At 40.6% G+C, this 72,089-nt stretch overlaps 2 protein-coding genes across 2 annotated transcripts; one reads left to right on the forward strand and one right to left on the reverse strand.

Moving 5' to 3' along the window:
* Window positions 1-2,024: 2,024 nt before the first annotated feature.
* On the forward strand, window positions 2,025-12,619 carry ERMN (ermin). The gene is made up of 3 exons (XM_067549887.1): window positions 2,025-2,416; window positions 2,809-2,898; window positions 10,087-12,619. The coding sequence occupies exons 1-3, from the start codon at window positions 2,170-2,172 to the stop codon at window positions 10,584-10,586; spliced, it is 837 nt and encodes a 278-aa protein (XP_067405988.1). The 5' UTR covers window positions 2,025-2,169; the 3' UTR covers window positions 10,587-12,619.
* Window positions 12,620-19,797: 7,178 nt separating this feature from the next.
* Window positions 19,798-47,198, reverse strand: GALNT5 (polypeptide N-acetylgalactosaminyltransferase 5). The gene is made up of 10 exons (XM_067549888.1): window positions 45,564-47,198; window positions 37,914-38,080; window positions 36,288-36,407; window positions 34,727-34,862; window positions 34,209-34,328; window positions 32,145-32,262; window positions 30,566-30,889; window positions 26,046-26,126; window positions 24,747-24,908; window positions 19,798-20,177 (listed from the first exon to the last, which is right to left on the reverse strand). Exons 1-10 carry the CDS (start codon window positions 47,078-47,080, stop codon window positions 20,037-20,039), a joined length of 2,886 nt encoding a protein of 961 aa, XP_067405989.1. The 5' UTR covers window positions 47,081-47,198; the 3' UTR covers window positions 19,798-20,036.
* Window positions 47,199-72,089: the final 24,891 nt, after the last annotated feature.

Here is a 72,089-nt window from a genome sequence, read left to right on the forward strand (position 1 = left end):
CCTAGGGATTCTCTTAGGACATCTGCCACTGTTCCGGTCTCTTTATGCCATAGGAGTGGTGAAAATGGCCCATAGTGAGGCTCAGCATGGAACACCAAGTGTTTGATTTTTCTTTAAGTAGCTACATTGGCCTTTAACATACAGTTGGGGGGCGGGTAGGGGGCATTTCTGTCCTTTCAAGTCATTCCATGGTGATGAAGGTATGCAATAAGTATCATGGGATCAAAGAAGTACACTGCACGTCTACCTCTCCTACACAAACCCACTAATAATCAATACAGTGTACTCTGTGAGCCTCACAGGTGCTACTGACAGCATAATTTGAAATCCACGAAAATGGATGCTCAGGTAAGCTACATTTCCGCCTCCAATTCAATGATGTTTCACCATTGAGAGAAACCCTGGGAACAAGACTGACTGCCAAAGAGGAAAATGTCACGCTTCAGTGCCATAAATTAGACCACCGGTTTAAGGAGGCCATTTGAACAAACACGAATGTTCTTTTTAATTCAGGGGCTACAGCAGCAGCAGAGTCTGATTAGAAAATTACCTCTCGTCCTTCTAAACCTTTTCCAAGCACTGTAGCCAATGTCTTTCCTTGTGGCTACCTATGCCCACATATGCTCAATCCACTTCCAAGAGTTTATACTGTATCCATCTTGCATGAACAGTTAAAAGAATTACAAATCATTTACACTGAACTCCTTTGTATGACAGTGATGAAAAAACATTGATTTAAATGTGTGAACGCCCTGCTTATCAGAAGCTTTCAGGGCTTTGGGTCCGTTTCCCATCACCAGCTCCCAACAAAACAATTTCAAATTCTGAAAGCCAAAAGATGTCAAGACATTGCATTGCACTGATATGAAAAGCTATTTAAAGCAGATTTCATTCTTATGTAAACTTGGCTTCAGATGCTAGGCTTGTGGAAGAGACTGTTAGGACAAGTTCAGCAATGGGCAGAAAATGTCCCAAGTCCGGCCAGCTGCTTCCCAGTGAGCTGCAGCAATGAGTTCACTCATTCTTTGTGAGTACCTTATAAAAAGTGTCTGTCTCAAACTCAGCTTGTAGGTCAGGTTGATGATCAGTGATGTACGTATTAGTCTCATGCCACTGCCCCTTTTATGTTCCTGTGATGTAAGCAATATTGTTGCCAGGACTAAAACGTGCATTGGTAAAATGGAGAAACTGTTGATATGTTATACTATGAGCCACTGTTCTGTGGGAAACATTTCCACCACTCAGAAATGTCCTGTCCTCTGGAGCTCGCCGTCTCATCAACTCGCCTTCTCATTTCAAACTTCAGCTCAAAATGTTTCTTTCCCTCTTGCCTGTCCTGCTGATGTTATTTTAAATTTTAATTCTCTGGTCTGATTTCTAAGTGCAAACGCTTGAGAGGTGCTTGTAGCTTCCACTGAATTAAAGAACCTTGGCAGGTGCTCACCATCTCTCAGGGTTTAGTCCTATCTCTGTAAGGCATTTTTGGGCACAGTTGGCCTGAATGATGCTTTACTAAAGAAAGTGACATTGTACTGTATTGTATGCAAAATATGTGCACTTTTTAAACAAGCTAGTTTATTCCTTACGAACTATAAAAGGAAGCCATTGTCTGACCAACAGCGTTTCAAGGTTTACCAGAACATAAACCTGGTTGGGAATGTTAAGCTGGTTACACATAACTAAAGATGGTCACTCACTGTGGCTTAAAGATTTAGAACAATTGTTGCGCCTGTTACAAGGCGAATGCACAAAGAGCCATTATGACAAGAGTACAAAATCTCTGTTTATTACCCTGGGGCTGACATGCTGAAAGACCCACTCTGCATGCCAGCACAAAAGCTTTGTTGCTTCAGATTGTTTGTTTATGTAAATTAAAATGGTGCATTTAATTATGCAACTGGAAGACTCTAAGCAACAAGCAAGGTGCTGATTGGATAGTTTTGGAGAACGGGACTGCTGGCAAATCCTAGACAAATCCTGACATTGTTACTCTGTTTTGCTACAACGACTGCAGAAGAAGAGAAGCTTGTTGACTATCTGAGGGGTGGGGGGAGAACGGTGAGAAAGGTAATAAGGTGTATAGCTTATTTTTTCAGCAGTGGTCGTAGGATACTGGGACTTCAGTGGAAGTGTACAACCGAAAGGAATTAATTGGACACTACGGTAATTATGACAGAAGAAGTCCCAATTGCATCCAGCATACCTGAGTACTATGGGAATGTATCCCCTGAAAAAGCTCAGCTGCAAGTCATTGATATTATTGATGAAATAGCAAAATCTGTTGGGACAGTTCCCTGTGAAAATGCAGGAATCAGTCCTGAAGCTCTGCTTAAAAATGAAAATCAAGAGGATAACAAGAATTCAGTAGAGAACAACACAATATCTGGTGCTCTTGATGGGGAGAAGCAATGTGAAGGTAAAGTACAATGCTGCCTCTTTTCAATTTCCTTGGGAAGAAAGCCCAATCCTTTATTTTATATATAGTATAATGAATAATAGACTGTAATTTACATGTTATCAGAAACTCCGCACACATAGATAGACATAAACAGAGATGAGATGATTCACAATCAGATATAAATTTGAACGAACAAGGAATGGAAGCAACTAGAGAGAGAAATTATTAGCTGCCTACAGTATTGCTACAGGCATGGCAGGATGAAGTGAAAAGTATGTGGCTCAAGAGATAAGCAATTTTTAGTTCCCACTTATCATATACAGGTGACAGTATGTAACTATGAAAACTAGTCATCATTGTTACTAACTACCTTCATTAGTCATTTTCTTACTGTCTTGTGTCTTCTCAAGAAAAACAAGAGGAAAACAATGCAACTATAGAGGAGGGATCAGCTGACATCCCTTCTGAGAACACGAGAACTGATGAAGAGAAATCAGAAGGTAATGAGAAATGCTGTGTGATATATGGTAAATTGCTGTCTATATGAAGATAGGATGTCTTTGGAAGAGAATAGTTACATGGGTATTTATTTTTCCAAAAAACAAGATAGGAAACTTATCCGAGTCCTAATTTGCAATGAGCCATAAATCACTCATGATTTATAGCACTGCTGAACCTTAGAAAAAATCACTGGTATTGCAAGGTACAGTGTGCCTGGATTAGGGTATCTGATTGTTAGTGTTTAGAGAGGGGATTGCTATAGTTACCTTTCTTTTTCATTTATAAGTCCATCTAACTGTAATATGATTCATTTAATATCTCCAGCTCTTACCATACTAGTTTGGACATGAATAGTAACCACCTCGTCAAATGCAGTACAGATCTGTTTAGAAAAATACAGAAAAACAACTCTGAAATATTTTTCACAGTTTAATCAATGTTGAAGTAATGTGAACATAGAGAATTACTATATGGAATGTTCAGGGATAGGTACAGAAGAGTTGTATAAATACTACAAACTAGAGTAGATGGAATCTTAGGATAATTACACTTGCTTTAATTAAGGAAAGGAAAAATATATAAACATTTATCAGTGGCTACATTGTATTTCATAGAAACTCCATAGGTTTTTGAGAAAGTAAATCATGATGGAGGCTTTTCCTTGTTAAGGTGACATCTATATTCCAACTGTGTTGCCTTACAAGTGTACAATAAAACCCATTAAGTAATCTTTCCCAGATTCCCCCCTCCCCAACACCTAGCCACAAGCACTTTATCTCTAAATTGCAGGCAGCTTTTTAGTACCTAACCAATTTAGCCTAATTAATACTTAGGACCCCACAGGCAAAATGTTGAATAGATCATTTGTTGCAACATTAAAGCGTCATTTAAAATAGAGATGTGCCAAATAGGACAAATAGGAGATACCCATCTAAATGTAGTCTGCCACCTTTGAATGGGAGAAGCAAGTATAGAATATGTCTTGAGGGAATATACAAACCACCTGTGATTAATCCAGCTGGCGACCGGATGTCACTGTTGCGCTGTAAAAATACTGTGTAGGGACAGAAGGACGAGATAGTTTGAAAACTGGTCTAATGGGCCTGTTTTGCCTCCTTCACTGTATAGTTTATTCCCAAGGCTTACTAGAATCCCGGTTCCTGACAAGGGCTGGATCCTTCTCCCACTGAAGTCAATGGCAAAACATCAATAGATTTAAGTAAAAACAGGACTGGGCCCTAAATGAGCCACTTGTAGAAGAACACCAACCCCTGTTGCACTGGATCTTCTAACAACACTTTCCCAAGGCAACAACACTTTCACCACAATGGTAAATTTGTCTTCTTCCCCATCCACCCATAACAATCCTCTTACCTCATCTCAGTTTCCAGTCTTCCTCTTAGTCATACCCTCAAGATCCCTAACTATTTTCCTGGCCATCATGGATTTCTCCTATAGGTCTTCCTTCTTCTGGTGTGTCAGTGTTTTCTACTTCCATGCTTTCTGCACGGCAGGAAATCTAGCTCAGATTATTTTCCTGTTTCTTTTATTACTTTAGAAATATCAGGTCTTGACTTCCTTCTTTTTTTTGCTGGAGGGACAATTTTGGGTAAGACCTGGACGGTGGTATTATTATTTATTATTTGTATTACAGTAGTACCTAAAGTTCCCAGCTGCGATAGGGGTCCCATTAGCTGGGTACTAGTGAGTGACAGCCTGCCCTGAAGAGCTGACAGTCTAAAAATAGACAAGACAAACAAAAAGTGGGAAGAGAAAAAGAGGCACAGAAACGTGAAGTGAATTGTACAAATTCACACATCAGTTCAGCAGCAGAGCTGGGAATAGAAAGTAGATCTCCTAACTTCCAGTCCAATGCCGTACATTGCCTCCAGTGAGGGTTACATCCTAGAAGGCTGAAACCTGATTTACAGCTCTTCCATTTCAATTGAGGGGGGCAGGGATATTGTGATGCAAGAGAATGTGCAAGCTTCAACTTCCCATTCCTAATTAGCCTAATGAGACCATCTGCTGAGGTTTCAACTTCCTGTGATATCACCAGTCTAGGTCCTCCAAAAATCTTGCCAAAGTGTCCAGCAAAACAAGGGAAATGGAGGAGGACGAGGAGGGGCATTAACAGTATGAACTCATGAGGTGCGGCCATCTTTCAGCAGCATAAAAGAACACTAAATGGCACAAAGACAATGATGATATTCACTTTGCAGTTCCCTTTATTTCAAATTCTCACCCACTTGGCCCATATACTACCATCCCACTCCAAGACCCCCTGGCAAGGCAGTGCATGAATGATACGTTTTCCAGTAGCTCCCAACTCTTTGTCAATGCAGTTTACCTTTAAAGGGAATGACAATGTGGAAATCATCACTCCCCATAGCTCCTTTCTGTGCTGATTGTCCCCCTTAACTTTAAATTAACCTCTTCTTTGTTCTATCTTTCCCCCTCTGAAATTCTTTCAGAACTTCCTGGTTCACTGATTATATCTCAGAATGTATGAATCTGGGATCTCACAATACTACAGATTGCATACATTTCAATGAGATTCCTGGTATTTGTGATACCGGATACTCTGACATCTTCTATCAACCAATCAGAGGAAGAACTGTGGGTAGTATTAAAATACCAACATTTGGTAACAGATACCACACAGTTAGTACATAGGTTCTTATTCTAATTATAGAGGTAAAGCATGATACTGTATCTCAGATAATCTCAGATTACTCAGTATGGTAATTGTTAGCAAAGCCCACTTTTTAATTGTGGCCAGTGCAGCAAGAAATACAAAAATAGTATTTCCTGTTTTTTCTTCCCTTGGAAGCATCAATGATACAATTACTGTTAGAAACCAGAGTAGATGAACCAATTGTCTGCACTAACAAATGAACATGTGATGACTCATCATTTCCTAAAGAGAAATCCGCAAATTGTACATTCACTTATATAAATCCAGTTAATTTAAAATTCATTTTTAATTCCAAAAACTCAAACCAGCAGGATACTCCTGGAACTACCGCTTTTCTTGCCTTTTTTGTCTTTTTTTTGTCTTTTTTTTTCTGATTTTTACATTTCTTTTTAAAAGCAAATTACATTTGGAAAAATGCCTGTCTGCTTTCACTCATATCATGATGAAAAACATTCTCTAAGTAATGTGTTTTGGAGGGGATTGTTAAAGGCTGACACAGAAAAACTGGAAAATCTTTTTGTTGCAATTCTGTTTTAATGTTTTTAACGGGATCCCGTTATCCTGGAAGGGTCTTACTCTTATGAACAGATGAAGACTCAAGCGCTGATAACCAGGAGTAGAGTATGAATTATTGGGGCCCAGAGCTATCAAAATTTCAGCTCCCCTCCTAGAACCCTTGGATGCACTCCTGCTTGATTCCATATTTTCGAGGACTCACTGCACTTTCCTACAGCCTTGCACAGGGTAGGAGAAAGTCTAATTGCTGTGAAATGCTGCTAAGTCTTGTGCTGAGCATGCTGACTGGTGTGCGGCTTCTTGTGCTTGCCCTTAGATGAGGGAATGAAGTAAAAACCAGTTATTGTAGCCAGGGGTCTGTAATGTGAGACCACTCCTGAAGATGTAGGCTGCTGTCTCTTCCAGAAGGCAAAGGTCCACTTCCAATCGGGGCCCCACATCCTGCCCACAACTATCACAGCTGGCCACAAGGGAAACAGTATTCACTCCTTTTAAGATGCATTGTCTGACAGATTCAAGGATTAGAATTCCTGCTGTCTGGCCTGTCAGTAAAAAAAATCCACATCTGAAGAGAGAAAATACCCTGGATCTGCTGAACAATGGTCTATTATAACTCATGGGACAAAATTTTTGCTGGGTCTCCTTGAGAAGGGAGAGAATGATCAAGAACATAATTTGCTGATCCTCCATTGGCTTAAGGTCCCATGCCAAAGGTATAAATGGTATAAACCCCTGAGACTACTCTAACTCATGACTGTCTCATTGTAGACCAACCCACAGGATTAGGGAGTCATAACTCATTTCCTAAAACTTTCTCCTCCCCACATCCCTAAACTGAGCAGAACAGGAATGCCGAGGAGAATCTGGCCCTTTATTATCTCTTAATCACTTTGCCTAATATCTCTCTCCTGAATGAGTCTCATTGTTGGGGATACGCACCATATGGCGTACTCAACACGAGTAAGGATATCACAACCAGGCCTTTAATGAGGAGAAATGGTTTTAAAACAAAATCAGAAAATTCTGGTAAACTGTTATCTGTGCACTTATAAAAAATATGGTAGTTTAAAAAACCACTCACAGCACAGTTGTTTGGTTACAGGAATTTAGAGGCTCATGTGCAGAAGCAGGAAGAGATTGCAAACTCCACAGGTTTAATAGTGTTTTAGCAAGATGTGATTGAGCTTGTAAGTGGAACCAGCTTCTTTGCTGTGGGTGAGGGAGTTTAGAGCACATTTGTAACTCTTAATCGAGGAGTGGAGTGACATGCTCTGCAGGGAAAGCTGGTAGAACCTTCTATCAGTAGAGGCAAACAACTGTGCAAGGAAGTGATGTTAGCTGAACATGGAACCCCAGTGTATCCTGGAAACCCTGTCTGATTTGCAGAATATAATGTCCACTGGAAGAGTTTATGGGGATGTTAACTGAGCAACGAAGGATGGGAACCCAGCAAGCTGTGTCATGAAGTTGTTCTTCTTTGGCTAAATAATTAGACTCATTGCAGAGAGGGGACTGGGCACAGGGTCTCCCACCTCCTAGGTGACTACCCTATGCACCAGGCCTTAGAGTCATTCTCACCTATGCTGTTTGGTCCACTGACTCTTTAAGTATTGAACCAAAGTGAAATAGCTGCAACAGGAGAGATTGAGGCTTCCCGCTTGCCCAGTGGTTAAGGCACTCATGTGAGAGATGGCAAATTCCTGTTCAAATCTATTCTCCTCATCAGGCAAAAGGGCAGACTTGAACCAGGTGCTCCCACAAGCCAGGTGAGTAATCTAACCTCTGGGTTAAAATTTAGGAGAGAGGCAGTCCTCCTCCCTCCATCAGTCATTTTGTGTGGAGTTAGGCAACCTCTGAGCACACCTACTGGATTGGGCCCTACAGATGAGCTAGGCGGTGGAGCCGCCTATCTTCCTTCAGTTTGTGAATCATGTTGGGGATTAGGCTTTCACATGCCTAGACCAAGGCAGCAGTGTGCATGCCCAGAGACAGAAATTTAGAAACCTAGGGGAATTTGCACAGCTGAAATGTAGGTGCTGAATGAAGTTAGGTGATTATACGGTTAGGTGGCAGTTGAGCTGGGTTTTTGTGAATACCAGTGGCACCTAAATTTGGGATTTAGGAGCCTGAACTGGCAGTTAGGCACCCAAGTCTTTTTGTGAATCTAGCCCCAAGAGTTCTGGTTACCTATGCTTAAGATAATTGAGGTTGACTTTGGTGCAGTGCAAGAAATGCAAGCTCAGCTAATGAAGCCTGTGGAGCTTGGCAGGTATTCAAACCAAATAGCTCTGGAATGATCCTGTTTAAAACAATAGATGTGCAAAAATGCAAAACAGCCTCCCATACCTCCAAACAAATCCAGCAATCCTCCCCCTGCCCTGTACATACTATTAATGCAATATTAATGGCACAAGATTGCCTCATAAGAGCCTAGGTTGCATTAGGGTAAAGTAAGGAGGTTATAAGATTTTCAAAAGCATAATACCTTCTGGGCACAGAGGAAGCAGCACCTACATCTCTTCAATAGATGTAGTCATTGCTCTACTCAATGAGTCCTGTGAGCACATTTGGGGAAGGGAAACCATGGTCCCACCCACATCACCAGCCCCTTGGGACGCTCAGTGCTGCTGTCAGTGTGGAAGACACACTGTTCCGTGCACTCATGGACGGCTATGGCAGCCCAGGCATGCCTGTGCTCGCGAGAAGGTAGAAAGGCTCCCTGTGCCCTTACTCACTCAGCACCCATGCGGGAGCCCGGCCAATCATTTGGTCCTAAGATTGTGACTGTGTTGACACTGAGAGAGTAACTGTGGCCCATGAAACCATTTTCCATTTCCTGACTTTTTGGAATTTTCTGACTTCTCAGCGCTTGATTTCAAGACCTTCACATCACATTAAAACTGATTATTTACATTTGCCATAACAAACGTTGGCAAATCATTCACTATATTTAGATTTGCTTTCACATCATGTCACAAGCCATCATTTTCCAGTTTCATGAGGGCGCCCTAATTGATGTTATTTATCACATCTATAGTGCTATAGATGTGCATGGCACTTTGCAAAACAAGTGAGGTCGTGATCTGTGCCCTAAAGAACTCATAATTGAAAGGCCGGATTCTGGCTGGGTCCCATTCATGTCAGTGAGTTATGCCTGGTAGCAATTACCCCCAGTAATAAGAGTTTCCAGAATCAGGCTCTAAACTGAGACTAGGAGGGGGCAACAGAATGGGGAAGGGCTGGGGTTTGAAATGGATGAAGACAATATGAACACGAGGTTACTTGGGAGAGTACTGCATACAGTTTGGGGGTTACACCATGTGGTTTATTTATTTTACCAAGATAGTAGTATATGGGTGTGTACACGCCAACACGCCTCCTTAAAGAAGGGAGTTGTTATTATTTGCATTACAGTACTGAGGCCCCAACCATTATCAGAGCCCCATTGTGCTAGGTGCTGTATAAACACATGATGAAAGACAGGTCCTTCCCTGAAGAGCTTACTGTCTAAACAGACAAAGGATGGGAGGGGAAGCAGCAGAGCAGCTCCAGGAATAGATTCTAGGTCTGCCTGGCTCCCGGGCCCCTCTGTTACCACACTACCTCTCCATTTAAAGGGCAGATGGTGGATGTGTGACGGCTGGTACAGAGAAGGGTATTGGTACAAATAGTTATTCTAGATACAAAAACCACCAATGAGCAGCTTGGTGTAATCAAATATGGTGTGGGGGCATATATGTGGGTGCATGGTGATAGAAAATCCAGCCTCAAGGTGTATTTAGCTCCTGACACACAATTCTCTTCTGGAAAATGGTTGCTCAGTTTATCTTGCATGTAGGTTGGGGGAAGGGGGAGAGCTGCGTATGGCAGCTATGGAAATCCAGGCTAAAATTCAAATGCAACTTTAAGATATTGCAGCATGAGAAGCACCCCGTCCCATACTTTATCCAAAACTAATTGGTTTTTGCTACAGGGCCCTGTGAGGAGATTATTCCTGTAAGCACCAAAGAATGTGAAACAACTAGACAGGAAGAAAGGAACGTAGAGCAACCTCAGGAAGAAACAGCTACTCATGCTAATAAGCCCGAGGAATTCCAAACGGCAAGAGCACCGGAAGAAGCATGGATGCTTGAACCTAAGGAGCAAATTAAAGCTGATACGCAATTAGAAGAACAAGAGAATGTGGAAGAAGAGGAGGAGGAGGAGGTGAAAGTGCAGTTGATAGAAAGCAAGAAAGAAAATGGTGGGGAGTCTCCTTTAAAGAAGCAAGAAAATGACAGGGAGGAATCCCCTCCTACCAGCCCCAGTTTTAACTTCCAGGCTGAGAAACCTGAGGAGCAGCCAGGCTCAGGGAAAAAAAATGATATCTCCAGACATAGTTATTCTAGATACAATACAATCTCCTATCGCAAGATCAGAAAAGGAAACACTAAACAAAGAATTGATGAATTTGAGTCCATGATGCATTTATAAACTGAGGTGGGGAATTTGCCTAATAAGCTGAGAGTTCATTTGTTTTTCCAAGTATTGCTTCATGTCATATCAAGTCATCATTATATCCTTTTTGTATGTAATTTCATAATACACTGTGAAAATTTAACCTCTGTATTTCATTTTGAAATCATACAGAAGCATCCATAGGAGAGAAATAAAATCAACAGTTTGCTAAATATAATACAACCTGATTAAAGTTTATCCACCTCCATCAACCCCCCCAATCCATCTTTGTATGTGTGTGTGTGCGTGTGTGTGTGTATAACAAGATTTGGGCAATAGAAAGTTTGAACTAATCAGAAATTCTGTAGCTGCACACACAAAATGATCCATGCCATTTGCCATTCTGGTAATTAGTTGGCAGCAGAACAGTTCCAGTAAAACTAGAGAGTACAGTAACAATAAGAAAAGAGACAACTGTTTGTAACAGCAGCGCTCTGTTTTGAAATCAGTTTATATTGGTGCCTTACAGTGCACTAAAACCACTTTGTGCTATCGCCAGTCCATTTCCACTTTATGCTGATGGGATAGAGGGCTAATTGCATAAACGTGTAAATATAGATTAACAGAAAATAAGCACATAATGTTTCATTTGACAAAGCAATAAATCTGCAAAAATTCCCCCTTCCATCCACACCCCTGTAGTGCTTCTTAATATATATCTTTAATCTGACATGCACAGGCTTCATTACGAACAGTTACATTCAGCATCTAATACCATTAGTATCATTTGATGGCACCTATTAATTTTCAAGTCTCAATAGCTGGCACCATATATAATTATTTTTGTAAATATTGGCATTCATTGTTAAAATGTTCATGTTTCAATTAAGCTTATTCTTTGGTTGATATATTTTGAATCTTTAGGAAATAGAGAATAATATATTACTTCAGATCTGTACTAAGTGGTTTCATTACAGTAATAGATATTTTTGTTTCAGGCCATATATTTTAGATAATACAAATAAGTTAAATGTAAAATGAATACAAAAAAGTTAATATAATTTTAAAGCTATATGAGAATATCTTCAGTAACTAAAAAGCAGCCCATTTTTGGTAAATATCCTTTCCCCGTTCTGAAAGCATCACTTGGTAATAAAATTCCTTCCTTTGTAGTCTGTGGCAGCTGTAGCCAGAGTGTCACCAGTTACTGTGGGAGGAGATGTAATTGTTTTCAATTCAGAGCTTACATGAATATTGTCTCTTTAAAAAACAAACAACAAACAGAAAAGAAAGCATGATGGCTAAACATTACATGAATGGTTAATTTATCCATTAGCAGCTGTGGCAACTAATCTCCCTAAAGCTCATATGTAATCTTTTATGAATCTTCCGTCAGTTACTGATAATTAGATAATTGCACAAATAGTATGCCATACAAATTGAAACTCAACATTTTATTCACACACGTATGTATGGTACATATTCTGTTTGTCTACCTGATCAAAACCCACAACACTGAAAATCAGTACTCTTCAAATTCTGCCATTTTGGGTCCAAGTTTTTCTTACAACATTTCTTTTCAGTTTTAAAAATACTCAATATTCTTCAGACTCAGCTTAAATCTCAGATCTTAATGAGATTTTTAAAGCCAAGTACGTTTGAAGCATCAGCTGTTTTAAGTTGTCTGAGCACATTTCACTATATTTGTAAACTCTTGAATAACTGCAATATGCATGAGCTGACTTTGTTCAAATGTTTTAAAGAAAAATTCACATTGGGCTGACACAAGCTCGGCAAATTTCATCCCAGAAGGAATTTGTTTGGGAAAGGGGTCAGCAACAGAACAAGGGTGAGAGAGGAAGTTAGAAAGGAAGTTGAAACTCAGTATTAAAGACAGGGGGCTCTACCATACCTGCTAGAATAACGGCTCTTTTAATAAGAAGTTTTACATTTCTAGCAGCACCAAATATTGTTTTTAATTTTCTGTCTGACATAAAAGGCAATTATGTATTGGCTATGTGCAAATTAAATAAATAAATAAAAGACAATTCTTTATTGTACAAACAAAACACAGTCCTCTTTGTACCGTTCATCCTTGTTTATTTGCTTATTGGTTTATGAAAACCCAGTGGTTAGCTCTTATGAAGTTGTATTGCTGTTTTAAACAAAACAAAACAAAACAAAAAACAAAACAAAAACAAAACAAACCAGACTTCATTCCTGGATATTCAAGTAAGAATTACTTTTTTTTTTTTTTCAATTATTTAATTGCTGGACCTGACTTTCATTTGTGCTGAGCACCTGTAACTTCCATTAATTTCTACTGAAGTTGTGGTTGCAAAGTGTTTCTGAAAAATCATCCCCCATCAAATGCACCATTTGAGAGTTAATTAACTGGCTCATGAAAGATGCTAGATACAGAGCCCTGGAGAATGAAGCTGTTATCCATCAAACAGGTATAGCATGGGCAGAAGCCAGGCAAGTTTCCCCACATTGCCCCACCCATGTGTCTCAGTCCTGTCCAGGAGGAACTGTCTCTACCGCTGGGAAGGTAATTCGGTCTTCAGGACCATTCAAATTTGAACTTGCTGCTGAAACAATCATAAAGGTGACAATTGGAGCCAGTTGTGCTGGTGTTTTTTATGACATAGATACTTCTTGACCAGAAGCTGGAACAAGATCACCAGTTCATTTCATATGGCCACCAAACAGCCATCAAAGTAGTCATGACTTTCAATGGTTGTCAAAATGGGCAACCTAAAAGTGAAAGGTGGAATCTTCTTGGAATGAGAATGAGCATATAGGGTGGGAAACACTGATATTGAAACTTCCGAGTTTCAGTCATACTTTATCCATTAGGCCACACTGCCTCTTATGAAGAGCCTCCCAATAAAGAGCTTACCCTATGGAATTTGAAAATAACACACTTATGGAACTTTAAAATATCTTTAGCCCCAAATCATGACATTTTTGACCGAACAAAAGGATGGGAGCACTTTTTAGGATGGAGGGACCTTTGGACCTATCCTATTCCCATTGAAGCCAATGACAATTCATTTAAATGGTGCAGGATTAGGCCCCATGATAGATGACCAGCTGGCACAGCTCAGCCATATCTTAAAGCCTTGACTCCTTTCCATACAGGAGAGTCCCTGTCATGTGATGTTGGCTCCCACTTCAGGGGTGTTTTTTTAATGGTTTTAGAAAAGCTGATAGCGATGGATATGTTTTTTTAAAGTTAACTATTTCAATGGCAACATTTTAATTTGGATTTTGACATCCCCTGCTGTGTCTGCAACAATTACCATGAACAACAACCAGATTCAGTAGAGGGAGGTCTATTTTCATTAGCTAAGCTAAGTGAATGGCAAAATGTAAATAAACAGCATAATTGGTAAAAAGTGAACCGGAGATTTAAAAGTGCTTTACGTTTTAATAATATTAACAGTGTTACCAAACTGTAACCCAGTTAAGGAAATGCTCCATGGCATTCAAGAGAGCTAGTGACACGGGAACCACAGAGACACTCCAGAACAAAATATTCATGTACAATCCTTTATTTCCATGTTTTCTAACTTTTTTTTTTAATACAAATCATACCAGATTTTCAACTTCAGCCTTTTGGAGCCAGACTACTTACATACATTTACATGTTGAAGGCCTGTTATCTTACAGCATATATGCACTGTTAAAACCCCCCATAAAGCACATTTTTATAAAAGACATTTGTTCACATTTTCAAAACATGTACACCTTCCTTATCAACAGACTAAAGAACGAAGCTACCATGCCTATAATTTATTTTCCATTTGAGATATTTACATTGCATAGTGTCCTTGGATACATATTTAACAGTCACAAAGAATGCTTTCAGGCCAGAAACAGTCTCATAATTTTTTGAATAGGTACAAATTAAAATAAAAGGGTTAAGGTTGGGTAGAGACGTTATGCATGGAATGATACCTGCATAGGACAATTCAGCAACTAACATATAAAAAAGTACCTAGCACCAGTTGTAATAAAATTAAACAGTTGAGCTGCCAGAGTGGACAATGACCAAGGGTCAGATTCTGGCCACTGGTAGATGGCTGATTTGCACAGCACACATGCCCAAAGCAGCCTTAAAGTTGATTTTAAGGGTATCTCTACACTGCCATCGGGAAATGTGATTGTAGCACGTATAGGCCCAACCAAACTAGCTTTGATCAAGCAAGTTCATTAAAAATCGTACTTGTAGACATGGTATTACCACAGCCCACCAGCCTAAGTACAACCCGCATGGCACCCTATCCCATGCTGCTGCCGCTTGCGCCACTGCTACTTCACTGCTATTTTTAGTGAGCTTGGTTGATCAAAGCTCGTTTGGGTATGCCTGCAAATGCTGCAATCACACCCCCTGATTGCAGTCTAGACACACCCTAACTGGCTAACTGGGGATTCTCTTGTAGGGCAGTTGGCAGGGGGATAAAGGAGTGTGGTCTGGCATTCCCTGGCTGCTGGAATGACCTGTTGGTAGTTGTCATTGCTTTGAACAGGCCTGTTACTGCAGTTAGTTGCTCCTCAGGACTGGCTCAACACCCAGATGCTCAAGGATCAGGGTCTTAACAAGTTTGCTGGCAGTCTTTGAGCACTTCCCTTCCCAAGCGCCAAACTGTAGTTCCAAAGATCTGGTCCCAAGTTGCTAGTGTAGTAGCTATGCTGTTTTTATGACTCATTAGAAAAGTTAGGTGATGTATGTAGAGGTAAATATTGCTATTGTTTTGGAGTGATCCTAATTTCTGCTGTCTTTGGCAAAATCTCTGGAAAAGATTGATGTGAACTTCAGTGTTATCGATTGCCTTTCTTCATCATCCTCTTAAGAATGAGATGATACTCTGACTACAGACTGGACCAAAGCTCTCATCTATGTATAATAACAGATAATCCCTCATTGGCAGGGGGATGGAATATGATTTAAGAGGTCTTGTCCACTTCTAACTTGACACGCAAGGTATCAGAGCGTTTGGTACACAGGTTGCAAATGACAGTGCAACCTGTTAAAGTGTTAAAATTGTTTATTTTATTTTTGAAAAGATGAACATGATCATCATCTGTCTGTATCCCAGCCAAGCAAGTCAAAGCCACCCATAGCTTCAGAACAGCTGGTAACATATGCATGCTTATAGAAGCGTTGCCAAAGGGAGTAAGACTCATTCTAATAATGGTCTCACATTTTTTCTGATTTGAAGTGATTTTCATTTGCATCTGTGAAATAAGGATGCTGGGAATGGTAATGGTTATCTGATCTCTTGCATGGGAATGTCAACGGATGAGTAGGGATAAAGGTGTTCTTCACTGGCTTGTGGGCTTGAGAAGGCCCTCTTGGACAAATACAATTGCGAGTGGTTCGATGAAACCAAGAAAAACATATGCATGCTTCCTCTTTGAATATTTACTGAGTATGCCAGAAAAATTTCTCAGGCAAGGCTGACTGGTATAATCTGAGTGTTCTTAACATTGTGTAACAGAACAGCAACAGTATTGTTACCACTGGTCCCTAAGGACATGCTAGAAACATTAAGTAAGAGATACCAACACTGAAGTGAACATTTACACAAATCTGGAATAACAGTACAAGTGACAAGACTGGAAATGTGATGTGACCATGACATATGACCATTTGGTGCCTGTTAAATGACAAATGATTGAATGTCAGCAAGCAGAATTTAATGAAATTCATGCTCCTGATAAAACATGACTGCACAGACAACATCTGTGTAATTTTTCTGATAGTGACTGCAGGCTAGTTGTATTAGGAAAGGGGAAAAAATCAGGAAGACAGTTAGGATAGAAGCCAACTGTGAAAGCTGTTAGGCAAATCAATATTTTGGCAGGCTCAGCCTGTCAAATACCGTCAGTGTTGCACCTTGATGTGAAAGACAAAGTTATACAGAGGCCATTTTTATTAGGGACTGTTCACACTTATACTAGTTTCCAGTTTGTCAGAACAAAACCATGAAAAAGGCCTAATAAAATGCTCGAGAAGAGAGTCCCATGTGCAAAATATTAAGGTATCCAAGATGTCACGTCACAACTGAATTTGACCCTATCAAAAATGTAACTACATGTTCTTTCACTAACTGATGACAATTGGTCCCGTACGATCCCCCCCTTACCATACAATGGACATAAAACACCTTTTTAAAAGTTTCACAGTATGAAAAATGTACATGAGGATTAATTCATAGGGACATTCAGTTTTGTTAACTGAGTGTATTGATTCCCAACAGCTGTGAGTGTAAAAGTGAGTTCTCATTTTTTTACTGCACTCCATCTAATGGTATCTTCCATGTGAGGTACATAAATAAACTTTTTATCAAGAATAGGAAGCACTAAATTTTGTAGTCCTTTTTCAGACAAAACTCTTATTTATTTTAGTGGGTTTTTTACTATTATGGGCTAGATTCGGGCTGCAACCAGTCACTGGAGAATTCCCCTGGTGGAAGGAAAGTCTGCTGCAATAAGGCTGATAGACCTGTCTTCTGTGTCAACCTCTTATCCATGGCATGGAGGAGCGTTGGGGTGGGTAAGGAGGCATGGCAGAGCATAGCTGTACTAAACAAATCCTCCACTGGTGTAGGGTCTCCTAGAGATCCTAGGTCACAGGTGTAAATCAGAGCTGCCTCTGAGTTGAGCCATTGCAGACTGGCCAGGATTAGGCCAGGTTCAGGGAGCTCTAACAGCTCCCCCAATTCCTCTGTGCTGGGTGGAGTTCAGATGTAGGGGAGACTCTAGCCCTGTATGTCCCACTGACTTAACAACTGTAGGACTTTCACCTAAGAGAGTAAACATGCAAACCCATCTTCCAAATCAACTCTGCGTGAGTGAAGCGTCAGCATGTATGTATCCTCAGTTTCTATGTTCATAGGCTTAAAACTTATCTGGAAAGTCTGAAATGGAAATATGGAATATATTGTCTTTGGGGACAACTCTGCCCTCAGTTCTGCAGGGTGGATCTTGACTCACATCTTCTCACTTTTCTATGTGCACAGAACATCTCCCATCACTGCATGTGTGGAGCTCCTACTCGACTTCTCCCCCCTCCTAGGAATACTCTAAACCAGCTTTCGAAGGTTCTGTACACACAGGAGGGGCAGATCAGAGCAAAGATCCACCACTATACCCTTTCTCTGGGAGCAGCTTTTATCAGCGTGTTCCCTCTGGTTGCTCTCCAGTTAACAGAATGTAAAGCAAAGAAAGAAAAATAACAAATATAAAGGCTTGATTGTGCTCTGGCTCTGTGGGAGTGTACCAGGGACGAAAGAGGGCATGAGTCTATGTTCAGCTGGGCACAGGGCCTGTAAGGGGCGATTGCTGCTAGTAGTACTAGCCAATCCAAAGGCCCATGATCCTGCCATGCTTACTAAACTGGGCAGCAGAGCTGCTGCTCCTCTGAAGGAGGTAATGGGTGGTCATAACAGAATAGGAGGAGAGTTGAAGGACTGTGGCTAGGCTCTAGTATAGGCGGACAAACAGATCCAGCAGGGAGGAGTAGGATGGGAAGGCTATCAGGAGGGCTCCAGAGCCCTGTTGTGGGTGCTCCTTTAGTAGACCAATCACACACTTTTCAAAAGGTGCCTGCTTGGTTTGTGGAAAGCAGTGACATTTTAGCCAACTTTTTATAGCCGCTATTTTGACCATCAAAGAGTAACACCACATGCTCTTACACGATACCAAGGCTAGCTCCTGCTAGCGGAGCACAAGAGCATAAGCAGACACAGAGAGTTGCTTCCATTCCACTCCGCCTACTAGCAGCAGGGTAGGAACTATTTAGTGCTCCGGGAGCAGAAGGAGGTGGCACCAGCTACCATGCAGGCTGAAACGCTGGGACTTCAAGTGGGCGAAGTCAGTTAGAAGACATCACCCCTCTTCAGCCAGCTAGTGCAAACACTGTGCTCTGCCCACCCTGAGACATCCTTGCCTTCTTCAATGAAGTGCAGGACTTGCCTGATCTATGTATTTACCTCATACCAGCTACAGTTCAGCCAATAAAATGGATTTAAAAAAATGTGGATGTCTAAATTCAGCAGAGAGGAATGTAATTCACCAAAAGCCTAATCTGCTATTACACACTTTTAACGACTGCCCACATTCTCATTCACCTGAAAGAGTAGAATGAGATGTTTTGGGTACACAAGCATTCACCATTTCCATGACAGATTTTTTTCCATTCTAAGAAAAACAAAGACTCCATTTTTTCCCCACAGTGGTGTGAATAAAGAACAGGCAATTCACGTAGACTCTGAGTTTCTCAGCTTTTGTCCCCTGGTGTTACAAGTTTAACATTATAGAAGCTTTTTTGGTTTCTTTTGCATTGAATGCATATACAGTACTGTTGCATAAAATGTGGCCAACCCAGGAACCTGTAATGCAGGAGCCATGAAATCATACCCAAAAGTGTGTGGCTGCCATCTTGGATTCACTAGTGGTGAGAAGCAAGTCCCTGCAGATCTGGTTTTTTCAGATGTAGCAGGCCCTTTCTGAGACTCTGTGGTTTGTCACCCCATCACCACACCATTCCCACACCCTCTGGTTTATTTTCCCTGTTTATGGCTCTGAGCAGTGCTCAGGAACTTCTTTCTGGCTGAGAAGGGCTGAATGGAGAGTCTCTTTAAAACCTTCTGCATTGATGCTGTTCTTGCATTGGCCCAGAGGGTTAGCTGTAGAGCTAGATAAGGCACATCCCACCTACCCACTCAACGCTGCTTTGTAGCCTAACCACTCCTTGCCCAGCTAGGTAGTAGGAGGTCAAACCAAAGTAGTAAATGCAAGCTCTCTGTGTGTAAATACAGCACTTATCACTTGCCTGCTGATCACTTTAGAAGTGCTTAAAAATGTATTTCGTGTGATTAAAGCTGGGCTTTTGTCATGGAAACCAAGTTTCAAAAGTGGCCCCAGGCACCTACCTTTCAGAATCAGTGAATCCAATTTGGTAAGAGCAGATTCCTGTGATTAAGCCAAGTATAGGATAGATTTTTAGGTACTAGGTTTATGATACTCCCATTTTGTTGCCTTGTGAAGGGATAAACGAGCAAATGTGGATCTTCCAAACAGCAGCACAAGATGCTATGTGCAGTCTCAGGGGTCAAATCCTGGAACTATTTCTGGTAGCTTGCATTAATCGCTCTCAAGTCAGGGTAGGTCTGCTTAAGGTGGGAATGAGGAACTTTAGAAAGTATCTCCATTTACTGAAAAAACTTTCCTTCATCCTTCCCCCAAAAGCCCCACAGTGAGTGGAAAACGTGCCTGTGTGTTCTAAACCCTATCAAACCAGATGTGCTGTTGCTTGATATTTTGATCTCTCAGTATGCTGATTTAAAATGATGGATTTCAATTACCATTAGGAAATGAACCTCCAATTTTGTAATTGCTGTCACAACTCTCACAGATGTTATTCTTGAATTCACACGATTAGAATTCTCTGTTTCTCTTTTGATTGTGTTCTCTTCACTCAGCATAATAATTTCCAAACTGCCATTTCTGATAAGGATTTGAGGCGTCACAGGAATTAACCCTCAGGGTCTTGTGAGACTGATCCACTTCCAAACACGTTGGCTGCTGAAGGTGTTCTAAAACCATATGATCCATCTAAAGAGAACCAGGACATGACAATAGGTAACGGGACTCATACAGCAATTATAATTACTTGCAACTGGAAAAAAAAAAGCTTCAGAAATTATACTCAGTTTTTCCCAGTAGAGATTTTTGATCCATGAGGATGCGCCCATTTTTGCATTTCTGCATTATGTAATGATTCATTCATAGGCTTAAAGGAAATTTTGGGTGGGATCCAAAGTTTACACCTGTTGTTGAACTAGAACCATATTATACCTTCTGTGCTTCATGGGTTTTTAATTCTTTTTGGAAATTAACAGATTAGTTCTCTTGCTGGCTGAATGATGATTATCATGCAAAGGAAATAATTCCAGATGGCATTTGCAATATAGGATAACGTATGGCAGGAGACTTTGGTTTTCATAATGTGGTATTTCCCAACTGATGAAGTAAAAGCACACTTACTAGGATGAAAAGTGTGTTGGGTAATTTGTTAATTAAATCCGAGTGCTGGGATGCTAAATTGGATTATGAAATCGTGAGGAATTTGAATGATTAGGGGCCTTATTCTAATCCGTTTGCACGTCTGTGCCTTTTTTTACCTACTTATACATATTGCCAATATGGCAATACTACAAGTGTCCTCAATGGTAAGAACATTTCTACATTATTGCTTTACTCTGTATAACATCTGATAGCATAATTTGAGTCATATATCTTGGTGATTTCACTAATACTTCACTAACAGACTATTTTATTTGAACATGTAATGGGGCTTTGTATGTGTATGATAAATTGATTGAGCGTGCCATTGTTAATATGAGAATTATGACTCTAGATGAGGGATAAAGACTTCACTATTCCTATAGCTTGCATTAACCCATCAATTGACTTTCCCCCCCTGTTTTCTGTTTTGCAATAGTCAATTGCTGGAGTGACTGGTTGTTAACTCTTGTTATATAGTAACTCAAACTAATCTCCTTTGTAATCAGCTTCCAAATGATCCTTCAGAAGAACAACATCCAGTACCATATAGACAGACAGTGAAGGTAAACTTAACTGAATTACAATAATGCTCTTTTACAAACATATTAGAAAGTCATAGATTAGGTGCCCTCTCCAAACTGTATCCTTCTGAAGAATGACTGGGGGGAAAAAGGTCTGAGTTTGCATTTGCCCCAGTCTGAGTTTGCATTTGCCAGAACCCCACAAAATGCTTCAGTCCTGTTAGACTCCACATTTAATCTCCTTTAGAATTGTCCTGCTCTTTTGGAGAATGCCCCATGGACTCTAAATGTCTCTGACTTCTAATGTTCCACTCTATCATCCCTAAACAATTCACAACCAAACTAAAAATAGCCATTGTTTTTGTAGGACTTGAACAAAAGGGATATCTTGTTCTGCTGGCTCATTCTGTGGTAAGAGATAACTAGCTCTTGTGATGGGGTGTCTATCCTTAAAGATTGGAAGGGATTAAGATGGCCAGGCAGACCTATTAACTCCACAGGCTGCACCTGGAGGGGGAGCCAGGGAGCAGGGAAATGATTGAAACAGCTCAGCTGGGCAGGAACAGGCAGGGCCTATAAAGCCAGGAAACTGACAAGGGACAAAGACTGATGGGAAAGACTGTAGCCCTTCCTTGAGAAGAGGGAGGAGGGTTTGGGGCTGGTACAGATAAAGGAAGGGAACCAAGAATGGTAGGAAGGAGTCCAGGGATGGAGCATCAAGGGCTGCAGAAAAGCAGGCCATAATTGCAGGTTTAGGGTCCCTGGACTGGAAATTGGAGTAGTGAGTGGGCCCAGGTTTCCCTACCAGCCACTGTGGAAGTGGCACAGGCCAGACAGAGGAAAGCAGACTGCATAGGAGTCCTAGAAAGACTTGGTTACATTCCCCCCAGAAGGGGGAACCATGGAGTGACCTAGCTGGAGGGTGAAGTCCTGAAGAAGAAGGTATGGTTCCTAGAGTGAGAGGGTTCCACAGAATGAGAGGAGAACAGGAGAGACATCACCGGAGGGGGTGCAATGCTGGCTGGAGCTAATCCTCAGGACAGTCAGGAGGAGGCATCACCAGTGGTGAGTGAACCCTGTGACAGCCCTCCATTGTGCATACACAGAAATTAACCAAAAAAAGCAATGTTTATATATAATTATGCAGGGACCCAAACCACAGCCCTGGATCTGAACACTGGGCTTGAGAGGAGAAGATTAAGCCACCCTTTTGTATGGATTTCCTCAGACCTGCAGGAAGTGAGACTTTAGGGTGCTCATTGGCTACATCTCAGAATGTAAACTGCTCACTGGAGTACTGCTTTTGCAAGGAAATGTGCTAGTGACTTACTTTTTTATTTAAATGTTTCTAGAGTAATTTCACTTGCTGTACTGAGCTCAGTGATGTTTCTGATTTAAAAAGTAACTTTTGAAATTAGATTTTAATCTAGACAGTTTTAGCATCATAAACTAAGTCTTATTTCTCTCCACCTTTCTAGGGGGGTGTGTGTGTGTGTGTGTGTGTGTGTTGTGTCTGGCTTTTGCTGAAAGGTGGTTGAAGAATTAGTCAAAGTTCAAAATGTCTATTGTTGTTAGTGTCCTAATTCAGGAGTTCCTTGTTCAATTAACTTCAATTTTTGTGGAAAATTTCTACCTTGTCTCAGAACTAACCTACTAATTCTGAGATTGACTTTTGGGGGATTTTAGATGGTGGCCAAAATTGGTCTTAAAATGGAAACTCAATCGCAACCTTAAAGATAAAGCAATTTTCCATACTCTTCAGCAAAATAAGAATCACCCATCCTGTCTCATTCTCAAATTCTGGGTCTATTTTATGTTAACACAAAAATGTATCCATTTTAGTCCAGTGTTACAAATCTAATTACTATATTCAATATATAAACTTTTGTTTTTCCTCCAAGACTTTAAAGATGATAAATATAATAAACTGTAATACTGAGCAAGTCACTTAATTTCATTGTGCCTCAATGCTCTGCCTATAAAATAGAGGTAGTAATAATAATACTTCCCCTCTTCCACCCTGTCTCTTCTATTCAGAGAAACTCTTCAGGGCATGGACTAGCTCTTACTATGTGTATGTACAGTGCCTAGTGTAAATGGCCCTGATCATGGTTGGGACCCCTATGTGCCACAGTAATACAAATAATGAATAACGGTCACTCTCATTAATATTCAAATCAAAGTAAATAAAATAAGATCCCCCCCCCCCCCCAAACTGAAATGGGGAGACATTAATAGTAACATGTAATTGTATAAAATAAAATAAAATATAGCCCAACAAGTGGGCCCAGAGAAGATATTCCATTAGTGGGGGGCAAAAAAGGTATTCAAGTCTTTTTGTCTTGCAAGTTTTTATGACTGTTATCAAAGGAGAGGGACTGACTATGGTAACTTTTAACTCTTTTTCTCCCCACGGGTTTGGTACTATATGCTTTCAGTGTTCAGGGCTTTCCTAAAAACAAATCTGATCCCCCTACTTCAGTGAACTAAATTGTATAGTTCAGGCTTGTCATTATTTCAGTCCTGTGCAGGTACAATTATCTATGTCCAGTTGTGTTGAACTGGGCATTGTGGCTTTGTAAAATGAAATATGACTTTCTTTATCCTAGTAGGAACCATCAAATGTATCTAGCTTAAGACTTGAAATTCAGCCTGGCACAGTTCGTGACTATCAAAAATTGTCATGGTACCTACTGTGCAATCTGGTCTCTTCAATGGCTGACAATTTTCTTATATTTTCACAAAATATCTTGGCTTTTGTAAGGAGTGTGTTTTTTTTTTTTTTTTTTTTTGCGGGGAGGGAGGGGTTTTTTTGAGGAGGTTTTTGTTTAGCTAAAAGGAATGAATGGAAGGAGAGTCAATACTGGAATGTCTTACACAAGTATTGATCAGGTAATCCAACAGCTACATTTTTCTTTCCTAAACTGAAGACTCCTGTAAAAGCAAGTCATTTCAGAGGGAAAAAATCATTTCTAATTATTCATGGCATTCTTTTAATGCTTAGAGTTGTCTATACGCCTGAATCTTTGACTTTGTTGGATGCAGGAGTATGAATAAAGAGAAGAAAATGTCATTTGATTGGGATTTCTTTCTTTTTTTTTTTTTTTTTTTTTTTTTTTTTTTTAAATGCCAGGATAGTTTTATTATATTACGTTTTGATTGATGCAATGCTAAGGCAGGCAGCGCATTGATATACACCACCCTGAAAGGTAAATGGGGCCACAGGAGTGGAATCACACTGGTGGCCAGTTAGTTTTCAATGTAAACTGGAGGAAAATAATCCTGAGGATTGAAGACTGTGTTACAGAGTAATGATCAGAATGGCTAAAATGCTTTGGAGTAATGCGTGCCTTAGGAAAAAGGCAATTTTTATCAAGCTCTCTCTTTTTCTCATATATATTCAGAAATTCACAAAGACAAACTACGTCTGTCTGACTCTCTTCTTATATCTTTATGAATTTGCTATAGTCTCTCTCACTGCCAAACACATTTTATCATACAACACTGGCACTAAGTATTTTTTCCTTTGTTTCATTTTATTTCAGTTGTAACTACAGTGGGGGAGAGGGAGAATCATTACAAATGCTTTACTTACAAGTTCTGGTTGAAAGGCCACCAGTGATTTATGCAACCATTTCAGGCTATTGTTTCTGTTATCGCAAGGATACAGGCCCAATGTTCCCTTTGCATCTACTGGTGTTACGCAGAAGTCCCCATGCTTTATTAGTCTCAGCCAAGTGTAGTTGAACTTTTGATTCTGTGGAGAAGAAATAGTAGCAGACTGATTTCAGTTTAGGTTTTGTGATCCATTTTCCTTTATTTCTCAACTTTACTCATCTAAAAATCCAACCACATAAATCTAGGCTTTGTGTAATTGTTCCAGACAGACCAGACTCTGCTCTGTTACATTAATGTGAATCTGGAGCAAATCCATAGAAAAAGTTCAGATCTAGGGCCTGATTATGCTTTGAGTGATCTCAGAGCCAGACTCCTGACTTTTATTAGAATACAATCTCTCTCTCAAACTGCTATAGCTGAGGTCAGCACATAGCCCAATCATTTTAAAGCTTTCTAATATTTGTATTAACAATGTACTAGGACAGGGGTTCCTAAACTATGGTCAACAAAGCATTTCCTGGTTGCCCACAGATCTGAGAACTAAGTATAGAGGAGTTGTGAGGGAGGGAGAGGATCTCTCTCTTATAAACTGGACTGTACAATTGAAGAGCTGGAGACTGCCTAGAACCAATGCTGAAAAGGGGCTCTGTCTACTACAGCTGGCACCAGATTGCAATGGTGGGGCTTCAGGTAACATAACAGTGCCAAAAGGCCAACCCTACTCCCCCATTAGGAGGGTTACTCTTGATCAGTGCTAGCAGGTGGCCTCTTGTCTATATTGGCTAGTAATCAGTGGGGTATTGCCCATCTGGAGGCACTTCCTACGAAAGATGGCAGAGGAAAGTAGCCCTGTTCCTAGAGCAACTGCTAAGCGCACCCTCCCTTCTGTGTTTGCTTTGTTGTTGTGGTAGAGTACACTTGTGGTCCTATTATATTTAAGCCTTTCTCTCCACTATGGGTGTGTATGGGATTTTGCATTTGCATTGCATTTCAGCTAATTGCAGACTTCCATTTGTGTTTTGGGGGTCTCGGAGTTTTCATGAAATAGTGCAGGCTCCATTGCTTAGCTATGACTTCTACAAACACAGCCCAATACTTGTTTCTTGTTTTACAAGATGGCATCTTTTGGCAATATGTCCTGGTAGTAAAGATACATGAACCTCTGAAATGGACTTAATCAATGGGGTGACTGGTGGGGAGATTCTTTAGCATAAGCAATAAAACTGGCAGTATTTGATATCCAATATACAAACTAGCAAACCCAAGTATGTCTTACCTTGTTGCTAACATTACAAGTCTCGAAGACTAGAGTGGAGTTTTCCACAGTAATACATCTAGCCATGGCTATGTTAACAATCTGGGAACAAAATTAAAAATGGAAATTCAGAAAAAGGAATAATGTCAAAGTGAGGCACAAAAACTGACGAGGCAGAACAATGCAAACAGAACAATTATAATACCTAGCTTATACATAGTGCTTTTCATTAGCAGAGCTCAAAATGCTTTGCAAAGTATCATTATTCCCATTTTACAGTTAGGGAAACTGAGGCACAGAGAGGGACATGTCTTGCCCAAAGTAATCCGATATATTTATACTTTGTGATTAGCATAAAGGCTTGTCTCTATATGGAAAAATCTAAAGTAAGGTAGGGTGTGAAGTGAAAGAAGATAAACTATCCTGATTAACTCCAACTGTGGGCATTCTTACTGCAGAATAAGAGCATCCACACATGGATTTAATCAGGAATAGCTACTCTGGAATAGCTCCCTGTGTAGACAAGCCCTAAAAGATTCCTGAGGTAATTGGTTAGCACTATGCATTTTACTGGATGTTGTCTACAAGAGAAACATGGTGTAATCTAGGCAAACTAAAGATAATGAACCATATTCTCTGCTGGTGTCAGTGGGTGCCCATTGTATCTGCTCTAAATCTTTTGCCTGCAAAGAGAAGCTTTTAAATTAGCCTTTTCCTGGAACATTGGAGGCAGCAAGAGTAAGTTGTTGTGGTGGTTTGGTATTTTTTTTTTGTTAGACACAACTTCTCTGTTGCTTAATATGCTGTAAACAGTAATTGAAAAAGCGATTTATAAATCCCCTCACATTCCTGCAGCACAGTGTAATCAACCCAAATGAGCAAAAGGTTAGGAGAACTATTCTCTTCAGTTGACCTTATGCAGACAATTTGATTGACTGGCCAATCAAATCACAGAGCAGTTATCTCCAGTTATCCTGACCCACCCAAGGCTAAGGCCTTGTCTATACACTAGCACTTATACCAGCTAAACTTTTGTCACACAAGAATGGGGGAAAAAAAACCACCCCTTGAGAGCCATAAATTTTGCCGGCAGAAGTGCTTGTGTGGACAGCACTATGTCAGCAGGAGAGCGTCTCCCTCTGTAGTTACCACCACTCATTTAGGTGGCTTTGTCATCAGCAGGAGAGCTCTCACCCACCAAGATAACACGGCTGCACAAGTGCTTATGCTGATAAAACTTACGTCGCTCAGGGGTGTTTTTTCATATCCCAGTGTGACGACACGTTTTGCCGGCATAAGTGATAGTGTAGACAAGGCCTAATTCAGAGTTAAAAGCTGCTCTGAACTAGTCATGCAGCTACACTTCATTAACTAGAAGGTCCAAAAAAAAAAAAAAAAAGAAGCTAGCAAAGCCTACCTGCTGTCATCAGACCCCTGATTGGTTGTTAAACCCCTGATTTAGGACACAAGTGGTGGGACCCATTTCTATTCTATTCAGGCTATTTTACTGCACCCTTCACTGCTATATCTGAGCATCTGCCTGCAGGGGATTAAATTACATGACTAGTATCTTTCATGTATCCTTTCTTTCTCCTTCCCCAAGGGGAAAACCGCATGTGCATTTTTATATTTATTTAATTTTATGATGTGCTCTGTGGCATATCACTAAGAGAACTCTTCATCCCTTACAGATAGGATTGGCTGCCCTTGATCCAGTCATTGAAAGGGTAGTATTGGTATGTATGGTGACACAGGATTCAGTAGCAGCTGTGTACATACTGAGGCATTCGAAAGAAGGAACTTCAGTTATAACAGCCAAAAGATTTGATTAACCTTTTTAACCTGGTTATGCTTTTGCATCATACTGGTGGAAAAAAGAATGTTTGTGACAGAATAGAGTCCATCAGGAAATAACCAGTTAGAAAGTGCAGATGCAAATGAGAAACTTTTAAAAAAGTGTCTAAATATTTTCAGATGGTCCTTCGTTTTAGTTATGGTAGGTGGCCTCAGGTCTCTCAGGTGTCTTGTATCTCTTCATGCTACTTCTCTTTTGTTCCATTTTTCTCTACAACTGTTGTTACACGAGGGAGTCGTCGTCATGATGCCTTGTTAGCATGACCATCTGAAGAAGTTATGGCTTGCACTAAGCTTTCTCTTACTGTCGTTTGAATGACCAGATGAATGCATTCGAAGGGCACTTTTGAGAACTGAAGTTTCTAGCCAAACTCTGTTCATACTGGGTGGGCTGAATTCTGTCAGATACCAAATGCCCTCAATTTACATAACCAGAAGTCAATGGAACTATACTGATTTATAACAGATGAGGATTTGGCCTATTTGAGGCATATTCATTGTATTTTAAGATAATCACGGCAATATTTGAAAATTACAGCTGGTTAAGCTATTCTTAAAAAATGTAGTTGCTTTCCTCCCTTTTTAGATTACTGAACCTCTTTATGAACCAATCCTGATTTCTGAGAGTAAACCTGCTGTTCACAAAATATTTTCCAAGTAGTTTTTGTTGAATATTATTTAGCCTACTGGTAGCTTCTGAATGGTTTACTTCAGTAATCAGTACTTGTTGTTTGTGCTGTGCAGCTGGTCATCTAAGCATCAAGATATTTTCTGCCAAGTGACTGGATGACTGGAAGTTTTTAAACAGGAGAATAACAAATAACCAACTTTTGCAGTTTTCAGATGAATAGTTATTTGTCTTAAAATATATGAAGCTTTTGGGATTTGTGAACATTTTCCCAAATGCCCAGTGGTCATTCAGAAATCACATGACTTCACAAATCACAGCAATACAAATTTGGCCCTTTTAGTCACCAAAACTATTCTGATATCTTTATGATTTGATCAGCGCCACTGAAAATATTGGTCCAAATCGCAGCTGAAGTAAAGCAACCTTAACTCAGCTTCACTGGCTCCTTGGGGATTTCCCTTTGGTGGAGAAATATCTGGGAGTTGACAGCCAGCAGAGCAGCTTTATACCACTGCTGGCAGTACCCTTGTTCTTGGAGGCAGGTCTGAGGTGCGGCACAGCATGGCTTGGTTGCTGGCTGCCAGAATCGCCTATGAGATAGATCTAAGTTGTGCTGGGGGGCTTAATTGACTCACAGCCAGCCTCAGTGCCAAGGGGCATACCACTACTTATGCTCTGCTTTCAGCAGGCACAGCACAAGCACAGCTGAGAATTCTGACCCATTACTTTCAGGAGTGCTACCTTTGCTCTTAAAACTAGGAAGACTTTTAGAAGCTGACAAAATGGCATATGGTAAAAATGTGCCTTACAGTGATCCCAGGTCATAAAAGTAACTTTTTTTTCAGAGGTTTTAATTATAATTTATGTTGAAATTATAAATGGAGGCAGCATTTCCATGATGCCTCAGGAGGAACTTGGTTTGCTCTTATATTTTTAGAAATGTTTCCAACAGCCCTGAACTTTGAAGTCCAAATATGGACCAAGATCAGAATTTATTTTGTTCAAGAATACACCCTCCCCCATAAATGTATAAGTAAAGAGATGCTGAATACTGGAATAATTATCACATTGTGAAAATGAGACTCACCTGACGTTGAAGTTTACAGAATTGTGTGAATATAAACCCAGGGGAAGTTAAAGGGAAGTAACTTCACAGAATGCACACAACCTGATCCTACTATATTCCTTACACAACCACAACTGCCATTAAAATTAAAAGCAGGACTGAACTCAGAATATCTCTGAAAGAGTATTCTGTCCACTGTGTCTTTGTTGCATTTGTATAAATACTGAAGATGGGGTTTTATCTGCACTTTAATATATGATATGGCTGTTTGGGAGGTTACTTCTATTTTTTGTTTGAAAATAGAAATGAGGCTGTTATTGTAGAAGAGAAAAAATAGATTTCTAGTGCACTCTAGTGGTGTCAGGCTATCAGTACAAAATAATTATTGTACATGTACTATATCTAGTTCACGAATAAATTATTGAAGCCCTAAATATCTTGGGGATTATAGATAAAATATCAGAGTATTACCACACTGTAGCCACAAGATTTCTGAAACATAAACTCTGGAAATGAGAAGTTGCTTTGATGTGTTTCACTATTCTCTTGACTGACGTGGTAATTTATCTTGTTAGTTATCACTGAATAGGCTTGTTAATTTAAAATTTTCTCTTTGGAGGGTGGGTGGGGAAAGGAAATGCAAAAAAAGATAGCATCTTCAATATCAGAAATGTTACCCAATAGAAAATGTGAAGGGCAGTACAGGAATACCAACCAAGGGGCTATGGCCGCAGATTTGTCACCTGTCACGGAGCAAAGAGAATCACTACAACATAATGAAGCCATTTCATCCTAAACTATGATATACAGCCACGGTGAAATTCACCCATGGCTGAGGGAGACAGTATGAGGTCTTCCCACACCTCTAGGAGACACTGATCTTGTGCCAGTGCCCAACCATAGAAAGCAAGTTAAAATGAAGAATGGCTGGTTAACACAGAAATGTAAACATTCATGTGTAGTGTACTTGTCCTTGTAAAGTTCACATACCAGCCCACTGGCTTTAACAAGAGGAGCTTCCATGTCTGGGTAGATGTTCTCCAGATACCACTTGAAGCTTTTGCACTGAAGCTTTTTCCTCAGTTCTATTTGTTGAGTCAAGTCTCCAACATCTATGTTTTTCTGGATTAAGTGATAACCATGTCCATAGAACAATTCTTTGTACTCATCTAACCAGACCTCTGCAACACGTGCCAAGTTCCGCTCCACTGTTTTTATCCGGTCTTTAGGGAAGGAGTATGGGTTGTCATTCCTGAAAATATGTCCAACTTTGGAGCATGGGATGATCTCAATTTCTCCTCCACACATCCAGACCTGGCAAACAGAGTTCAATTAGATATAAATGTTGGTGAATGTTTCCTTGTGGTACACAGTAGAACTGATTTTGAAAAGAGGCATCAGTTTTTGTAGGCACAATTTTGTGTGTGTAATTTTGTACTTGCAATTATGTGTAGGTATGAATGAAGGGAAACCAATGGGAAATGTCCTGTGTTGGGTGCACTGTGGGGCAGTATTATCCTTGTGGGAACCTTCTCAATCAAATACAATCCCTTCAGAGCTCCCCAGGGCATGGGCCACACTCACTCCATCATCCATTAGGGAGGAGCAGCACCTGCCTATCTCACCAACTCCTAGGCTAGTGTGGACGAGACACTCAGCCAAGGCCTGCCTCTTCCTTCCCCATTTGGCGAGACTTGCCTCCCATGGGGCACTAGCAGAGACTGTCGTTGGTTTATCTGGTCCCTGTTCTGGGTTGAAAATGAAGGTTCCTTGGTCTCTGTCTAAATATTAATACCCAAACATCTTTGCAATTCAGTTACTTTAGGTGCCTTAATGATAGTATGTGCATGAGCGACTAATTGGTGGTATATGACAAATGCCTCCTGGGCTGACAGACCGGGAATTGAACCAGGGATCTCCAGAGCTCAAATCATGAGTTGCTACAGCTGGAGATGAAGAACCAAGCCTTTATAAGGCCTCTCCTCTGTGAGTCAGCCTGTAAGGGAGCTCTGTAATACTCACCAGTGAACTACAAATGCGATTGTTTTTGGGAACAAAACTGTGGCCACAACAATGGAGGTCAAGGAGAGATCTTGTTAAAAATCAAGTCAAATGTGTTATTCACACAGACTAACTTGAAAATACTGATAAACAATTCTGTGTAATTCTTTGAGCGTTGCTGAGTTGAACAATAATTCTACCCATGGCTTGTATTAACAAAAAACCTAAATAAATAACCAACATAGCTTGGAGTCTGTATTCTATGCCAAAAAGGGAGTAATTTCCATATCAGGGTTTGGACAGGCTGGAGAGCCCTGGATCTGAAAGCTGTTACTTTTTGTAACACTACCTACTTTAATTGCCACCCACGCAAATGCAAGAGTTCCTGTTTAAAGCAGGAGGATTCAAAGTTCATCTTTAACTGCTAGTAGCGGCCCTGATTCAGCAAAGCACTGAAGAATATGAACTGGGACCTAAATGAGAGTGAGAGATAATAGCATTTAAAGACTATGTGAATTCAAATTGACGGAAAGATTTAGTAACATTACTACTGAGGAAAGCAGCATACCTTGAATGAAATCTCCATATTTTCACCTCCCCAAACATCCAGGCCAGGATCATACGCTCCAAGTTCAAAAAAATACTTCTTATCAATAGAAAATAATCCACCTGCCATTACGGGACACCTAAGAATGAATCACAGACCTTATATTTATATTCTGTGGGACAATAACAATGCACCTTCCACAGCACTCCTACACTGGAATAGCCAGGAAATAATGGACTCCCAGCTGTCTTGTGATAGGTGCTAAGTGTAAGAACATCCTAGGTTAATTTGTGCTTACAGAAATGGAAACTAAACACACTATTTAGTTAATGTACAGAGAGAGTACACAGATCATTTGAAGAAATGGAGAGAATCATTGGATATGAAAATAAGCAAAACCAGGCTGTTTAATATCTGAAGTTAACCAAGTGGCAATGAAAGCACTGTATGTGTTTCCTTGCTGCAGACAGGCAAGCACACTGTCAAAATGGATACTGATGTTTAAAAAGCATATGATAGAAAGCAAACATAAGAGGCAAAGTCTCGGTTAGAAGAAAGTACAGTGAGCTTTGGCAAAGTGGTTGAACAGAAACTGAAAGTTTTAATGAATCACTAAGGTCTTTTTCTGATATCATATAAAGGTTGGTCTGTCTGTCTGCCTATCCAGGTTCCCTGAGTGGTGCCAGAGGAACTGAAACATCATCTTGGGCTTAAATTTCTAGGTTTTTTTTTTTCTGTTTAGATATCAAATGCTTTAATCAGTGGTACAAAATGCAGTAATGGTATAAATAGCCAAGGAATACAAAAAGAATGGAGATAAACCTGAAAGGCCACCATACAAATAATTCTAATCATGTGCAAATAACATTGTATAGCAGGGGTGTCAAATGTCCGGTCTGTGGGCCAGATACGGCCTGCCAACCTTTTTGGTCCGGCCCCTGGTGGCAGCACGTGCAGCCGCGACATCTCGCGGCATTGTACGCTGGTGGCGTCGCGCGCTGCCGCCAGAGGGTATGATGCCATGAAATCTCGCAGTGGTGCGCGCTGCCACGAGATCTGTGTACTCTGGCAGCTGTGCGTGGAGTGCTGTGTGCACGAGACCCAGAACTCCAAAAGTGCCTAGTATTTTGATTTATGGTATGTATGGCCCACTTGAAGTACATTTAATTCAAATCTAGACCACCATAGCAAATGAGTTTGACACCCCTGTTATATAGGAAACATAGTCACTAGGAAGACGGATGGAATCCGAGACAAGGACCTTGTATTCCCCATGGTACTTCCTAAAGCAGCCTGAGATGGATTCGCCACATCGCCAAGCTAGTTTTGAACACAGTGAAGGGGAGCTGAGATGCAGGAACCAGTTATGGTTCCCTGATCCTGCATTGTCCAGCCCTGGTACAAGTCTCAGCAGCTGGCCGATCTAGCCTGTTTGCTGATGTGAGGTCTCTCTGTGTCCTTATGCTAGTGGGGCATTGGGTACAGGGAAGCTCCATTCAGCCATGTCCCTCATCACGTCTTAGTCCACTCTGCTGCACCCCTGATTCATCACCTTCCTCCTCTTACACCAAAGGAAAAAGTGAGTGGTGCAAAGTGGACTTTGCTGGCCAAGGAATCCAACTCCCTAACTTCAAGTGCTGATAGCAAACCCAACATGGCTTTTGGTTGATAAGATCAAAAGTATTGTACAGATTTTGCACCTAAGTACCAAAGCTTGTGGGGCTCCTGACATAAAGGGACCATTTACTGCTGTTATGGGAACGTTCTAGTACATGACCTTTATCCCTGGCCATGCCAGTGCTGGAGTCCCTTGGCTTGTGTGCTGAAGCCCTTGAGGCCATGCAGTGTCCAGTAGAATATTTACAGCTCTTGGGCTTTTGAGCAATGCTTGCTGTGCTCTATGTGACTCAGGTTTCCACACAGCAGATGGTGTGAGTTCCTACACAAGTTAACTGCACAGGTTTTTCTGGATGTTGGTCCTTCTGTGCCCATTTCCATAAAAGGGGAACTTTTGGCCCCAAAAGTCTAGCTGTTGAAACGCTGATGGAGCATTTTTGCACACAATACATAATTTTATACTCTTACCTTATTATATCTGTTTCCTTGATTTTATTTTTCTTAATGACCTCTGGAGGAATCTGTCTCCAGCCAAAATTCATTGGCCAGGTAAAAATCCCACGCTGAAAATTGTCCACTGTCATGTAACTAAAAACGGGGGGAGGGGAAGAAAGCTTTAATATCAAGCTATGAAGCCGACTCGTAATCAAAAGGAATAAGTGAAAATGAATTTAAAGCAAAAATCTCAGATTTCTTCATGCATCTTCTTTGAGCATTAAACATTCATGACATACAAATTGCATTGGCTGTTTGGTATTATTTGTGGTAACTATGGCAGCTATGAGTATTTTAATATTTGTTAATGTAATTTTTTTCTTTATTCCTTGAGTGAAATCATTTGTGAAAAGTAAGTATCAGATTAAGTAACTTAACTTCCCATAATTAATATTTTTTATACTTGTAATTTGTAAATGTTTTTTTGTGAAAGTTGCTTGTATTATGATCTGTATTTCCTAGAAGTACAATATGGCATAGAATGAAATTACCTCATGTCCTTGTCACTGATTACTTCAATAACTGGACACGCTACTTTCTTTCTGTTTAAACGGACTCTTTCCAGAAGTGGTTCCAACCATCCTACATTACATTCCACATGAGAATCTAAGAACGTCAATACATCACCTAGAGGGGACCAAGAGGGGATTATTTCATTTCTGAGAATGAAATATGTCCAATAAATTCCATGTCAAGCAACTACTGCCCCTAACAAAAATACTCCTCCTGTAAACCCACGTAGGAAGAGCCTACATCTGGGGCCCTCATTCTGAAAACAGTTTGACCTCAATTATGATTTCCAGATAACCGGTTTGCAAAGTGTGTGCCTGCTCGCAAAGTGCCATATTCTGACCAGCCCTGGTGCAGGTGCATAGGGGGAGGGGAATGAAAGGTACTCCATTCCACTCGCCCACTTGTACCCGGGAAGGGTAGCCAGAGTCCCAAGGAAGGACATGGTTCCTACTCCCTCCTAAAATCTCTGTAGATGCTAATCATCTGAGAGGAGTTGTAAGGGACAAAGAGGTGGGGGGAGTCATGCTCCATCTCTTAACTGGCCCACAGAGCTGCTCAGATGCAGAATGTGGCACAAACTCCCCCTTTTGCTTTATTGTGGGCTTCCCAGAAGCCTCTAGGAGGAATTCTTGCTAAGTGAGGTAGTATTTCTCCTGTAGGTTCCAACTGCAACATGTCCCCTCCATGCTTCTTCCAGAGTGGATAAGGGCACTGGGGCAGAATCTTGGACTCAAAAGTGCACCTCCCAGTGGAGAATGCGAAACTGGAATGTAATTTTGGACAGGGACGATCTTCCTTAACTCAATGCATAAAATAAGGGGAAAAAATGCTTCCTGGGCAAAGTGGAAGAAAAGGTAGGACTCATAGGCCAAAATTTCCCACTTTCTCTTTGAACGGACTCAGGAAAACATAAACCTCTTTCTGCTTACCACCCAAATAAGTTCCCAGCCAACAAAAAAATGAAAGCAAGCTTAAGACAAACCAGACAAAACTGTCTGTTAGTCGAAAATCCAACACAGTAAGACAATGTAGACATTTTAATGACAAAATTATATGGGTAAGCGAGCATCAAGAAGTGAAGCTAGAGAAAGATAGAGCTAGAAATTCTAACATCCTTTTTGCAGAACTAAAATACATAGCCTCACAGGAACTCACTACAGCTCAAAGTAGCCAGCATCTCAGCTGCTCAGTAAAATTGTTGTGTTTTACATCACAAATCCTTATCAAATTCTTTACTTTCTGTTACCCACTAATTTCAAATCATTGCTAGTTAGCATGGGTAGAAAAAAATGTCAAGTTTATTCTGCAAATTTAGCTTTTATTTTCCAAATGTGTGATGGGCTGAGTAGTACTTATAGAACAATATAGTGAGCGGTCAAATACTTGCAAAATTCTTTGCCAAACAATGAGAACTTCCCAAATGATATTCAGCTATCTTGAACATTGCTAAAATATGCAGCACAGTAATAAAGGGTAAGATTTGTATATATAAACCTCCTATTCAGAGAAGCCCAAAATGGCAAATAACTTTCCTCTTACCTTTAGCAATCTCTGCCCCTGCCAATCTGGCTCGTATTAAACCATGTCTTTCTTTGAGGTGAAGGATCTGAACCTTTGGAAACTGTGACATGTATTTGTCCAAGCTATCCCTGAGGTATTCTAAACATGAGAGAAATGAGCAAATTCTTACAAATAATGGGCTTGTCTTTTTCAAGCCATAACAAAGCATGAAAACAGTTCCCCTCTCACTAAGTTTTAAACCATCTATGAAACACTAGTTTTTTTCACTTGGAGACATTCCCTTTGATTTCAATGAGCATTGGATTAGGCCCTTTAACAGCATTGTTTCTAGAGCTGGCAATTGTCAGAGAAAAGTTATTGCACTGGGTTGACCACTGAACTGACTCACTGTGGCAATTTCTGTTTATAAGAGTTTGCTTCAGAAAAATGCCTTAGGACATATAAAATTCAGGAGCCAAATCTTTTTTTGCTTTTCCCAAGGAAATGATTGTTTACATTTCAAAAGCCAACTCAAAAATCTTGGCTTGAGACTTTTTTAAACTTTGGGGGAAGCATTAGAAGTTTGCTTTTTCTGCTATTCCTGGAACTACAATACTACATAAAACACAGTTCTCTCATTACTTTATCACCACCCGTGACACTTCTAATGCAAGAAGCCCAGTATTTTCATTATGCCACTGGCTGGTTAGCACAGACAAAGGAAAGTGCAAAAGTGAAGGAAAGTTTGCTGGAAAATGGTTTTAAAAATTTATTTGCCTAAAAAATGCAAATGTTTATAACAATTTATATACTGAATTAAATCCTTTTTCTCTTATCCTCCTGTCAATTCTCTTTTTAGATTGTAAACTCTTTGGGACAGGGATCCTGTCTTCGTAGGTGTTTGTACAGCACCGAGCACAATTGGGCCCTGATCTTGATTTGGCACACTGCTTGCCCTGAAGAGCTAAGAATCCCATTCTTAAATTATTCAGGGCTGAACTCTATTCTGGAACTCTCTATTGAGAACCAAGGCATTAAAAAGCAGAGGCTCAGTGGCATATGCAATTACTATGATTGTGCACGTAACTTGATTGTGCATACACGTGGCCATTTAGATGCCCTCATACTACACAGTAGTTTAAGAGATGAAGAACAGTCTGTATCTAGCTGAGATTTCAGGGCAACTGAAGTAGGCCAAATGTAATTTGGATTTGGCCACAACACTGTGACTATCACGCCAACTGTCATGAAAATGCCTATTACCTTGGGCCAGGGCACCTATTTTACATCTCATGTGAAAGATGGAGCCTCAAGCAACACAGTAGCCACACCACTACGCTGGAGCATTGCTTTCATATTGATTCAGAAGGAAGCATGCCATCTCCTGAATCGTCCAGTGGAAGTGTTCTTGGAAGTCTCCTATCCAAGCCCTACGATGGGCTCATCCTGGCTGGCTTGTGAGAGTTGCGCCTGCTGGGGGGATCCATTCAAACTGTGATCACAGCACAATCTGGCATGGCTTCATGATTAAAACGCGATGACAAGTTGAAATTAATGAAGAAAATTATATTTCTTCCTCTATACCGAATTTCAGTATAGAGAAGTAAATTGCTTTTCAGCCAGGGGCCACATTCATTTCCTGAATTTAAAGGAAGTTTCTCCTACCTTTTGTGCTGAAGTCATCCACCAGAATAATCTCTTTAATCAGGTGAGGAGGAGAGCGATTGAGGACGCTGTGAACGGAGCGTAGAAGAGTGGACCACACTTCATCCACAAAACACATGATAATCGTGGTGGTTGGAAGGTCATTGTGAACCAATTGGTCTGAACACCTAAAATGTCAACGATACAAATAAACAGCATGCAGTAGATGATGGTTTTAATGTACATGAGGTCGGAGGATTTAAACTTCTGTAAGTTTCAGTAAAATTTTGAAAGGCTGCTAGTTGTGTGTCTAGCTTGGGGATTTGATGTGGGGGAAGAAGGAAGGAGGAAGAGGAGAGAAGTATTCTGAATAATAAAGATATAACACCCATAAGGAAACTCCACAGATACAAAGGGGAAAGTTCAGGTGCATTAGATGCTGATTTTTATAATACATACCTATCGCTATTTGTAGTAGGGACAGTCTCAGCACAGAGGCCAAGGATATTCTCTCTCTCTCTCTCACACACACACTCTTTCTTTCTTGCTCCCTTTCTTATCCACCCACGGAGTCTCACCCTTGTAGCAACACCTCACACAGGCTGCATCTATTGCCCAGTAGCCACTGTTAAATTACCTCATCTTCATGAACAAACATCTTCCAAAGCCCTGATCCTCCAAAGCAGATACACAGCTTTGTTCCCAGGAGTGTTCCCATTGATTGCCATTGACTTCTCAGGTGAGCAAAGTTTCATATGTGCGTATGTGTTTTGCAGGATCAGGGCCTGAGAACAAGAATAATATACTCATTCTTACAGTGTTTGTTCTTAATGCTCCCTCTATTGCTTATGGCATTATATAGCTCATGCTGCCCCGCTTCTGGTATGCCTCTATCTTACAGCTTAAGATGCCTTATTGCTGGCATGTCTTCATTTCTCTCTTGCTGTGTCTCTCCCCAGAACACAGTCCCTTATTGCTCATAAAGAATTGCAGTCTACAACCTGAACTACTACCACCCCTTTTTTGTTTAGGAAAGTGCTGCCTTGTCAGACTAAGTAGGGTGGGCACAGTGGCCTTGCTATTTCTCCAGAGCATCAGTTGCTTGGCACTTGCAGGATGCTGTACTGAACTGGAAACGGAGAAACACTGCAAGTATGCTGAGGATTCACAAAGCGTTTGAATTCCTTGCAAACCCAAACTGAATGTAAATCAGCTGTACAGAAAATATCCAATGGTACAGGTACACTTTCAAAAAGGGCTGTTCATAGTAATGGTACACAAAACATGAAGATGCAGAAGATAATTTACCCAACTTCACTGTTTTGAGTGGGTCAAAGTGTAATCTTCAGGGAGCCAGGGGGGTGGAATGACATTACAACATACCTCATGTTAATGCAATTAAATCTCTCTCTACGCAACACACACAACTATCTTTGAGTTTGCATTGCCCAAACAATCTCAGAATCTAAAACCATCAAGCATTTTCTGTCCTTTGTCAAAATGTGTAGGCCTTTCCATTTCACACGAACTTCCCCCCCCCATCTCAGCCTGTGAATGCTGAGTGCTCATCAACGGTCTGCCATCCACAGGGTTTGAATATAGCCTACTCGCCCAGCGAGCAGGAAAAGATGAAAATCAGCAGATCTGAAGGAGTGATAAAATGTTTGATTTCTATGAATTTGTCATTTTATCCCATAACAGTCAAAATGTGATGGCTGGGTCAAGTCTGGGGTCTTCAGTGCTTGAACAAAAGGTCAATGTGCAGGTTTTCTCATCTTCTATTTGCAATTCAACTACTGTTTTGATATGTGCCTTCAGGGGACATTCACTCCCTAAGCTCTAGTATCTTCAAGTGGATCTTGAGGAGTACAGAGCATCTTATTGATGAACTCCTCTTCTTCCCAGAATTCTATTTTCTCGTAGAATACCTTAGCATCATTGGGGCTGGCTTGCTCTCTGTTGTTGCTAAAGTGTAGTCTGACATGGGTTTGATTTCTGTTTCCTTCCAGGGTAGTCCTCTTACATGCAGGATGAGCAACCAGTTCACCCACTAATTGAGAATAGTACAGGAATAATTCTCTTCTTGGTGAACACAAAACAAAGAGCACCGTTTGCTTTTATAGTTTCCCTTTAACAACAAGAAATCATGAGAGCCATGTATGCCAGAAAAATTCTGAAAAGTCAAATATCTTATCTTATATTTGGAAATATAAGCCATCAAATTATACTTTTATTGCCTCAGATACAGCTCACATATCTGCATACCTCAGAAAGAAAGTGAAGTATCAACCATAAAAATGAAGTATTCTCAGGGCCTATCAGCATCTTGCTAATTGCAAGCGCAAACCATTTTGATTTCTTCTCTTGCATTGGCTATGCAAAAAATGACTCCAGAATCAGCCTCTCTAGCTTTTCTCTAAGTATGTCTTTCCTCCCCCTTTTACAGCATGAGAATGATTTCATAACTGGCTTACGGTAGAATCAGCTGAGGACACCACTCATCACTAGATCAGCTGGAAGAAAATGTTGATATTTGATATGTTTTAGTTGTAAACTATCAACACATTGGCCTGTGGCAATGACACAGCTTGCCACAGTGCAGGATGGTTTGGTTCGGAAGTGCGTTCAGGACTCTCAAGGTCACTGGCAAACAGATACTGAATGTACCATGGGAGAGGCATTTATCATGGGGAGAAGAAAGGTGAATTGCAATCCTTCCCTGCTCTTAAAAATTTTTGACATCTGATCCATGGATGATTTTGATAGTGACTTCTGAGGAGGCAGAGGGTAGATGTTGAGTGACAGCTTTCACTATATAAAGAGAGGGATTTAAGGGGTGAAAAGGTAGCCCTACAATGAAGACACAAGCAAGACGCAATGGCTTGAAGGTGGTGGTACTAGGAGACTACCATTTAAAAGAATATTAAATCCATGTTTAACTACTTAATTTAATTATCACTAGTCCAGATCTCTGGGCCGCCTTCTAGCTCTTAAGCAGCACAAAGCACCTAGAAAAAAGGTGGGAGATTCCTCTAGAAAAGGTGAAGCCATCAATGACGCAACAGCCTCTAAGCACTTAAAACAACCCTTAGGCGCAATCTTAAATTGAGGAACAGCACCTGTGTCTCCTTTCTTGCCTGTAGGAAAAGGAATAAATTCCTTGCACAGGGACCAGAGGGTCCATTCTTCTTTGTGTTGACTCACATTTAAAGAAACTAAATTTCAAAATTTTCCTCAGCTAGTGCATGTGTGTATATGACAACGAAATGAAAGGAGCCAAAAGACATTGCTTAAAGGTTGGGCTTCCAAAAGTGCTCAGTGATGGCCTGACCCTGCTTTCCTTGAAGTCAGCTCTCCATTGACTTAGAACAGGACTCTCAAGGTCACAGAGAGACTCACAAGCAACAGAGAGAAGCCAACAGTGAACCCTTTTGAACATCCCACCTTAAATGACATTTTTCATCAACATGGCCCCAAGATTTGACACACGAGAGAGAATTCTCTGCATTTCCGTGAGGATGCCCTGCATCTGCTTCCTGGCTCAGAGGTAACATTTTTCTGAAGTGTCTAAGTGAGTTAGAAGCCTAAAACGCATGGAAAGTCAGTAAGACCTAGCAGCCCGAGTCACTTGAGCCCTTCTGAAAATGTTATCCCAGTTATCTTGATTCATGAGTTTGAGAGTACAATGGAGTCAGAGCTCACAATCAGCACTGACACGAGTGTCTAGTGACACCTCTGGCTGATTAAGGACCACTGGTGCCCTAAAATGTCATATACTGTGGCTAGAATTGTGGCTGAAGTGCATGATTTTGCTAGCATGTATGTCTGGTTGGCGAGATGCAGAGTGGTGGCATGTAGGAAATGATGCCCTCCCCCCGCAAGGGAGGTTATGTATTGGGCATGCTCAGGATCAAATCCAGGTTAATGATCAAAGCCCAAGTAAACTGCTGTGCACCAAAGAACTACAATGGTAATTAGGATAGGGGGAATGGAATCATACCCACCAAGTTCAGAGAAGATGGAGACCAGTTATGCAGTCTTTCCCATGATCCCTGTGTGCAGTCGCATCCGTTGTCCGCTATCCAACTCCCCATGAAGTACTGGACAAAAATCTGTTTACAAATCCACTGGCCATCCCACTGTGTGTATTCCAGATCCCTCTTTGCATGGATTCTTTGGATCTTTCTATCCCTGTGTTCGTCCCACTATGTTTGGGGTCTCCAGTGTACTCCTGCAGCTGGGTGGATTTGGTCTTCAGTGAGTTTTTATTTTTATTGTGTTAAGGGCTGGAAAGGCATAAGACACTGATGGAATAAGTCCATAGAGCTTGCCCGATTACTGGAGTTCAGTGCACTTGCTTAGTACTGAGGCAGATTAAAAAGGGGAGCAGGGATGTAAATAGGAAAGATTAGGAAATATCAGAGGAAAAAATGGCACTCATTGCACTGTGAGCTGTTTGAAAACTGGGCATGCAGTGTGGCTTTCTTGCCAAGAACAGCGAACAAAGAACTAGGATTGGCTCTTGTTGACATGGATCAAAAAAAAAGGCATCCAATTAAGTGATTATGGATTATAATTAGCAACTGGCCTATCACACTTGGTACACACTTCTGCGATTGGCTTCACCTTCTTTTTCCATCCAAATTACTATCCCAACATCAAACACCACTGGCTAGAAACCCTTGCAGAGCAGAGAATAGGGCCTGTTGATGGGAAATTTTAACTTTGGAACTGAATACTCTGTAAATTAAACAAAGAGGAAATTTTTGCCCTCTAAAAATGGAAAAAGCGGCCAGCACAGTGAAAACGTTCCAGTCAACTCTCCGTGTAGCCAAGTATGGCATTTGTTATCTTTTCAGATACTATACTAAATCGTAACATCAGATGGGCAATTTGCCTAGATGCTATGTTGCCTGCAACACGCCCATGTTTGACTATGGTGTTTTCGTGATAACAAGGTAAATGCCAGTTTTCTAGCCTCACCAGGAGCTCTGACTCATCACCTAAGTAACTTACATTTCTATAATATATCTGTTACATTCACTGAGAATACTGGAAGGGGAATATCCTGATTTCAGTCTCTCTAGGTTTTTTGTTTTCTTCAGGTGACACTTTAAAATGATTTCAAGACAAAAAAAATTTCTCTCTCTGAAACGCGAGTGATGCCTCTTTGCTGTATATGTTTGCCTCATATCACCTATAGTTTCTCTGCCTTGCTGTGCTACAATACATAGTGAAAAACAATCATAGTTTTTTCCAGTGTCTCGGTAAGCATTGTAACAGTTCACCTTAGATCATGGAGCCAATTTCAGAAGTGATGTGTAAAGTGCTGTAAATTACACTGCGGAGAGGTAGAGTGGATTCTGATACAAACGCATGCAACTGTCATTGAAATCAGTGAGCACAGGAAGTTCCAGCAGGCTAAAGTTGAGGGAGTCTAAATTTAATGCAATTTTACTCCTGGGGAAATGCTGCATCAAAAAATTAAAAATTCTGCGCACTATTTTAAAATTCTGCAAAATTCTGTGTATTTTATTTGTCAAAATAACACAATATAATCACACCAGTTCTGTTATTTTGGTAATTTATTTCCAAATACCTGTCAGCAAGTATGTCTGTAACAATGCAGACAACAAAAAAGATTCAGGATTAATACAGAACTTTGAGTAATAATCCATTTAACTATAATACAGAAGCGTATTTCCCACATCCCTCAGAAGCAGTGCAAAGGCTTAGAGTCAGGGGTAACGGAGGAGCTGAGGGAGAGGGAAGTAATTGCTGGGAAGATGGGGGTTGTTGGGTATTGGTGGGAGAAGTATGGAACAGTTAGAGGGATTGTTAGAGAGTTGGGGACCCTCTTTCATGCAGGACCTGGCTGTCCCCTAGCCTCTCGCATTCAGTCAGGAACTTCTGGCCTTGTCCCCATGTGTCCTGGCACCCCTACTCAGCCAGACATATCTGCACATCCCCATGTGTCCCAGCACCCTCCTTCCCTGTCTTCATGTGGCCCTGCACCCCTCCTCCCATTCAGCCCCAGGCTCACTATTGTCACCCCAGAAGCCTGTGTGCCCCATTCCATCCATCTCTTCTCTTCCCTCCTGCCCCTTCCCCCCATATCCTGTGCCTCCTAACCTGGCCCCGTGGGCAGCACACTGTGAGCAAAGCAGCCTCTGCCCAGGACCTCTCCACAGCTGGCTTCTCTGGCCTGAGAGCCAGCAGTCCTTTATTCTGCCCCTGGTGGGCATGAGGTGTAATTGCAGTTTCCCTCCACCTCCCCTTCAGGCTCAATTATTCTGTTGGGAGGGAGGGAGGAAGGTGTAAGAATCTGCAGGGGATATTAATTCTGCGCTTGTGCAGTGGCCCAGAATTCTCCCAGGAGTATGCAATGTAATGTACAACACCCAAGTGACTAGGAGATAAAGTTGCAGTGAGAAAAGCAGCTAATAGGGAGATGTAAGAAAATGTACAGCTGATTAAATTAGGTCCCCAACTTTAACTTACACTTTCTTCCAGGTCCTCTATGTGTACATTGCAACTCATTAACTCAGACTCCCTTCACTCAGTTAGACTCTGTCACAGCTACTAACCAACAAAGTAACTTACAGTACCTTACATATCACCTCTGTATTTGGACCATGCATTTTTGCATCTGGACCACAAAAATGAAATTTCCAAAAGCATATGCAGATTTCAAGAAAATGTTTGGTTTCGCTGCCAACAATATTAAAAACAAAAATCTGCATTTTTGCACTATGCAGGCATATAAATCTGAAATGCACAAACCTCCATCTTTCTGAACCGCCCTGGGATATAAGCAAGAAAGGGAGCTCCAAGGTGTCCTTCACTAGACCAAGAGTGCCACTTAGTGGTCAGTTAGATTAATCCTAGGTGAAGGTGCATTACCCAGCGAGTATCTCAAACAATATCTCAAGTATAGTATGTGCAATGCTATTTAATAATTCCATTAGTTAGCACTTACATATTAGTTTTCATCTTCAAAGCATGGTAGAAACATCAGCTAACTAATCCTTACAAGGGGCTTGCGATAGGTGAGTCTACACTATTACCCCCATTTTATATGTTGGGAAACTGAGGAAGAGGAAAAGATCAAACAGGGAGGCAATATCAGAGCAAAGATGAGAACTCAGGAGCTGCTAGTTACCAGCCCTGTGCTTAGACCAATTATGTGACAGAATTTACTTGGGAACTAAATATCCAAAAATATTTAATTTTGCTTATGGTGCACTTAAATGTTGGATATTACACCAGATAAACTGAGTAAAATTTTCAATGTGCCCAAGTGACTCTAGGAGCCTAAGTCCTATTTTTAAAAGTGACTAAGTCTCACTGAAAATCAATTGGACTTGTTTTTATGTGCCTAAAGCTCTCTTAAAAATAGGATAGAGGCTCCTAACTCTCTTAGGTGTTTCTGAAAATGTTATCTACAGTGTGATTAGCCCATTAGCTGAAAATACAGAGATTTCATTGATATTTTTCATGGCATTAGTAGTGCACTGCAGTTTTGAAAGAGCACTTGACTATTCGCAGCTATTGGGCTGTTTATATACAAGTTACAAGCATTCCAGAAAGCATATCCTGATCAAATCCTTTTGATCAATACATAATTCAAAACTGTCTGAGATCATTTATGCAAGGGGAAACAGATCTTACCCGGCAGGCCTTGTGTCGTCAATGGCTCGATCTAGAGGTATTAAATCACTCAGATAGACGTTGAAGTTTCCTTCTTTCCATCTACTTTTTGCCTCTTCTTGTTTATCATCAGGGACTGCAGCAGGGCGCCCAAACTGCCCAGGAGCTTTGGGATCTCTTGGGGAAAGTGTTACATCAAGTGTTAAGACTTTGTGCATCCCAGTGTCCCTTGTAAAACGGACTGTATCGCTGCTTCGATTTATTTTCCTTAATTGGTCCTTATCAGCTAACCTGACATTGTGAACTTTCGTTAGTTCAGGACCTTCAGTCAAAATTGCTTGCTTAGTTAGATTATTAAGCCCTGCTGTCTTGATTACAGAGTTCACCTTAGGGACATCCTCACTTTTGTTGCTAATAAATTGCTGTTCTTTGCGCTTTTCCAATCTCATTGTAAAATTTCCTTTAGAATCAGCTACAAGATTCTGGGCTGCTGGGATGTTGATTTTTATCCCCTCTTTGCTAATAATGACAAACTGATTTTCAGAGAAAGTTAGTTTCTTTTTATTAGCAGCTTTTGTTTCATCTTCCGTTGGTAGCTTTCCCAGTCCTGTTGTATTTGTGGACAATCCCTTTTTCTTGGCTATGTTTGCAGCAGCCAGCTTGCTGACAGGTACATCCACACTCCTGCTTATGTTGTGTTCGATGCCATCTACTGCTTTCACCGTGATCCTATTTTGCTTTACAGGGATGATTCGCCCAGGAGTTGGCAAATCTAATACTGGAGGTTTGTTCTGAGGTTCCTTGTGGTTTGCCTTCGTTTGCAATTCCTCTTTTAATCCTGCCAAAGGGACTTTATCTGTAATCCCAATTTTTAAATTGCCCTCAATTCCCTTTGATGTCTTGTTCCCTTTCTGTGCAACTTTGTTTCTTACAGTAGCCACACTGTGTGTTAATTTGACAATTGATCTCCCTGTTGCTGCAACTAATGGGGTCTGTTTAAGCCTTTGGGGAACAGTTTGCTTTGTTCTGAGCAGGTCTGAGACATTTCCAGTCTTTACGTGCTTTTTTCTCTCTTTCTTTTCCATGGGAACAGCGAGATGAGGGCTCAGCAGTTTCACTGAAAATGTCCCAAGTGGCACAATCATTTTCTTAAAGGCTGTTTTAGAGACAGTGATTCTCTTTTCTGTTGGTTCTAGTATTCTCTTTTCATTCTGTTGTTTGTCTATTTCATTTTTAGCCTCTACCACTTTCTCTGCTACATTTCTATATTTCTCATTCCTAAATTTCCCCCTTTCAAAGCCTTTCAGGGGAGGTTTTGGTTCCCTTCTGGTGCTTTCAGGAATCTTCTCTAGGTTTCGCCAAACTTTGAATCTTTCCCTCTCCCTCCTGATCATCTCATCTTTCAAAACCTTGGTGTTGATCTCACTGAATGAAAGCTTGAGAGCTGCCATGTCAAAGATCAACCAAATGACAGAAGCAACGAATATAAACGCTAGAGCTCTCCCACTACCTCGGAAAAACTTCCGGATCTTGTTCATCTTTAAAAGTTTGCTTGTCTTCTTTATTGCGCTTGCCTCCTGGGCCTCTTACCTTAGTGAGCCGGCGGTGCTCCAGCCCCCTCTCCCTGGAACACGTCTGACTAGTGATCCAGGGGAAACCTCAGATCCTGCTGCCTGTCAGTCTTTGCCTGCGTGGCATTTTACAGCGGGGCATCTGCGTCTCCTCAGCTTTTCATGATTAATCCAGCAGCATTTCATTGCATCTACAGAAAACAGATGTTAGGTCACTGAAGAAACAAGAAGTACAAGTTCCACGTTATATTCCCATTCCTTTTCTTGTTTAACTAGTATATTCGTTGCCCTAAGAGAAGGGAAAGGTTGCAGATCAGACTTTTTTTCTCTCCACCCAGCTCTCATTCCTCCTGCTGTAACTCAACACCTCCTCACATAAGGAAACTCCTTCAGTCCATTACCCAGAAAACTTTTTGTGCAGCTCTTACCTTCCAAGTTCTTCTGTTTATTAACCATTTATACCGAATCCTGTTTGGAGGCAGTGCTTTAGTTCCTGTTTCGTAACACTTTCTTCGAGTACTGAAAGTTAACCCTTCGTTAACTCTTCCTTCTCGAAAATACTTTTAATATTGCACTGGCTTACCTTTAACAAATAAAAAGGACAAAATGTATATCAATGGCTGACTGTAACCCAGTGTCTCATTTAGATAATGTAGCAAAATTAAACTGTGGTCCTATGCTGATCTTAATTAGAAATAGATAACAAAAGGATAATGATTAGAAGTATAATTACAGAGTTTTAGTGAGTATTTATATTTCGCCTGCTACCCTATAGATGGCAGATACACTTGAAGTTTACAGGGTAAATTTATTAGCTTAAAACTTAGAAACTTCTAGCTTATACACTTGAATTGTGAGGTGTAGCAAGCTGCAGGGTGATCAGAACCGCTCTATAGGGTGTCCAAGGAAGTGAAGGACACTTTAAGCAGAATGAGTCAAATTTTCCGTCTCTGCACAAGGATGCAGCCAGAGGGGAACAAAGACAAAAGCTCAACAGCTTTCATACCACTGAAAGCCCGATATTTTTTTTTCTTGAGGGTCAGTGTGTGGGAAAAGCTAGCGGTCGCTCTGGGGGACTAGATGTGTGCCCCACTAACTTCAGACTGGTGAAGAACGCATAGATCTCAGGATATTCATGCGTTGTTTCTTCCTCTCTGTGCTGCGTCCAGTGCTGTCACTGTGCAGCAACATAGCTCACACCACAGCCAGGTTGCCACTGGCTCCCTCCCTAGGACTCCCAGGCCCTTGAGCCAGACTAGCAGTGAGGGTGAAGTAGGAGTTGCAGCGCTGCAGTTTACACCACCATTAACTTCTCGTTCTGAACAGCATAAGTATTGGTGAATTCACTGCCAGGTTCCCAAGGAGGCAAGTGGTGTAAAGAAGCTGCTCTGTAGGTCTGCTCACCCTGGAGACTGCCCCATAATGCCCTACAGCATTGTCCATTAATACTTGTAAAGCACCATAGATGTAAATGACACTTTCCAGTGCAGAAGATGGATTCACTGCCCCAAAGAGCTTATGATCAAAGGATCGATTCAGGAACGCATTCTTGTCAATGAGGAGGAACACTGCTGCACATGCTGAATCCTGGTCTAAATGAAAAAGAGAACAAAGGAGATGACAACACAGCTGAGCAGTAGCCCCTCCCTCCTATTGCTATATTTGGCCAGATTTATCATAGTTAGCACATATTTGCTCCTCTTTGCAGTACGTAATAGAAGAGAGCATTTGGCTCTCTGTTCCCATATTACAATGCTAACATCAGTTATAGGCAGGCAACCACACTGAAATCAATAGGACTGATCCAGGGGGACTGACAGCAGAATTTGAGCCTTGGAGTTCCGTGTCATGACAATATGTGGGGTCATGATCTGGTATGTTACACTTCTATAAGGAAAAGCTAAAGGGGGCTGAGAAGTGTTTAAAGTTCCCTAACTGTGGACAGCAATACGGGTACATATGATTTAAAAATTGTTTTCATTTACTTTTGCATAAGCAAGGAATCCTAAATAACATAGCAAGATAAGGGGAAAAAAAACTGAGCAAAACCACCAGAACACAAACATATCTGCATATTAGAACGCAGCTCCCAATGGTACAATTGTGTGTGTGTGTGGGGGGGAAGGTAGGAGGGACCTGTGTACCCAAAAGCTGGGGTGGGGGGAAAGAGCTGGCTTCACAGTTGCACTTATTTCCCCTACTTCCAAAATCTCTCATCCTACATTGCTACCATAAAGAGTGCGTGTGAGCAGGACTGTGCCTATGTGTGCATATGTTCATGGCGCTGTGTCCTCCAAGCTCTGTGCCGCTCTCCATGTGCTGTGTCCTCCTACTGCTCTGTTCCCCCATGTGCTGTCACCCCCCCACTCACATAGTCTGGAACTCCTAGTCCCCTCCACAGCATTTGGTGTCCTCTATCCCTGTGTCGCCACCATGCTGTGTCTACCCCACTTCACTTCACTTCCAGTCTCCCCAGTAGGGTGTGTCTGACCCTCTCCCAAGAGTAACTTCTTCCCTATCCCACCATACCATTGGGGTTAGGGGGTTGGCATTTGCCCTCGGCTTCCTTCCAAGCGCTCCAGGCCTGTGCAGAGGGGATGGTCCCACTTCCAAGGTCCTGCTGGTGCTACAAGGAAGCGTCACCTCCCTCTGGTTCCCTCTGCTGGGTGGATGTGGCACTACTTTACCTTCCAAGTGGTGGGAGAAGCATAAATCTCTATTCAACATCTGTTTGGGGAGTCCAAAGAAGAGAGGGTCCTTGCTCAGCTGCTGCTATGCACAGCAATGCTTTTGGGGCCTCCTAGGGGTTGATACTTATGATACACATTCACTAATGACTCTAACCAGTCAAGCCAAAAACTCTGAATAACAGGAGGCCTGAACTTGGAGAAAGCTCTGCAAGCTGACTTCTGCCAAGTGGAAGTACGTGTCCCAACCATCTGACAGGAGGGAGAGGGAAATCCTGTAATTATGGCGTTACTGTGTGGTGACCATGTGCCTCTGTATTCCTTGCACTTGTTTCTATTTTCAGATTGTTATTAGTTTTGTTAATGCCAGTCTGGAAATCTGATTAATTCAACCATTGATTGCAGGAATCCAGAAGTCATCTCAGATGTCCTTCTTGGTATGATTCTGTTAGCCACCAACATAGAATAAATTATACAATTCTTACATTCATTAATATGCAGAAGCTAAATGCAAGGAAGGGTTTACTAGGAATCAGTGAAAAGGATACACTTATATCTTAAAAGCAAATGGGAAAAAGAAAATAAGTGAATGTTGCAGGAAGTTGAACCATTAATATTTGTTCCCAGTATTTTTGTGTAGGAGTTGCTATAGGCCATCATATATTAAAATATGGTGGATGACCAAATTGTTCCTACCTTTGGTCATGATGCACTGAATTTTAAAAAATGGAGAAAGACCAATGAGTCTACTCACTACTACATAGTTTTCCTGGCCTAACCCTGTCCTCCCAACAGGGACATACAGGGTCTTCAGTTGCTACAACCGTGCGTTTGTTATACTAGTGGCAGCAGAGCAGTGGTGCAGCTTCTGGATTTCGAGTGGTGTAATCCTTCTCTGCAATCTTGATTAAACATCCTGAACAAAGCTTACTTACTCAGGCTTTTGGTGGGGCACGTAGAATGCAGCCCCTTGATAGCAAATATGGAGAAACAGAACAACTTTCTAGTCCCTTCTAAAGTTCCTCTGTAAAATGCTAATCATACAGCCTTGCAAAATTATCATGAAAATGTACCAGTCCAAGCTGTCCTTTTGTATGATGATTGAGCGCATCATTTAGGAAATTCAGGATACAGTTATTAAAATGAAAGAATGAAAACCCTCCATTGGCCAATATTTATAGATCCTTCGAAAACTGGTATTAACAAATAAATGTTAAAGCAATACATTTCTGGAAACCCAAAGAGATTCAGTAGTATCAGAGAAGGAAAGGATGAAAAAGAACACACCAGCAAAAAAAAAAAAAAAAGAGCGGAGGGGAGCAGAGCAGCCAGTCAAAGTAAAAATGCATGTGGGATGTAACAGAAACCAGAAAAACAAAGGTGGAATCAAGTCAATCACTTTTCAATAGTTAATAATCCCAAATGTCTGTGTTTACGTTTTGAAGAATAGAATGAGCTTTTATGATGCTGCAGTTTTGATATTTTCCCAACCTCTTTCTTTTTAAGGGAAAACTTTTTCTCAGATCTGCATGGCCCATTTTGATTTCAATAGGACTAACTCGTGTGAGTAAAATTATGCACACGCTTAAGTGTTCTCAGGACTAGACTCTTTATCTAAAATAGAAGTAAGGCTAAGAGTATGTATCCATTACTAAAAGATAAAACAAACCTTTAAAGTTCATTGTAGTTAGTAAAAAAAACAACCTTTAGAAACACAGGAAGTGCTAAAAGATATATAAATATTTTCTACATGGAAATGCACAGTTAAGATCAACCAAACAGCCTTAATTCAGTCCTCATAGTGGCATCAGTTCTCATCTTCCGTGTTTTGTTTCTTTCACATTCACTTTGTATTATTTTTGGAATATTTTCTAAGAGCTTTCAGAATTGCATCGCTTATGGCTGTGCACATCTTAAATGTGGAAAATCTTTGCACTAGCTGAGTAACCACACCACCACCATTTTCCCATTTTTCTTTCATCAACATTTTTTCACACTTTTTTAGAAATCCATAGTGCAATTTGGAGAAGACACTATACTTGTAGAGCTTGCATCTGGAATATAAAAATGTGTATCACAGACTCAGATGAACAAATAGGTTTTTCACACATGGAGAAACTTTCATATCCCCCCAGCCCACTCTTTTCACATGCGTACACACACATGCAAATTTGATTTCACTCTACACCTGATCTTTTTCCCTCTTCCACCTACTCCCCCCAAAAAATTGCTCCTTGAGTCAAATTTGTGAAAATTCATGATTTTGCTCAGAGGGCTTATATTTGCCATTTTCACCACGAAAAAGTCATGTTCCTACTTACAAAAGATGGACATAACTGTGGGGTGCAGATATTGCAAAAGTCAGGGGGTGAATTCTGTTTACAAGGTCACATTTTTGTGGGGTGAGTCATATCCACATGATCAGCAGTATTCGGACTCACAAAGGGTGAAATTTGGAGAGGAAGATGGCTCACATGGGCATGTTATTACTTGGAAAAGAAGCAAAGAGAGAAAATGCTGCCAAGAAAAATCACATATAAGCAGTGAAACTGGCATTAGCAGCCATAGTGCTGTACAACAATGTTTATTTGCCTCCTTTCAGGGACTTGGAAATAACAACAAAAAGGACGTTTCCCCCCAGTGTTCTTGTTATAAATGGAAAAATCTAGTACAGGGAGTGTGAGGAGCACTGGTGGGAAAATGTGATATTGGCCTCTTTGCATCTTGTTTTGTGGACAAATTATATAGAGGGTCTTATTTTTCAGGACTGTCCATCCACTTCTCTTTTGAGACTTATCCTGAGAAGTGCTGAATGAACCCACTGAAATTAATGTGAACTAAGCACCTTTCTGAATCAGGTACTGCACGAGGTCTGCAATAATATTCCAAAGCCATAGATTCTATGGCTCTGCAACAGTTAACATTTGGAACAATAATCCAGACATTTGAAAAGTGATACACACCATTAAAATATAAAACCCCAATTATCTCTGAGAATTACAGGGCAAACTGAACTCTAAGCCCTGCTTCTGCAATTGGCTCCGCTACAGCAGACCCCTGCATCTCTGCCACCCTCCACAAAGCAGGAGGGGTACATGCCAGTGGATCTGATTGCCCAGGTGGGGCCTTAGAGGGTGGCTATGATTTTGATACTGTTTTGGCACTGGATCGTCTGAAGAGCTGGAGACCCGCAGTTCCCAGCACCTTTCAGGGGGCACTGAGCACCTTGCAAGACTAGGCCTTTATAATCCGTAACTCAAGAGGAAATGCTTATCATTGTAAACTAGAATTGTAAGTGTGTCTTCCAATAATCTGACACTTCACCTGCACATTCCAATCCAGCAATGAATCACTCATTCACTGTGAATGATGGGGGTACCCTCTGCATTTTTTTAAACTTTGCCTTCACATAACGTGTCATGCCAAATGCACTGTTGGTTTTGGTGTGATCAGATGTTCCCACTATAAACTCTATCCTTTGGTTTTCTCCGTGGCAATACAGATGTTCCACATATTTGAACAGCATTCCTTGCCATGAGACAACTGCCTTTGTAGGGACAAATCGATTAATTAAATCCAGACCAGTTGGACATTAAAATAGTGTTAAGGATCAGATTTAAATCCACACAGGCAAGGAAATTTGGAGTTAAGGACACAGTGATTTTTCTGTCAGAAGGACTTCAGAAGAGGAGGTGACCTTACAACAATTTCCATGTTGTTGAAGGTATTACACCTCAGTAATGTAAGGCAAAATCAAGTCCCATGATTCAGGGTGCAAGGTGATTGCCTGCATGGGTCAAGAGGGAATTACCCCTAACGTAGCACAACTGGCATGACAAATTATATTTTTCTCTGAAGTCCCAGGTCTCAATCACTACTTGGAGGCAGCATCCTGGCCTACAGGAATGACTGACATATACTGGCTAATCTCATTATTCTATAGGGAAAGCAGGATCTCCTGTTGGCTGGAGTTCTGTCTCTCAGAGGATTACAATATTCCATGGTATAACTACATGAGCCAAATAATGGATGATGACATTCACCTACGTCTTTAATCAGTTCCAATTTACATTGAAAAGCCAGTGTGTTTATGGAAAGTGGCCTCATCTGCAGAAGGGAACAGGAATGTATTTGAAAGGTAACACTCCATACTGGATGGTGTTATTAAAGCAAATGTTATACGCAAATAGATGATTTAGAACTGTTGTTATAGCAAAGGTGATAATGAAATGAAGCGGATATTTCATTTCAGTACTAATATGACAAAGGACAAAAATGGGCTAGCTACTGTGGTCATGTCCTGCCCAGCCATCTGTCCAAGTGCTGGCTTCACTCTGAAACCCAGTGTTGTTCTTTTCTTACATAATGGCTGGGTGTGGGTATTCTCTTTTGTATAATAGAAAGATAATACCAGACAGGCTGCATCCAGCTCAGTACAAGTTTTGCGTGGACATCGGTCATCTAGTTGAAGAGCAACCCTGAGCTGCACCTTTAACTCAGGTTGAGAAATTAAGGAAAGATTCGAGTTATTTCAGTTGGAAATGTATCATGCCCTTAGTGTTTGTAGCTGGGGGATAACACACAGTGAACAAACTGGAATTGGCACGGTGTGCTTGAGAGAGTGAGCAAGCTAAAGAGTTGGGACATAGCTGTGTCTTTGCCCTCTTTGTTCAAGGTGAACAGGAATTTTGTACAAATAGAGTAGAAGGAAAATCCTGAGTTTCTGTGTCACTAATTCTCCTATCAGCAATGACTCAATCTATTCTAGGCATCCAAAACTCCACGGACTGCTCTAGAGCTGGGATACTACTGTACCCTAAAGCTTTCTCAAGTTGCTTGTAATATCGGAAAACATTTTAAAATGTAGATCTCTGTTTTAATTCTCACTGACTTTATTATGATTTCGTTAGGAGCTCAGAAAACCCAAGCTTTCTACAGCCTGTCATGCTACTCAGACAAAATCTGGCAAGTGATCCTTAATGAGCTACAAAAAACAGATTCTAAAACTGGGAAGTCTTGAGGGAAAGGCAAGTGAGAAAGAGAAGAGAGGACACATGGAGAGAGATGAATTTTTTTAAAGCAGTATGGCTATAAAACACTGAATGAAGAGTAATTTGGGATAGATCCAAACATTCCAGTTTTTTCTGCAGGTACCCTTGCCTACTTGAAAGCTGTGCTCTGATGTTATCACCAGAAGCATCACCTTCAAAAGCTGAGACGCTGCTTAGGATAATGACAGTTAATTTGTGAAGGAAAATTAAGGGAGAAGCAGAGTTCAACTCAAACATCAATGGATGCTAGGGTATTCAGACCTTATCAGTAGGTGCTCTGCACCTTGCAGCATTGGGTCCTATCAGTGTTACCAGAATAATATCTTCTTTCCATTAGTAGCACATACAGCAGGTAGTCAGAAATTCTTCCCCTTACTTCATTCTAGGGACCTCTAGGCACCTAAAACATTAAGGTGTTTGAAGTGTCCTAGCTCTTTTCCATCTGGTTCAGACCATCTGTAGAATCAGAAAATTTCCTCTAAAAAAACTTAGTTTTATATCTGAGATATCCCACATCTTTCATATTACCTTGAATGAGTGTTGGGAGCAGTAAGTTGCCAGAGGAGCTTTACTTGTGAATTACTTGCCCATCAAAATACTGAATTCAATCAGACAGAATAATTTTATATATATATATATATACCAGATGCTGAGCTGATTTTGGCAGGAGATCTGGACAAGGTTCCAAAGAGTGACTAACATAATGAAAATTCCTATCTATCACATGCCTTTGTAATGCAGCATATTAATTAGAAGGATCAAAGTACTGGCATAGTTTATTCTTCATTAAAATTAATCAGTGTACTATAAATAGGAGACAATGGCTATGAAGAATGGAAAGTATTTTGGCCATAACTATGCTAAGAAGGCTGGTCTAGTGACTGGGAGATAGCTGACTGCAGGGCCAATTCAGGTAAATCTGGGGCCCATTGAAAAGCCACTCAATTTGGGTTCCTAGCTGAAAGGCCCAAAATTCAGTGTGCAACTCTCTCTTCCTACCACCAAACTGCCCACCATGTCAGCTGGCTGGGGATGACATGTGGGGGAGGAGAAGAGGGCATCCATCCCACGGGTGGAGGTGAGAACAGGAGGTGTGTCAAGACTTCTTATGAATTTGTGGAGGAAGATGGAGAAATAGCAGATGGAGGTTTCCAGTTAAACAGAAGAAAAGGAGACTTTGTAATTCCATGATAAAGGAGAAAGAGACCTACCAATTAGATACACAAGTTATCACTCCAGGGATCTCATTCAGCACAAAACTACTCATACTTGACATCGTTGCACTGAAGCATGAGAAACAATGTCACGCTAGCATTTTAAGCAGTCCTGGATGGGGTGGGGCCACATGACCTCAGGCTCCCCCAGGGTTACAAATCTGGCTATAAACCACCCAGCTCTTCCCTTCATTCCCTCCCACCAGCATGGTTTAGGAATATTACTGAGGAAATTTTCACATCTCCTTGGGGTGGGGACAGTCTGTTCTTCTGTGTCCCTAGTGATTCTGGACTTGAGATGGGGTGTTGCTTTTATCTTCAGTAGCCAGCAGGGCCCAAGCATAATTTTTTCGGGTTCAGTACAAACTTGTAACACGGGCCCCCTCCCACACACACACCACAATCCCTCATCCCATACATATAATCTCATGAGCCATGAAATTTTTTTTCTTCATGGTAATGGGAGTTGCAGCCTGGGCTGGGTCCCCCAGGGCCTCTGGGCCCTAGTAAAGTATGCCCTTTTTCCTCCCCATGTGGGGGCCCTGGTGGCCAGTGCAGCAGACAAAGTGGTTCCACATGACAAGTGAGGTCTGGTATGATGAGGACACTTCTGCTGAAGAGTCAGAACTATGCAGCATCCAGCAGGAAACTCTTTTTGTAGAGGTGGGGAGAAGGAGTGGTAAAAGGGGAAGCCTCTGTCATCCCATTATAATGCCTAGGGTTAAAACCCTGACTTTCATATTTCATGACCCAAATAGTGTGTGTGTGTACTCACTGGAGGTTGGCCAGTCCTGAGGGGAGATCTCTGTGGATGAGCCAGTTCTCAGGGAAGCCAGCAGCCCATTGTGGGACCAGGAACAAACAAAGCTAGATAAGAGGATGGCCAGTCAAAAATATAGGAGAAAATGTGCCCTAAACGCCTAGAATGAAGTGGTAATAAACAGCGTCCATTCTAGTGCTTTTTGCTGTTTGCAAATTGATGGTCAAACGTTGTCAATAATTCGTTGTTGTATGACCTAGTTGTCACAGGTTGGGCACCCAAAATTAGTGGACACTTGAAAAGTTAGGCCTTAATCTTTCCAATTCTCTTCCCAGCTCTGCCACTAGTGGGCTGTGTGAGACTTTGTTCAACGCAGTTAGCCGCTCTGTCCCTCAGCTTTCTGATCAGTAATAAGGATATCTATCCATCTGTCTAAAGTGCTTTGAGATGTTTGGGTGAAAGGCATCAGATAAGTCTAAATTATTATTATTTATTAAAGTCAAATGTGGAATTGGGCAACCTAACTTAGATGTCAAAGTTCCAAAATGGGCCCTGTTAGTCAATCCTGGGGTCCACACTAATAAAAGAAACAGAAAATAGCTGTATTATTCAGCAACTTAGTCTTTTTACATACACACTCCAGGAATACATTCTAAGTGTTTTAAGCGTGTCACTGGATGAGTTAGAATGGATATTTATAAACTGAAAAGAGACTTCAATACATTTTCTTCAGTTCCTGGTTTCTAGATGCAATGATAACTCCAAGGTCCAAACTATTTCCTTCCAAATAAAACCTTATTTCAACATACTAAAATACTTACTTTTAGTGGAATGAAATCGTTTTGTCCATTTAACATTAAGTCAAGGTTTTATTTAAGTACAGCATTACATAACTCTTTTCTTCAGTGGCTCAGCCTTCACAGTCTTTATCAGGAACAAAGTAATTTTAAGCATGGCAGAAAACTGTAATGTGCATTTTCCATGGTAAGTAGCATTCATATATCGTTCCAGAAACTTAAGCTTCTGCACTTCTCCATAGCAAAGATTGCTAAATGTTAGCCATGAAGTCAGGAACAAAGCTGATAATTTAGTTCTTTGGCAAATGTTTAGGAATCTGAGATTTTTGTTATAGGAACAAACATCTGGCTGCTACTTAGCTGTGAAAATGTATCAGAGTTGTCTTTCAAAATCAAAATTTATAGATTTGCTTAAATAATTTCTATAATATAGGTTATTTACACAATTAAAGAACAGACACAAATCAATATATAAACACAGATATATCCTAGAACATGTTTACAAATGATAGGATAGAACTCAAGACTTGCCATAAGGATATCACATTTTATATACATATATAATATGCGTATTAGAAAGAAGTGCTTTATTTATATTGATGGATCTAGCTAAACCTAGTGTGCAACTGTCAAATAGTTATGGAAGGGGTTAGGTGAGTGGGTAACTCTAATTCTGTTAACATGAAGGTTGCAAAGTCAAATACTCAAAAGATAGGAAATAAGATTGCCTCTGATTTTATCTTGAGTCACAAAATATTTGATGGTTTAGTTAAAGCCCCAGCTCCTGAAGCCATGTGATTAGGTGAGAACATCAGCTTTTATTTAAAAAAAAAAAATTCTAGCCCTCATGGTTGTGGAGAAAAGCTTGAAAATGTGACCCTAAGTGTATCCTAAAGGCTCAGAAAAGAGAAGACAAAGAAACAATGCAAAATGATTTTTTTTCAAAACTTCGGTTTTAAAGGTAACCTTATGATAATTTGGAGCCTGACTTATGATTTTTGAACCCTTGGGGTTGGCAATGCTGCATTCGTAGGTAGCTGGCAGTACAACATAAGACAGAAAACATCCTTGCCCAAAATGGAAATGATTATATAATACAAGATGAAAATAGCCATCTAAATTTTTTAGTATAAATAATTACCTAATTCTAAAGTGGTGTTTGTAAGCATTGGCTAATATTATGTAATGCTAGCTTCTTCCTGTCAGCAACAGAAACAATTTAAGAATACCAAAGAGCATTATCTGAGTAACGTGTGTGTGTGTGTGTGTGTGTGTGTGTGTGAGAGAGAGAGAGAGAGAGAGAGAGGGGCACAGTTTGGAATGTGTTCATGAGGATTCAGAATGAAAATAACAGCAGGTCTCTATAATTTGCATAGAGGTCATGTTTTGCTAATATATATCTTGTAGAAGCAGACAGCATGTAAAAGAGGATGGTAAAACCTGACCCAGTAATGTTTTTAAATTTCAAATTATGCATAAAGTGTGCATTAAATTAATTAGGGAATTCATTAAGAAGAAGAGAGTAAAGAAACTAGTTAGCAGTGTGCAACATTTAGTGATGTAAGCCATTTTCTATAATTGTTAAATATAATTTGTCTTGTAACATTATCCTTTGATAAATTATTGCAGCATAATATGATATATGTAGCTTATTAACAGTTTCATTAATTACTGTTAGAGCAAAGACGCTCTAAAATCTGGTACACATAAGAGCAAATGTTGAAGCAGATGGTTGAAATTAGCAAAATGTAATCGGTTGCTGAACCCGTTTACCTAATTAGATTATTACATCAAAATAGTTAAACTAAATTTATCAAGTTGTCGGCGAGGAGCTGGAGATTTTTGGAATCATCATCACTGTGTGACAACTCAAAGGAGTGGGCAAGCAGCAAACTGTTACAGGCTCAGATCCACCAGCTTACTTGTTCGTTCTTCTGTCTTTCTGGTCCGTTTATTGCAACAAGTTAAACTGTAAGCTGGGCTGACATATTCATGCTTCCTTCCTAAGTCTCAACCCTTTGCTCCTCCAAAACTCGAGAAAAAGATTGAGTAATAGGGAAAATGGAATTTAAAATACAGGATACTGGATATTTTAGAAATACCTTGTATCATTAGGACTGGCCTTTTTTCTGAGCTATGTGTATGCTTGTATATATGCTGTGCTAGGAGAGGAGGGAAAATTTATGACCAATTTGAGGAGGGTTCAATTTAGGACACTTGAGAGGAAAAAATCCTGCCCCATTTTACACTAGTGGTACCTTTTCTTCTTACCAAGCTTGCTCTTGCTTTCTGGCCTGCTTCCGAAAGCTGCAAAATCCAGCCAGATTCTAGGAAATTAAAGGATCACAGTGGGAACTTCCTGGCATGGAGCCTAGAGGTGCGCAGATTAGACAGGGAGATAATGTAGGTTTTCCACATGCTTGGCGGGTGGGGGGGGGGGGGGAGAGGTGACTTTTAAATACATCTTGGAGGGCAGGCTAGAGAGGAGGAGGTTGCATTCTACAAAGGGAGGGAGAGGCACAGAGCAGAACCAGAGTGGGAGATAGCGCTTAGGCAGAGGATGGAGAAAAAGAGAGAGAAGAAAAGTTAACTCATCCTGCTATTAGAATCCCTCACCATAGAATCCTGAGGATGAATGTGTGTGTGTGTGTGTGTGTGTGTCTCTCTCTCTCTCTCTCTCTCTCCTGTGTTTTTGCTGTGTTCAGCAACTTCAGGTAGAGTCAGGGTTCTGAGCTTAATACAATCATGACAACATTTTGCAAGGTGTCACAGTTATAAACTTGGGCAAAGCTCAGGTTGACAACTTCCTGCCATAGCTAATGCTTTGGTTTTAGGTAAAATCTTTTATCACAGCAAACTGGAAAACTGAATGTTGACTCATCCTTTGTTCTGCTTCTCCTGAGCTTGGCCAGCAACATACTTGCAACAACATGCAATACACAAGATGATGGCACTTATTAGGGAAAAAGATAATCAAATTCCATTGTGATCAGAGCAACACGAGCAGATCTGCTGGTTAGCAACTCCATTATTATACAGACAACTTCGTTATAGGATTTCCACACAAGCAAACATGTCCAATGTAAGTGTCCCATCTATACTAGCATACAGTATAGAAAAACACTCAGTCCAATACTCTGTAATACTGATTAATTAGATTCCAGAGCCATCCTTCTTTTTTCCAACTTCCAAGTGAAGACAATCACTCTTAAATATTCAAAAAATTCCTCTCACTCATCCATCCTTTCCTATGTTCTCTATTAATTGCCACCTTCCTTGTATATTTTAACCATTACTGATATTATACATTCTTCCATTCTTCTCCATCGCCCAGATCAGCCTCCATCGTCTCATGAGCTAAGCAATCTCCTTTTCTCTCTTCAAAGCCCATCAGAAAACACTTTTTCGCAGAGCCTTTTAGCTGCTCAGTTTGCACTATTCAGTGTTTTATCTGCCTTCTGGTGTAGTATAGCATCAGAGTTAGACTGTAGGCTCCTCAGGCAACAGGCCATGCTTTCTATATAATTTTCAACAGTATTATAGTCACCATTGGGGCTTCATAAATTTATGAAGAACAGGAAATTTGACATAAAATACTATTAATAATTCCAAAGGTTCTGCCTGACTTGGTCTGAACCTTCCTATAGGTAAAGATACATTTGAGTTAAAAATGCTTAAAAAAAAAAAAATTCTCAACTTATAATCAGGTGTTTTAAAACTCCATGGGATTGCATGTGCTTTGCCAAGGCTTAATTTGGTCCAGAGGTCTAAAGAGGTCTTCTGACGGGCAACCATCTTGATCTAATCAAGTGTATTGCTTAAAAGCTACTACTCCTCCCTACCATTCTTCCTGTATTACCTGGCAGAAGTTTGTGATATCAGTAAAACAGATCACAGGGCTGTAAGGTAATATGAGTTGTGCACTACACATCTCAGGAGTGTGCTGTAATTTAATTGATTTTTGTTTACACATCCATTTATGCACGAAATCTAGCTTGTGGCCATTTGATGCTGTCATGAGGAAGTGACGCTAAGCTTCATACAATTTAGGAAAGAACTCTGGAGCCTGATTCTTATCTCGCTTACACTAGTACAACTCTGGAGTCACGACCTTGACTTCATCTGTGTTACTCTTGAATTCCATGTCTGTATGGAGGTGCAGAATCTGGTCTTGGTTTAATGGCTCGCAAACCTCATGATTGTTAAAGTAACTGACAATGGCAATTAGATACCTATAATTTGATGGCTTTAACATGAATGATTACATGAATGGATACATTTTCAAAACTGTAATCCTGAGTAACCAAGCAGTTATTCAACTTCACAACCCTGTCCTGAGAATGAGTGATGATGTTTTGGTAATTTTGATAACCATGGAACAATGTGTCATGGTATGGCAGTCAGCATGATGGCCATAGGACTGTATGTCATGGCCTTGCTGTGCAATTCATATGCATCAGGCATGTGACAGTAAAAACAACCTTTAATCTATTACAACCAGGAGAAAATAATCCATAATATGTATCAGACTGCAATGTCTAAAGGCAATCAGAATGTTCTTCAAAGTAATTTAAATAACCCAGTGCATGGTGTCTATATAAAGAAACCCAAACCTGCCCACACCATGTGTAGTTGGCAATAGAAAGCAGAAGTCACATTCAAGATTTAAGTGTATGACCCTGTTTCTTAAGAATGAAGAAATAAATATCCATATTCATTTATTTTCATGAATTTTTATTGTAACAGTGGTAATAACCTCAGAAAGAGAAAATGAACAGTAGAGACATGAGCTGATCCTTTCTATTAGGAGTGATCAGATACAGATCTGGTATTTTAAACTATGGCTAAAGGGCATATCTTCTAGAAATGTGTGTGGATTTTCTGCTTTAAAACTTACCTTGTTTGCTATGAAAACATCTCATGTAAATTTACAGGTTTATTTGTATTTGGAAAAGGGAGAGGATAGGCCTGTTTTCCCTCTCACTTATGTTGGCGTAACTCCAGTACCACCTATGTGCTTATACTGGCATACAGCTAGTATATATGAGAGGAGAACCAGGCCCCATTTTGTTAATATGAGGATGTGAGACCAATGATATTTCCCCCTTCAGTGCAGTTATGGGATGCTGAAATGAGGCTAGCATGAAGAATTTGTTTTAGCAATAGTAGTTCAACAATCCACAGGGATTTCCCTCCCACCCCTTTTCAAAATTATTTGCTTAACCCTTAGTCCTTGATCCTGCTAAGACTTACACACATGCTTAATTTGGAGCACATGAGCAGTGCCAATTAAATCAATGGAACTGCTTACAGTGAGTACAGTCACTTGTGCAGGCATGTATGTATGTAAGTCATTGCAGGATCGGGACCTTTGTTATTTGAAGTAATCCGTAAAGATAGTTTAATAATGTTATAGGTAGGTAACAGAACCCCAATTTGAGTTTAAAGTTAAAATGGCAGTTTGTTTTATAAGATTATAAATTTTTCTTTCACATGGTCTCATTTCATAATCTTAGGGGAAACCAATTAAATAAATCTGGAATTCAGTTACATTGATTTAAATCTGGAATTCGATTATATTCATTTACTGTAGCTGAGAATTCTTTTGGGGAAAAAAGCCACGTGTGCTTTTTTGAAAAGAAGAATGAAAAATATTTCAGGAAAGAGTTGCATGGAGGAAAATGCCGACTGTAATGCTGAATTGCTTGTCTAGAAATATATTTGTCTTTTAGCCACAAGATGGTGCTTTTGCCCTCTTTATCTCTTGGCAAAACTGCAAAAATAGCTCAGAAACCGTTGACGAAAGTCTTTAATTTTAGAAGAATCATTAGGGTTCAAAGCACTTGTTACATACCATTTCCAAAAACACGCCCCATTACACCCTGCAGTAACCACTGTTAATGTAGAGGTGAAAATGAAATGCTTCTTTTTATCTACAGGGACTCCTTGTTTTATCTTCTCCCTTCCTGGATGGCAGCTATCAGAGTACATTAATTCTGGCCAAAACAGCAGCCAGTAACCCTCTGTGACTATCACCTGGATGTCACTATATGGCTCTCCCAACATGGCAGAGGATCTTGTATCACAGGTCCCTCCCTACCTGAGGCATCTGAAATGCTGGCAACAGTGATGCTGCTAGCATAAAGCTTCTCCTGGGGGGGAGGGACAGCATGGCAGCATTCTCTCCCATGCATCTCTGTGAAAACTAGATTGAAACAACGAATGCTTTGCTACTTTGCAATTAAGGCAGCTTATTTTCTCTTTCTTTCTTAAAAAGTGTATTCATGGATATGCAGGCAATACATATATATATGGGATACATAGCTATACACATGTATAAATTTATCTTTAAAAAATGAATCTCACATCCTGCCCCTTTTGGGAAACTCCTATAGAATATAATGGTGAGAAAACCAGTAAGAGTTTAGAGATATTGCTCTAAAACCCATAAAAAGTGATAATTTTGCCACATGCTTTTGGACCATTTTAGAGAATTCTATAGCAGGGATATAATCCCCTGTCCATTTTCTATGGGATGGTTTAAAATAATGTATAGACATATTGTCATTTTCTAGCAAATTCTGTTAGACTTGCTCAGGGGGGTGTACGTGCTACACTGTATTTGTTTCAAGGTATGAACAAAGCAATTCTGGTTTGCTCTTTTGCAGCAACTATCACTGTGGGGTGATGAAGCAAAACTGGTTCTTATCCTTTTTGGATTTGGTTGGCTTGGGTGAGGGATCCTGAGGGTCAGTGTTCAAAAAGCCAATCTTGCCATAGAAATGCTTGTTTCTGGAGAGCTGTGTTGCGTTAATGAAAGGCCTGACTCCCTCATGAAGTCACAGAAGTGTCTGCGTTAGTTTGCTCACTTTTAGCGTTGATCTGGGAACTAAGCTCCGTTTCCATAGGGCCTAAGCCTTCTGTCCATAATTGACATCAATAGGAGTTTTGTGAGGTAAGAACTGAAGGTCTGGGCCTTTAAGGGGCTGTGTCACCATTTTAACAAACCAGCATGCATTACTTTTTTTTTTTTTTTCGGTAAGCCTATGCTCAACAATGAAGCTAAAGTGTTTGACAATGTGCAGAGCATACCAGTCTGCTTTGCCTGAACCTGTGGATCAGTGCAATGAAAATTATATTAATGCCTTCTTTAATAAACCCCACATTGACCACCTTAAAGCACGCCCAAGGTTTGACTTTTACAGAAAACCCAACTTTACCAGGAAACGGATTTTGTGGCTCTCTTGGGTGGTCATTAATGGCAAGTTTCACTTCATCATATATTGGAATTGGATCAAATGAGTTTAGTGAAATTTGCCTACGGCTGCTGAACAGCAAGGTGTTTGGGATCCAAAGGTAGGTGCTGTATTTTATATGCGGAATTATACTGCTTTATTCCTATTTATTCAGTATGCCAAAATTTACCCTCCACTTAATGGGTACCACCATGCTAAATATCCTCATTCCAAAAAATCCTGACTTCCAAAAACACTATTTCCTGGGAGGACATTATACTGAATTCATGCGGAATTCTTGTTGTCATTGAAGTATCGATTTGTACAAATGGTGCTTTTGGAAGTGATGTTAAAACATCTTCCCAAGGTGAACTGTATGACGCAGAAGATTGGTAACGACCTAAAATAATTCACACTTCTGTTACTCATTCAAATCTTGCTGATCATGGTGAGAAAAGTCATTATTTTCTTACAAATGATTGGTGATCTTTGGTATAAAAGGAATTAGTGGCCTTGAAGGGAGATGTTCAAAAACACATAAGGGGTTTAGAAGAATAAATCCTATTGAAATGAGACTTGTGCTTCTAAGTCATGTAAGTGCTTTTGAAAATCCCTGTCCCAGTCCTGTGCTGGTTGACAACAGACCAGATCACCCTGACAATTGCTAGCCATGCTAGGCATCTCAGCAGAAACTATGGGTGAACCTAAATGACGTAGGTGCTCAAGTCCTATGGAAAGTAAATGGGATTAGTGCCACTAAATCACTTAGGTGTGTCTGAAAATCTCATCCTACATCGGCAGATAGGGGTAGATTTTCAAAGGCACAATTGGCATTTAGGTGCCTAATTGCCATTTGTGCCTTAAAAAATCTACTCCATTTACTATCATCTCACACCTGAATGTGGTCCCTCTCCATCAGGACTGAAGCACATTTGGCAGAGCGGGGTAAGGAAGTTTGTACTGCTGCTCTCTGAGTTGTACTTGCCCTGTGAATAAATATTGGACTTCAGGCTTCAGGGCTATCAAATTGCAGCTTTTATAAGTACAAAATTTACTTCAATAGTCAAAGATACCCTATGACCCTCTGTTTCCTGGATGTTCAAGTTCTGTGCCTATGCATAAGTAGGTTATTTGAGTGATACCCTAAGTGGGAAATCAGGTAGGTTAGCTAGTTGAGTTCTGAATCTTTTGTATCTCTGCATGTATTTTAGCTTTAGTTTTTTACAGGAGAATAAGAGCATATGGTTTAATGATCTATTTGAGCTGGTCATTTGTTCTATTTTCCACCTGAATAAATTTAAAGGCACAGCTGAAATTAAAATGTCAAATCTCCATTTAAAATGTAATCCATTGTCAAATGTATACTGTCGTATTCATTAATAATCAGAACTGTGCATCTCCATTTAAGTGCAGCCACTAAATTCAAACCCACCATGTTTATTTATTCACAACTATATTGGAATTCAAGACATCGTCATATTGATACAAGACTTCCTCTCCCCCCATTTTTATGTATTTATTTTGAGCAGGAGTACTGTCCTTTTTCTCAGTGCTAACTATGGGGAGATTTTCAAAGTCACAAAGGGCAATTAGGCACCTAACTCCCATTGACTTTCACTACTCTTTGTGCCTTTTAAAATCTCACCCTATAAACATAGTGCTAACTATACAACAAGCATTGCCTATACAGAAGTTGGTTTAGCAGAATTAAAGGTGAACTGAAATACCTAAAACATTGTAAAGGACGTAAAAATATTAGAACGGCCATATTGAGTCAGACAAATGGTCCATCTGGCCTAGTCTCCTGTCCTCAGACAGTGGCCAGTGCCAGGTGCATCAGAGGGAACAAACAAAACAGGGCAATTATCGAGTGATCCATCCCTTGTTGTCCAGTCTCAACATCTGGCTGTCAGAGGCTTAGGTACACCCAGACTGTGACATTGCATCCTTGACTATTGTAGCTAATAGCCACTGATGGACCTATCATCCACAAACTTGTTTAATTCTTTTTTGAATCCAGTTATAGTTTTGGCCATCACAACATCCCTTGGCAATGAGTTCCACAGGTAGAGTGTGCATTGTGTGAAGAAATGCTTCCTTTTGGTTATTTTAAACCAGATGCCTATTAATTTCATTGGGTGTTTGTGCCCCTATGTTATGTGATGCTATCTATTCATCCATCCATCCTTATGGTGGCCAGGGGTCTAGACCTGCCACCATTAAATCACTGTGAAAGCTCTCGCTATCTTCAGTGGGTTCAGTATTGAGGCCTATGAGCCAACATCAGTTCCTTACACTACTTTAGCTGTTGCTGAAGTTTTCAGCCCCTGCTGGAGAAACACAGAAGTGTCAGCGGTAATTGATGCAAACAACTACATACAAAGAAGTTATTCTATGACTGACTGAAAAATAAATGTGAATGATTGATTTGATTATTATCTGACCAGCCATAGAGATGGGAGAATAGCAGGAAAATGGATTTGTGAATAATTATTTAATGAAAAACTGCCAAATTCACAATGATTGTAATTCACAGTGAATCATTTGACCAGCTCTACACAGAACTCTGAACCCAGGCTTTGGCAATGGAAAAAAAATCTTTCAAAATCCCTTGTAAAATGTTTACCCTACGTAAATAAGGGGTATATGTAATTTGTGTAATGGGAAGACTTGCAGGGGAATCATTTTATGGTGGCCAAAAATATTACTGTAAAAAATTCCACCAATATCAAACTGTATTGCAGTTACATGAGAGAAGATATATGTTACGACCATACTTTAAACTCGTATTTTTCTTTGTAGCTGAGCAGCAATTCTTCTAACAAATCTTACATTTTATAACAAGCAGCAAAAAATTCTACCAGTTTTGATTTTATTGGCTACCGATACTTTATACTGGAAGATGGTTGTCAACATAGTTTCCACTCTGCCCATGCCAGAGATACCATACATGGAACTGAAAACTTGTAAAGCGCTTTGGAATGAAGGGCTCTTTATAAATGTAAATTATCATTAATTTATTAGTTGCCCTACCGAGGAGCGTAGGCAAATAAGCCCATTAAAGATGACAAATCTCTCTGCTGTTCACCCGGTAGTCTTAAACTTCAGTAGAAGACCCCGAATGTACCTCTAGGCTAGTCTAACTAGAAAAGATAAGCCACTGATTCTCTGTCAATAATTTCTATTTTTGATACTTCAAGAGCCAATGAAGCCATGCTATTCTCTGTTTAGATCAGGAAATTGGAATTAGGGCTTCTGGGTTTCATTGGAGGATGTACACTGGCTTGCTATACGATCTTCGCTGCATAGGCCCTATTCCTTCAAAACCCTTATGTACATATGTAAGTTTAAGCACAGGAATATTCCTACTCACTGCAGTGGGAGTATTTGTATGCTTACAGTTATGCACAAGTGTTTTGCTGGATCAGAGATTTAAACTGTGCTTCATTTTCCTCAGCTATAAAAGGGATATTTACTTTTTTTACAGGAATGTCATGAGGTTTCATCAATTAATGTTTGCAAAGTCTGCTGCCTTTTGCTGCTTCTCTGTAACCTCCTCATTTGACCTCCAGCCTTAGTAATTTTCCCATGCATTCTCTTGATAATGCTGTTGATTTGGTCTTTACTATGCATTGTTCTTTTTTCATACCACTCTTTCTGAACTATTTTCAAATCATTTCAGAAAGCAGGGCATCTGGTTAGGACAATGGAAGACAGATCAGCTAAGCTTGTCCTGGAAGGACCTTGTGGTGTCTGACCTCATGGTCAACCAAGGAGAAGATGTAGGGATAATATTGAGCAAGACCTCAGAGCTCATAATGTAAATTACTATCAATGGCAAAAATATGTCCTTGACAGAAAGAGGTGGTGCAAGAGTGGCCAAGGACCTTTATGGTCTACAGAGACGGAGTGATTATGTAATTTCTTTTTTCCCATCACACTGCCTTCCAATATATCTCCCACTGCCTTTTTTCTCAACTTCCTTTTTCACAACTTCTTTCCAACTTGTTTGCTGCTCTCAGTTTCTTCCTTCCCTTCTCGGCTATCTCCTGATTTCCCTCCCTTCTCACCTCCATGTTCTCTATTTTCATCTCTGTCTTCTACACTCAACTCAATTAGCCCACTGTAGTGATGCTCCATCCACCTCTGTAGCCTTGCTTCTGTCACATCTTCACTACCTCTGCTCCTGAAACTACACTCCTGAGAGCCTCTGGAGAAAATCTCAGTGCAGTATTGAATTCCTCCAATTTATGTTTGCGCTTTCTGCCTTTTTAAACTATTTTATTTCTCCTCCCTGAATAACTCCTGTCCATCCAACCCTGCTGATTGTTGAGTGTGTTCTCCACGTCTGCTGCCTAGACTCTCTTTTTTTCAAATTCCCTAAATTGGAAAGTACCTCTATCATTTTGGTTCTGAATTGGATCCAAAAACATAACTTTCTATATTCTGGTTGCAGTCAGATGATCAGCAAAATCCCATAAGAATAGTTTGAGAGGATATAGCACAGTAGAATATGAACTTGAACCTTATTCCTGATTTTGACCAAAGAACCCACCCACTGAAATGTCCTACATATAATCTAGATCCAGATCTAAACACAGATTTTCTGCATCTCGAATTATAGACATAACTGTGATTAATAATAAGTGCTCTGAGATGCACACCTGAAAGATGCTATAGAAGTACAAAATGATAATTACAAAAGGAAAGGTCCTCAGAAAAGGACAGCTGCAGTCTACCAACAGTTTCCTTTTCAAAATGTTTTGGGTGATTGGGAATGGAGATTTTTTTGGGGTGGATTTGCAAATCCAAAGCCATATTGGAGATGGCCTCATAGAGAGGAAGATGAGCAGAAGGAGGGAGGGGAAATGTGAAGAAGTGAGCACAAAACATTAAAAAAATATTTAAGAGCTTAATTTCTCCCAAAGCATCAGAAGGAATGTGGGAGGAGGAGAGTGGGAGCGTGCGGACTGAATCACTGAACAGAACTTCATGTGTTTGGATTTTTTTTTAATTATCTGAGATTTGTCTCTATGCTGGCAATTTTCAGGAAATTTCCCACTGCAGTGCTATTTCCATTGCATTTCCATTGCTGCTAGCAATGCTAGGAGCCCCAGCCTGGCCTACAGTGTTTCTACATGGAGAATGCCCAGTGGGCAGCCCACACTCATGCTTAAATCAAGAGCCCTCAAGTTTGAATGTTTTTGTTGATTGGAGTTGTGGTAGCAGGGTCTGAGGGAAGAGGCAGTCTCTCAGGTAACCAGAAATTTAGTGACTATCAGACAAATTACAGAGGTATACTGTATTAATCATGAAACACATTTTAACAAAAGGGTGGCTGCATTTGACTCTAGCTTCAGGTTACAGATGGTCTCAAATTGTAACCGTACATAAGTGCATTGAAGAAATTGAGATTCAAGGTGAGAAAAACATGGATGATAGTAGCAAAGTCTGCTATCTGGAAGAAACGGATGCATACTTCTTGCCGGTGCAAATGGAATAAAACACTTTTGGCTATAGCTACTACCCAACTATCCAAGTGGAAGCAGGATCTACTAATATCCCTTCACTGCAAACCAGTGTGACACATGGCAGACCCATTCCTTCAGTCAGAGTGCTGACATAATTATGGACAACCCTTCTGTTTGCTTCACCCGGTGTACCAACCTTGCCTCCATCTTGGTTGAGTTAACTGTCATCCAGAGGCTTCATCCACACCCCAGTGTCATCCTGACACTGAGGAATTCATTCCACTGTGCCTGATAAGTTGTATGAAAGGAAAACAGAAAGATGGGTATATCAGCATGCTGAAGACAACACAGCCTGTGTCTCCTATAGTTTGGCTTGCTCCCTGAATTCTTCTCCCTTCTCACTTGTAAGTATTCCATTGATTTACTAAGGCAAATCTAAACCCATAAGCTGTAGCACATCTGTTTTCAATACCAGAGTTCTCTCCGCCTACAAAGCACTCAAGATAATTTATCCACTGTTGCAAGATCTTGCAATATGTTCTAGCAATTATTCATATTGGCCCTGCACATCCCCTCTGTGGGTGTCTCTCTCTCTGGATGCACAGGAGGGGGTAACAATTCTTCAGCACCATCCCAATTCCTACAATTCCTTGAGTCCTTCCACTGGAACTCAATAAGAGGTTCCATTGGGGTGTGGCAGGAGGAGGGGGTGAAGCATGGGACTAGCCATGTTCCACAGCACCATCCAAATAAGTCTTTTCCAGATTTCAGTGCAGAAACCTGGCTTGAGGTTAATACAGAGCCTTCTAGGTTCTCTTCTGTTGGATGCTACTAAACTCTCACAGAGAGGACACAGTCAGTGTTACCAGTGATCCCTTCAAAGGGGACTGGAAGCCAACAGAGCGTACCGTAACCTCAGAAGTATTAAGGCAAACCAATTTTAACTTCAGACGTGCCGATCAGTTAATTATAATTGATATTTCAGCCAAAAACCTGCATTAAAAGAACATTATTAAGGTTGCTAAGTCAAGCACTCTGATGTCAGGAAATGTCAGAATTAGAAACTTTAGCTCGCTCCCCTTGTGTATACTTTGATACAATCTTTAATTACATCATCACATAATATTTTTTTCATAAAACCCCTTTCCAATCTCCTTGCCCAGATGGATACAGTCTCTTACCTCCACTTCTAACCCCAGGCTCCCCACCTGAGTCCCACTCTCCTCATGGTTTCTTCTCCCTAGCTCCTTGCCCAGCCAGTCCCAGTTTCTCCCCTGGCTCCTCATCTGATCTGTCATCCTGACCTGTCCCTCTGGCACCCAATCCAGCCCTCGTACACCCCTGTCCTTGCTACTAATCACAGTCTTCTTGCCAAACCACTCAGTCTCCCCCACATGCTCCTTGTCCCAATCTACTCCCTCCACGCCCAGTCTGTGTCCTGTCCCTCTGCATTGGACTCAGCTGTCTACCTCTCCCACACTGCCTGGGTACCAGCAGGGAGCACTGAGAACACAGGAGAGAGCATCTCCCTGCTCTCAGGTCTGGTGCCTGTTGCCACAGGGGCTGGCACAACTGGGAGGAGCAAATTGCAGGTAACATCCTGCTCAGCCCCTCCAGCCCCAGGCTGGAGCAGACTTTCTGGGGGCTTTAGCTGTGAAGCTCTAGCATGTCCTTACTGAGCAGATGCAAACTGGGATTTTTCAGATGTTTTAGAAGCGTTGCCAACTTTTGCAACTTAACACAATTTCGGCCACTCACCAA

This window comes from Emydura macquarii, unplaced genomic scaffold (genome assembly GCF_026122565.2).
Source record: "Emydura macquarii macquarii isolate MOO-44397 ecotype Brisbane River unplaced genomic scaffold, CSIRO-AGI_Emac_v2 contig_1253, whole genome shotgun sequence".
Taxonomy (NCBI): Eukaryota; Metazoa; Chordata; order Testudines; family Chelidae; genus Emydura; species Emydura macquarii.

Excerpts from the sequence above, each read along its gene's own strand:
- ERMN (XM_067549887.1), top strand. The coding sequence starts at position 2,170 with ATGACAGAAGAAGTCCCAATTGCATCCAGCATACCTGAGTACTATGGG. Across the intron at positions 2,417-2,808 it reads TGGGGAGAAGCAATGTGAAG|AAAAACAAGAGGAAAACAAT; the intron begins GTAAAGTACAAT and ends TGTCTTCTCAAG. Across the intron at positions 2,899-10,086 it reads TGATGAAGAGAAATCAGAAG|GGCCCTGTGAGGAGATTATT; the intron begins GTAATGAGAAAT and ends TTTTTGCTACAG.
- GALNT5 (XM_067549888.1), bottom strand. The coding sequence starts at position 47,080 with ATGAACAAGATCCGGAAGTTTTTCCGAGGTAGTGGGAGAGCTCTAGCG. Across the intron at positions 36,408-37,913 it reads GGATGACTTCAGCACAAAAG|AATACCTCAGGGATAGCTTG; the intron begins GTAGGAGAAACT and ends TCTCATGTTTAG. Across the intron at positions 34,329-34,726 it reads ATCAGTGACAAGGACATGAG|TTACATGACAGTGGACAATT; the intron begins GTAATTTCATTC and ends CCCCGTTTTTAG.